We start from the raw sequence: 72,089 nt of genomic DNA on the forward strand, positions 1-72,089 counted from the left end.
ATGTTATCTCTATTTGGTACATAGAATTTATATGTTGATTTTTATTTTATTTTATTCCTCTCAATTGAATTTTTTATCTTATTTCATAAAAAAAATTATTTAAATCCAAAATTCTCACGGGTCTAGACTTTACATCGACATTGCTATAGTTTACTTAGTGTTTATTTGAATAGTTACATTAGAATTAAAATTGATAATTAAAATTTAAATCTCTTCAGTGGCTTTTTCACATTAAGTTCAAGCATTCAACTATTATACAACATTGAATTATGCATAAGAAATTTGAAAATAAATCTAAATCCGTCTCTTAACTATATCGGAAATTGAATAAACCTATTTTAAATTTTTTATCAAATTAGTACTGAAATTTATAGAAATACCCAAATAAGATCTAAAATTATTACCGTCGGAGTGTTTGAAATTTTAATGTTCAAAAGGAAAAAAGAAGTCAATTGTTTAACTAATATTATAGTTATAAAATCAACATCCCTATCATTTCAAATATCTTATTATACAATTCAAAATTTTTTAAAAAGATAGTCATGAAATTACAAGTTTAAGCAAAGGTTTTGAATTGATCAATGGTCATCTTTCATTTATCCTACTAGATAATGAAGGTGTATTACTGTTTTATTGTTGTGAAATCTCATCGAACATATAGAGTGCATTCTATGAAACCCAACATAGCTATTGAACATAATATATAAAAGCTGATGCTAAGCTGTTTGAAGTTGATTGGAGCATTGGAGTGCACTGGAGCTCTAGAGCTTGGAATATTGTGGAGTCTCGCAACAACTTGATGGAATGTCTTGTTGGATTAGTTTGTTAGTTTAGTTAGATTGGTTTGTTTGTTATGTTAATTAGTTACAATGGTAAATAGCAAAGTAACAATAGTTAGTGGTAGTAGCTTAAGACAGATACTCCATAAATACTGTAGTGTATTCATTATTTTCAAATTAATGAAATAAATCTTCTTTTTTCTCTCATAATTTTCAGATTTTCTACATAGAGTTAGAGCCATCTCGATCTAGGAGCGGTAAATGAATTAATATCATTTTCAATTAGATCTCTCGATGGCAAGACAAAGTTAAAACTTTTGAGCAACACTGGAAGGCAGTAGCGGAACTCATAATCTTTAAGGATCAGAAAGGAGAGAGAAATAGAGATCTTAAAATGTCGAAAATCCATTTTAGCTTCATAGTAGTTAGAACAAGTTTCCAATCTTGGCAAGAGTAATGAGAATAGCTCTTGGAGCTGAGCTTAATTTAGGGTTTGTACATGGAACTATTAAGGCTCTAGGAGAGGGAATAGACCATTATGCATAGTGAAAAAGATGTGATTATATGGTCATATCTTGGATATTGAACTTGATGTCCAAAGATCTTGTTGAGGCTTTCATTTCTATGACCTCTGTTAGGGAGTTATGGTTAGAATTACTTGAGAGGTATGGGGAGAGTAATGGTCCTCTAGTCTATAAACTTTAAAGGAAGATAGCCTCCATGATATAAGAAAACTCATCATCAGTTTTAGTGTATTTCACTACACTAAAAGCTCTTTGAGATAACTTAGAGTCCATAGACATATTACCATCATGCACATATGGTGTGTCAAAGAAGATTGATGAGATCAATAATAGAAACAAACTCATGCAATTTCTTATGAAACTGAATGATTCTTTAGATCTAGCACGTAATCAAATGTTGTTAATGGATCCATTGCCTTCTAATAATAAGGCATATTCCATGATTCTTAAATTTGAGTCATAGAGTCAAGTTCTATCTAATATCTCAGATAATTCTAAGTCTATGGCACTGTTACCCAAGTGCAATCACAAAACTCTAAATAGAAAAAACATAACCTAAAGAAAGGCCATTGTTTAGACTGTAACATGGATGGCCACGCAAAGGAAGGATGCTTTTGATTGGTAGGGTATCCTGAGTTAATAGATTTAGATCTCAATTAAACAAACAACCTAATAGCTTAATTGGTGTGAGAATAGTAACAAATATTGAGAGAGTGGGAGCTGTGGAAACACCTTTGATTCTCATGATAATGACACCAAGATAAATAAGCTCAGTACTATGTTGACCTTATTGAAGCAAAAGATACACATGCTAGCTAAAGGTAACTTTATTATAAGTGGTAGAATAGGGTAGAGCTCAATGCAGAAACCAAGATGCAATTCTAACTAGAATCTAGTAGCTTTTGTTGGTAATTTCAGTTCAATTAGTTTTTATTGTGCTGGGTTATATATAGTAACTAAATGGATTATAGATATAGTGATTTTAGATCATATGTCTTATTTTTCACAAAGTTTTTAATCAATTTCAGTTTCTAATCCTGTTGTTATTCACTTACTTGATGGCACTACTACTCTAGTGTTACAGTTTGGTCATGTTTCATTGAGCCCTAAGTTTTCTTTGCAAAATGTCTTGTTTGTTCGTAAATTCTATTACAACTTATTGTCAGTGTTAAAACTTACGAAATAGTCTTCTTTACAACTCATCGTTTATCCATATTACTATATATTCTAGGACCTGGTGACTAAAGCAATAGCTATTGTTGGTAAAGAAGATGTTATAAGTTGAATAAGCTTAGTTTTACTAAAGTAGCTATTAAATAGATTCTAGTTCCTATGACTTCTTATCTTCCTATCAAATTACCATTTGTAAATGTTATACTCTCTATAGAATTAAAATAATAAGAGAGTCAATTTTTTTCTTAATGCTTAATCTATAGTGAATATTTCTATTCTCGTATTGCATTCAAGATTAGGACATATTTCATTTGATAAACTGAAGTACAAACAAAGTGTGGTTGGTACGAATGATATACATCCTATTGATTGTTTGGTGTGTCTTCTAGCAAAACAAACTAGACTACCATTTTAAAATAGCACCACTAAAACCTTAAGAATGTTTGAGCTGCTGCATGTAGATGTTTGGGGACTGTATCCAGTAGAATTAATCATTAGTGCTAAGTATTTTATGACTGTGGTGGATTAATTTACTAGGGCAACAAGGAGCTTTATGATGAAAGATAAATCTCAATGTGCTAGTACACTAGGGAGCAAAACAAACTAGACTACCATTTCAAAATAGCACTACTAAAACCTTAAGAATGTTTGAGCTGCTGCATGTAGATGTTTGGGGATCTTATTCAGTAGAATTAATAATTAGTGCTAAGTATTTTATGACTGTGGTGGATGAATTTACTAGGGCAACAAGGAGCTTTATGATGAAAGATAAATTTCAATGTACTAGTACACTAGGGAAATATTTTACAATGATCAAGAATTAGTTTAGAGTCAATGTCTAGTGTGTTGGATCAAACACGAAATAATATAATTCACTTATTTGAATCTCTTGGAATAATACATTAAAGATCCTGTCCCTATATTCCTCAATAAAATGAGATGGTGGAGAGAAAACATAAATACATGCTTGAGACTGCTAGAGCCATTAGGTTATAGATAAATTTTTCTAAACAATTTTGGCCAGAGTGTGTTATAGTAGCCATATACCTGATTAACAAAATACCCGTTAAACAATTTCATTAGGTGTCATCTTATGAAAAATTGTATGGAACAAAACCAAGCATTGATTATTTGAGGATAATGGGTTGCTTGTGCTATGCTACAGTTTTTAGGTACAAAAACAAGTTTGATGATGAGCAGTCAAGTTTATGTTGTTGGGTTATTCAGGAAGCCATAAAGGTAACAGATTATATGACCTGGAGGCTAGAGAAGTTTCTATAAGTAAACATGTCACATTTAAGGAGAATATATTCCCTTTTAAATCTGTATCCTCTAATTCTGAATCTGAGTCTTATCCTATTCCTATTTCAGTTCTGGAGTCTATTTTTGAGTCTATTATTGAAACTTTGCCTTTTGTCTCTAAGTCAAGTGTCAATAATAATACTTCTAAGTAATTTGATACTCAAAATAGATCAACTATACCTATTGCAACAAGAAAAACAACTAGACCTACAATTGCTCGTGTTTGGTTAAAAGATTTTTTTCTCTTAATGTCTTCTTCAACAATGTAGTATGGCCCTTTTTATTCCAGTTTTATATTTAATATGTATGTCCTTCATGAACCTACTACATATATACCAAAGCATCAACTAATACACATTGGATTGAAGTTATGTAATAAGAGCTGCTAGGTTTGGAAAAGAACTAGACATGGGAGTTGACTTCTCTGCAAAAAGGTCATTAGATTAAAATCGGCCTATAAAATTAAATGCAAGTCTTTTTAGTGAGGTAGACAAATATAAAACCCTTTTAATTGCTAGAGCTATAACCAGATTGAGGGGCTGGATTATAAGGAGAGGTTTTCTCCTATGGTCAAACTAACCATAGTGAGAAGTTCATTGCTCTAGCAACAGTTAAACAGTGGTCAATCTTTCAACTTGACATAAATAATACCTTTCTACATGGCTATCTAAATAAATGAGTTTATATGATGCCTCCTTAAGGCTATACTAAAGCCAAGCCTGGGCAAGTTTGCTTGCTTAAAAGATCCTTATATGAGCTAAAATAAGCCTTTAGAGGGAGAACTTAAAATTTACTACTTTTCTCCATGACTTGGGATTCCAACAGTTTCAGCAAGCTCACTGATTTTTTGTGCAATCCACTGTAGACTATTTTTTTACTTTGTTAGTGTATTTTGATGATGTGATCTTAACTGGTACTTCTGTTCTTGCTAGGAATGAAAGCTTACTTTTAAAGACCTACGTTAATTGAGGTATTTTTTGGGCTTAGAAGTTGCCAAGTCAGCTATTAGTACTATGCTTAGCTGGAAAAAGTTTTGGAGAAGTAAAGCCTATCACCATCTCTCTTTCACTTTCACCATCTTTATCATTAAATCCTAAATCTAATCTCTTGTTTGGTATAATTCATTTTGCAAGAAAAAATTTTTTTTTTTTACAAATTATGTATAATTTTATTTTTTTTAAATGAAAATTTTGAAAATTTTATAAGTTAAAAATGAAATGAATTTTTTAGTAGTTAAAGAAAGAAATGAAATTTTTAATAGAAAAAAAAATAAAGTGAATTCTTATGAAATTTTTGATTCCAGACAAGGAAAATATGATTCTTAAACCCATTTCTATTGTTTTCAAATGCCCAATGTGCCATAACTCAAAACCATTGTGCCAATCTCTCTCGCCTTTCCTTATCTACTTAGTTTCTTGAAGATAAATTATGTTAACCATTCTATTCACAAACTCCACTGGTTTCCCACTACAAGAAGCCCTATATTCCAATTAACTACGGGAACTCTACTCTAGTACGCATCCATCAAGATTCGAGAATCTTTACCTAATTCTGTACTCCTACGCACTTAGAGACTTACTCAATTTCCTCTATTTAAATTAAAGTAGATTTTGTCAACTTCAGATTCGAGAGAAGATATAAAATTAGAGTCGTAGGATTCAAGAAATATATAATGCACATAAAAAGGTGCGTGCATATAGTTACAAGACTATTTGCTGGCGTTTTCCATTATTATTTTGTTTTTAATTTACTATTTTTTTAAAAAAATTTGTCCTCTCATCAAATTTCATTTTCTTTTTAAATTTGATTCTAAACTATCACTAAAAAGGGTAAACAAGTCCAAAAATAGTAAATAGACCGTGGAGACTGTAGCTCAAACTTGAAATTCTCATGAGTGATCCTTTGTGATGATCTGATATCCAGAGAAATAGAGTTTTTACAATGGGCTCTGTAAAATTTAGAAAAAACTTAAAGCTAGAAGAGAGTATTTTTCCTTTTATAGGTTTCCTTTTGTCCGCTAGTGACGTGCCGATAGAACGAATATCTGTAGACCACCTGTCTCTGCCACGCTGATACGGACGTACGAAGGAATCAGATCTCTGCCCCATGCATAACGGCCTCTGATCCTTTCAGAACACGGACGGGCGGGTCAGCAAGATAAACGGATGGGTCTTACTCTAGGTTCCTGGTTGGGCCAGCTAGACTGGGCCGGATGAAGGGGACGAAATTGGGCTAAAGGGGGCTCCCCTTCGGAACTGGAGAATGGGCCAGCCCGGTTGAGGCGCGCCAGGAAGGAGCCCGGCCTTATCATTTGAATGAACCAGACCTTGTTCATACTAAGGGCTCGAAGGTATCTGAGTGATGGGCCGATATCGTAGGCCTCATCTCTGATTTGGACGAAGAAATCTCACGGTCATCACTTTGTTTACTCTTTTAATTATCTACTCTTTTAATGATAATTCAGTGATAGATTTATGCCAAAAAAATTTTTTGCTATTTATTGCTCCACGGTATAGTTGAAAATCAATTTTGTCCTTCTAGCTTTTTGTTTTTGTTTTTGTTTTTTTTTTTCACGGCATTGAATTTGTTTGAATATAGTTTTTGACAAAAAGTAATACTTTCTTTTGCGAAAATATTTAGCGTAGAAATCCTCCTCTTCGCTGAACCTATTTCCGGTAGTCCCTCTTGGGATTCATATGTATTCTAACTCTCCCCAAATTGAATCCTAGTCCATTTTCAGTTTCGAGAACAAGACAACCCCTTCTGATCAAGTATTTGATGTGGCAAAATATTAATTAATTGAGAAGGAGGCTGTCAAAAGAGTATTTAATTGATTATACATTTACTAATAATAATATGATTTCCTTTATTATGTGTTGGATCTGCCTTTGGGAGTTGCTGAATTGCTGCTAGATATGAAATTTGAAAAATACATCAGAGCGTTAAGGGGTAAGGGAAGAATCGTATGAAAGATATGGGTAAATCTATGCTAGGACCTGACAGAAATAGGCATAACTAAATAATAAATCTGATTAACAAAAATATATTATAATTTGAAAAATTACGCCGAGATCAGAGAAACATTCAGAGAAATGTACAAAATAGATTTCTCTTCCCACAGAAGCAAGTAATAAAATTAGCTTATGACAATATTATTACAACATGCCAACTGGAGAGCTTAGCTATATTGAGCTTGTTCACTTTCAACTGTTTTCACGCACAATCTATTATCTGGCAAACAGGCATTCTAAACCTAGATGATAATTACACCACTGACCCCGAAACCAAGAGTCGAGTTTTCCTTACAGACAAATGATGGCTTTGAGCATCTCATACCTCACCAAGAGCATACAAATAACATCGTTTTGTAGGTCAGGCATGATAAATTTCACAGGGTATGATCACTTTCTTCTAGTGAAATTGGCTTTGACTCAAAGTCAGTGCGGTCAGCCGGAATATGCATGCCAACGAAGAATGCAGCTGCCCAATGTTCAGCTACCTGACCTCACATCCCATTTTTGCTAGTCCCGCAGCCAAAAGATAATTAAGCGAAACACTTGCTGAAGATGCCAGCAAAGCTGGAAGGGTGGAGATGGCAGGTGATTTCCATGGATATCAGCGAAATAGTTCTGGAAAAGACCACATGATGAACTTCACAAAAGTGTCGGACTCCAAAAACTCGATATGGGCGGCCCGCCCAATCAATGTATTGAAGCTTCTGCCATAGGAGGAGGTATCAAAGTTGACATCACAACGCATGAACAGCCGATTCTCAGAGGTCGGGGCACGTATCTGATCCAAGCAATTATTCAGCATCTCCAGGAATACTGCACCCTTTTTTGAGAAATCCAAGGAAGCAGCCTGACACAGCTCAATTCTCGCAGAATGATGTGGCACGTAACCATCCTGAGATGAAACAAACAAATAAGCACAATGGCATTGTGAAAAATATTTTCATTTGTTATATCAAAATCTCCCAGAGGAACTACTATGTTATGTTTCAGAGCACCATTTGAGCTAAATCATTGACATTGGAGTCATCACCAAAGCTGTAAGGTATTGAGTTCGAATCTCAATTGAAACCAATTATTGCAAGAAAAAAAAAGTATGTTTTTGAGCAACAAATGTCGATATATATGTGTGTGCGCATGTGTGTGTGTATATATATATATATATTCTTCTAGAGAAAAATTCCATGAACAGTGAACTTTTGCCTCATATATTAATATTTATTTTAAAAAATGTCTCACTTTTCACTAGAAAAACATAGAGCACTTGGAATTGATCAAACAAGGTTTCATTTAGCACTTCTTACTTAGTATTGCATTGATTTTTTAGTTCCTTCATTTCTTTCATCCTCAAGACCAAGTATGCACTAAACCTTTCAATATGAAACAAAGGCCAACTTATCATGGCCCAGTTGCAGTTGATGTATTGTTTCAAGATCATATTGTTTTACCTATAATGCCACCAAACTTCTATTGCAAATGAGAATAATTGTCCCTATTCCCACAAATTATCAACAAATAACAAAATCTACTCAAACTTGAACTCCCATCCAAAGATACCACGCTTGTACAAATTTGTCATAAGAAAATGACCATAAACATTTTACAGTTTTATGAACAACCAGTCCCTCCACCCCTCTCCCCCAAGAAATAGCATGATAAGGAAGTACCTGAGGTGAAGATAGCAGTATTGTATGCCTGAAACTCTCGAGTGTCTTCTGCTGAAAGAACAAAGCAACTGTTTCAGAATCCATTTTACAAAAAAGTGAAGAGTAACATCCACTTTCGTTTAATAGATACTTCACTGAATAATAGTGATGACAATATTTTCTTGATTTTTCTAAAAAGCCAAATAGCCTCAGAAAAAGGAGGCCATGGCTTGGTCATTTGTCATTGGAACAAAGAAGTGTCTAGGCTTGCCGCTAATCTCTCTCTTTCATCCATAGCTCTGGACAGTGTAGAGAATGGGGGAAGAGAGGGAGAGAATAAAACTATTGCCAGAAAATATTATGTAAGGTTAGTTATCTTCAGTACCTCACAAAGTCTGTACAAGAAAGTTTTGCGAAGATCTACGTCATCAGTGAAAGTAAGCTGATGGAAGCATTGTGATCCCTTGAGCTTTTTCAAAAGCCATATGCCAGAGTTAAACAAGGAGTTTGCACTGTAAAGGTATCCCAAGTGTGGGCCAGATATAGATACATACGTGTAGAGGTATCTCAGGTATGGTTCCATAATGCTCTCTGTTGCAAACAATTCCAGATCAATCATCAAATTATAGACTACTGCAAGATTTGGGTCTCCAATTAGATGATTGTATACCTGCTAACGCTGTCCTTATAATGATATTTCCAATAGAATGCCCAACAAAGCTAAGTTTGACACCTCTCAAGCTGCAGGATTTAGAAACTTTATCCATTTTCTTTTTAAGAAAAGAGACCACTTCTTGAGCCAGCCTTTGTCCCATTTCTCTAAAGTCTCCAGATGTTTTGTCTTCATTTACCTCAGACATAAGAAACTCTATCTTGGGGTCTATCAAAAGCCATTGATTTCGAACAAGCCTTAAATCCAGATGATGTCCCTAATGTGTTGAGTTTGATACAAATAAAATTAACTCAAATATGCTTAAAACTGCAAGGTGGACTTTGTAAAAGATTATCTTGACAAAGAAAGAGAATAAATATTGACAAATAAAGAGAATAAATAGCACTTGGCAGACAGTAAAACATGGATGAACAAATGGGAAATTTGTTAACCATAAAGCATAGTGATGTTAAATTTCAGGCAGCTCAATGAATTCAGGGTAAGAGAGAAAAAGGATTAACGTATAGTTATAGAAGAGACTCAAATGGTTAAATAATTTAAGCAAGGAACCAATAAGCAATAAAGCGATGACAATAATTCTTGTAACAAAATAAAAATAACCACTTTAAAGAAAAAGAGAATGACAAACAAAAAAAATGTGAAGAGGAAAGTAAAATAGAAGTAACAGAAATTAGTTATTCAAATGAAGTCAGAGAAAAGGAAGGCTTGCCTGAAATCCGTGCACAAAGACAACAACCTTCAACTCACGACCATTCTGCTTCAGGTTGGAACTAAATAGGCTTGTTTCAGCTTCAATGCTGGGTTGTGAGAGCAAGATAGGCGAATCTATCAGGTCTACATTTCTAAAGTAAGAATGTTCACTAAGAGCACGCCGGGGTGCATTCATAACACGTTCCACAATTATAATAGGAATTCGAAGAGGATCTCCAAAAATATGCATGTCTTGAATTGACTGATTATTAATCTGCATGGAAATATAATGTGCTCTGAAGAACTACAATTCACCAAGATTGAGAAGATAAGTAAATGCGGATAAACAGAACACCTTCATTTGTGCAATACTTCGCCGATGAAGCTCAGCACGTGTAGCCAAGGTTTGGACAGGCTGTACGCACCAAAGAAAATTCAAATTTTAGGCTATGGAGTAAAGTATTTATCAGAGTATATCATTGAAGTTATAATGATAAAATCAGATAGGAGAGAATTTACGTCATCAGGTAACTTCCACAAGCTGGCAACTCTTTTTGGGACAGTAGGGTGGGAAAAATCTTTATTTCGCCTGCTAATGTAATGATGAGGCATCTCAACCTTTGAGCAAACCATCCATATTGACCATTCAGCCCTTCGATCCTCGGCCCATTTTGTACTCAGAAACTCTAATATTTTGGTTTTGTTTACCCTGGAATTTACCAAAAAAAAGAAGCAACTGAATAAAGTGCATGTAATGTAACTAGACATATGCACACATAAAACAACAGAGATAAAATTTAAATGGAAGGAATAAAAGCTTACATTGATCAAGGTTTGCAATTTTGATTCTGTACATGCACATAAAACAACACAAAATAAATTTTAAAAAACATAATGTTCAATTATCATTATTTTTTAACACTAAACTATTATTTTACTAATAAAATTTATAATTTTTGTGATTTTTATTGGTTATACAATTCCTCAGAACAACTTAAGTGCAATATTAGCTATTTTTATGTAGCTGTTAATGTATTAACATATCTAATGTATAACAGATTTGTTAACAAGTAGTTTAACTGATACTATCTTTGGAAATATTTATATATAAATTCGTAGGAACATAAATAATTAAATATCTTATTAACCCAAATATGGCCGCGGCCGCCACTATCTACGAGACGTGCATAACTCTGGCCCACCTCAAACCGGTCAGTTGGCTAGCAAGATCCTAGCTGACAAGCATCTTGGATGTAACTTGGACCAAGGAACGTTTCACCACCTAATTTCTAAGTCTGCATAAGCCTGGCAAGTCTAAATAATGGTCAAAGAGTGGAGGGCTCATGAGGATCATGCTGTGATGCTATCTATAGTCTATACACCTTTGGCAGTGTATTTAATACACTGCTTGCATCGATCAGCGGCATCCTGACATAACATTACCCCAACTCTAGGAAATCAAGATTATAATACTTTCACCTCAGTGGTACAATCATACAAGTCCCATCTAATTTGATGTGTCTGTAAATTAATGGTCACAATCATTAGAGAAACGGTGAACTACAAAATGTATATATACTTCACACCTAGATTAGGTTAGAGCTTACAATTATTGCTTACTCACTAATTCCTCTCCTCATTTATTGTGTTCTAAGTTCTCGTTCACTACCATTACAATGTTCACTACCATTACAATCTATTAACTAAAGCATCAGAGTGCCATCGCAAGGCAGACCCTGCCAGCCTTCTAACTCTGACTTGTTTTGCAAATAATTGAGACCACCCTACAATCAACCTAGACCACCTGTCTGGGACACGTTACAGCATCTAGCCATCTCCCAGATCAATCTGCTGTCAAATTGGCCTGTCTATAGGAATGAAGGCAGATATTTCTTCTCCCCAAATTCCCAACCAAATTCAAGAAAAACCGATGGAGATCCAGTGGAGTCAGTCAGAATTAATGTCATCCCCACCTCAGAATCTCTGAGTTTGCCAAGCCTACCCTAGACCACAATATCTTTGTAGAAAAATAATATTTGTTGTATATCACAATAGAGATTACAATCTATTTATACATGAGAGACGGTATCTAAACAGGAAGGAAAATCAAGTCTATGATTATACAATCCATAAAATTAAGTAACTAACTCATCTATCAATATTTACTTCCTATATTAATATATTTACTTCCTATAACCTATAACACTCCCCCTCAAGTTGGAGTATAAATGTTAATCATGCCCAACTTGTTACATATATAATCAACTTGAGTTCCATTTAGAGCTTTAGTAAAGATATCTCCTAATTGTTCTCCAGTTCAGATATATTCTGTTGATATTATCTTTTGTTGGACCTTTTCACGAACAAAATGACAATCAATCTCGATGTGTTTAGTCCTCTCGTGAAATACTGGATTGGAGGCAATGTGGATAGCTGCTTGATTATCACACCACAACTTAGCAGGTACCGAATTTGTAAACCCAACTTCTTCTAATAGTTGACATACCCACAAGACTTCACAAATGGCTTGTGCCATGGCTCGATATTCAAATTCCGCACTAGAACGGGAGACTACATTTTGCTTCTTACTTTTCCATGAGACCAAATTACCTCCCACAAAAACACAATACCCAGTAGTTGACCTCCTATCAACCTTCGAGCCTGCCCAATCAGCATCAGAAAAGCATTCAATATTTGAGTGCCCATGGTTGCCATAGAATAGCCCTCACCCTGGGGCCCCTTTAAGGTAACAGAGAATCTGTCCCAAAGCATCCCACTGAGCAACAGTAGGAAACTTACCACACTCACTGAATATGCAATATCAGAACGAGTCACCGTCAAATAATTCAACTTGCCAACTAATATTCTATACCTTTTAGGATCTGCAAATGGCTCACTGTCTTCTGTGGTAAGTTGAAAGTTAGGGATCATTGGGGCACTACAAGGCTTAGCACCCAATTTTCCTGTTTCTACTAACAAATCAAGAACATATTTTCTTTGAGACAAGAAGATGCCTTTCTTACACTGCATAACTTCGATTCCCAAGAAATATTTCAATGAACCCAAATCCTTTGTATGAAACTGTATTTTAAGAAATTCTTTTAGGGATGTGATGCCAGCAATATCACTTCCTGTGATAACGATATCATCCACATATACTACAAGCAGAATTACTCCACTATCAGAATTTCTATAAAACACTGAGTGATCACACTTACTCATTTTCATTCCAAATTGTTGGACCACCTCACTAAACCTGTCAAACCTATGATTATACAATCCCTAAGATTAAGTAACTAATCCATCTATCAATATTTACTTCCTATATTAACATATTTACTTCCTCTTAAATCTTCCAAACGGTATTACTAACAACCTTCCCAGGTTCAACAGTGCATCCACTGCTCCCCAAACACCCATTTCCAATCAAGAATTATTAGACATGACCACTTAAATGCAGCAAATCATGCTTTAGTCGCACCAAATGATGCAACAAAGTGGACCAGGGAAACCTGATTACAACCCTAGAAACAGTTGACCCTGAGAATAGTGGAGGAGGAGGAGAGAAACCCATGACAATAACCCACCAGCCGAGACCCATAGTGAAGTGGAAACCCAAGATCAGAATGTTCAATGAAACCCTTGCACACAACTTTGGTAAGAACAAGGTTTAGGTAAATTCTAAAGGTTGCTCTACAATGATCAAGCCATAATAACCAAGCTACTAATACCACAAAGGAGAGATCCTTGATAAGTTAATAGTCATGAAGATAATGCAAAGAAAAGAGACTTTTTTTGTATTAAAAAGAAAATAAGAATATCAACAGCTCATCACCTAGGGGCATCAATGCAGCCTTGAACATATATTTATATCCTAGCGGGAGGAGAACAAATCAAATCCTTCTAGTACATAAGAAAATCCTATTTGAATCAGGAAACTAACCCTATCAAAATAAGTAAAACTTATCAAAACTTATCCTAACACTATGATGGATGAATTTTACATGAGACCTAAAATAAAGCCCAATTAATTTCCAATAAAAATACAGAAGTTCAAAAGTTGAACAAAATGAAGCACAGGCTGAAAGTGGGTTACATGGCCTTGGGCAATGAGTCCCGTGCGATCTCCTCCTAGACTGTGTAATGGCTGAGTTCTCTCCCTCCATTCCAAAAATGCTGCTCGGATTCACCTACCAAAACACGGGGTAGACCTGTGGAAACATGAACAACCTTTGGTATAGACTGCTTTTTGCAACTTGATGTGTTCCGTCGAAGCTATGCCACAAACATCCTTCCTCACACATTTCCTAGTATTCCAAACATGATATTTATCTTGACTGCCTTGAATCCATTCTAGAGATTGTGATTTGGAAGAGGCTTCCAAACCAAGATAAATCATAGTACCGATGAATAGTACCTAAATAAAAACTAAAAAAATTGAAAGCCCTAGTAAAAAAAACACACAAGAGAATCGAAGAGATTTTCTATACATTTCATTTCAATTATATAGATTACAGAAGAGTAAATATAGAAAAGAATAAAAATTCCTGTAGTTATGTTCTATGATATTTCCTACGGTTATGCCCTATGATTTTGTTATCTATACATGGTAGGAATCAATTAGCTAGTTGTACATACTCTAACATGTCCATTGACTAAAGAGTCCATCATCGTCAGGGTATTAAATAACGGCCGTTACGTTACGTAACGGCCGTTATGTAACGGTATCAAGGGGGGTCGTTACCCGTTAGGCCGTTACCCAACGGCCCCCCTTGAATTGCATCCGTAACGGCCGTTACGGCCGTTACGTAATGGTAACGGCCGTTACCGACAGTGATGTAACGGTAACGGCCGTTACTTTATCCCAACACAATTCAAATTGCAGAGAATATGTTCAGATTGCAGAGAATATATTCAGATTGCAGAAAGACCAGCTATGCATGACCACTTTTGTCCCTCTTCTCCAGCAAGCACAGCAGATACCTCATTTTGCAACTAAAATTTCCAACTTTCTCTTCCTTTTCCCTCTTCTCCAGCAAGCACAGCAGACAGCCTCATTTTGCAACTAAAATTTCCAACTTTCTCTTCCTTTTCTCTCAAATATCTCAATCTCAAGCTTCCCTAAACATTTCTCATTTACAATTACAAGCTTCAATCTACCATTAACTACTTCATTTCAAGGCAATTTCTTCTAAAAGGTAAGTTAATATTTCTGTGTATTTTTACTTTCAAAGTTGCTGTATTTTTTTTTTTAATTTTTGTAGATTAAATTTGTAGTTTTGAGTTAAAAATATACTTTGAGCTATTAATTTGTCCGATCTATAAAAATTGTATGGTTTTTATTAGTTTAGACTATTTTTCAGAAATCATTATGAAATTAAACTAATTTTAGTTGCTGTATTTTTTTTGTTTCATTTTTGTGGATTAAAGTGTTAGATTTGAGTTAAACTAATAGTGTATTTTTACTTTCAAAATTCAGAGGAATCTGAAGCTGCTGTTTTTTTTTTTTTTAAATTTTTGTAGATTAAATTTGTAGTTTTGAGTTAAAAATATACTTTGAGGCTATTAATTTGTTAGATGTATAAATTGTATGGTTTTTGTTAATTTAGTTTAGACTATTTTTTAGAAATTATTATGAAATTAAATTATTTTTAGTTGCTGTATTTTTTTTTTTTAATTTTTGTGGATTAAAGTGTTAGTTTTGAGTTAAAAGTGGTAGACTGAGACTTGTGGTTTGACAATTAAAAATTTCATATTTATATAATTTGTGTTAAATAGAAATTAATATATGGACTATGGAGTTAGGTTAAAATTAAAATATTAGTTATGAAAAAAAAAATTTGCCTTCCATATATTTGACATTTGATATCTTTTAATTTTTGTGAACAGTTATTAAATATTTGTATTGAAAATGCCTCGTGGAAGTGGTTCTGGTTCTACTCAAGGGGGTGGTAAACCAAGTGATGATATTGGATGGAAGTTTGCAACACCTACGAGGAAAAAAGGAGAACTGATTTGTAATTTTTGTGGGAGAAAAGTCACAGGTGAAATAACAAGATTGAAATTGCACTTGGCTAACATACCTGGTCAAATTGCAGGTTGTCAGAAAGTTTCTTCCCAAGTTAAGAAGGATATGGCCGCTGTCCTGAAAGAATACCAATTAGCTAAAAAGGATAAAGAAAAAAGAGAAAGAGAATTAGAAGAAGAAATTATGAATATAAATAGATTCGATGATGATGAAGAGGAGGAGGAGGACATCGAAATGGAAATGGCGAGACGGGCGAGCATGAGACAGTTGGAAGAAGATGAATTTAGAAGGAGAACTGGATCTAGATTTGATGTTGGTGGTAGTAGCAGGCAAGTGTTGGGTCATTCTGCTACTACACGTGAGAGAGGTAGAGAAGCACAAAGATATGCAGAAGTATCTACACCGGCATCTCGGTTGGCTGCCACAGAAGTTAAGATAGAGAGAAGCAGAGCTCAACAAAGGCAACCAAAATTAAAAACTAAATGGTTGAAGACACAGAAGGAGAAAATGTTGAAAGCATTTGGAAATTTTGTTATACATAATAGGCTTCCCTTCAATATTGTTAAGTCACCGTGGACAAAGCCACTTTTAAGAACAGCAGCAGAAATCGGGCCTAATGTATCTCCACCTAGTGCTTATGAAATTGCAAAAGTTTATCTGAAAAATGAGTACAATGAAATGAAAAAATATATAGCTTCATTTGATGGAATATGGAAGGAGAGGGGAGTTACTATAATGTGTGATGGTTGGAGTGGGCCAACACGTATGAGTATAGTAAATTTCCTTGTCTACTCAAACAGAGGCACAGTATTCCACAAGTCTGTTGATGCATCCAATGTGGAACATAAAGATGGAGAATACTATTTTAAAATTATGAAAGAAGTAGTGGAAGAAATAGACCCTCAAAAAGTTGTCCAAGTGGTAACGGACAACGAAGCTGCCATTAAATTAGGAGGGAAGAAACTGATCGAGAAATTCCCTAATCTATATTGGACTGCTTGTAGTGCTCATTGTATTGATTTGATTTTGGAAGATATTGGAAAGAAGAAGAGTGTGAAAAAAATAATTGACCAAGCCAAAGTAATTACTCAGTTTATTTATAATCATAATTGGATAGTCAATTATATGAATAAATTCACGGACAATAGAGATATTATTCGACCTGGCAGCACTAGATTTGCCACAAACTTCATTGCTTTAGAGTCTATTATCCGTTATAGGGTGGGGCTAAGGAATATGTTCGAATCGGAGCAATGGATGATGAGTAAATATGGACAAGCAACAAGTGATCCAGCGCATGAAGCCAAGAAAATTGTGCTTGGCTTAGGCAACGAAGGAAGAAACTTTTGGGAGAGGGCACAACAAATAATGAAAGTTCAAGAACCTCTCCTGAAGGTTTTAAGATTAGTTGATGGGGATGACAAGCCAACAATGGGATTTATATATGAGGCAATGGAGCGAGCAAAGTTGGCTATTCAAAAAAATTCTAGAAGCTATTTGGAATATTAGAGAATAATTGATCATAGATGGAATTTTCAATGCTTGCATGCCGCTGGTAAGAACATTGTATTATAATTTGATAGTTTAGAAAATTAAATTGTTAAATTAAGAGATAACTTATTATCTATCTTCATATTTTATTTTGCAGGATATTTTCTAAATCCTCAATATCAATATGGCCAACATGATATTGGAAATGATAATGAGATCATGTTGGGTCTCAAAAATGTGATTCAACATCTAGAGGGGGATTTAGTAAATCAAGGAAAAGCATTAAATCAAGTAAGTAACAACTAACAAGCTAATTCTCAACTCTCAAGTGTTACTAATACTATGTTAGTGTAGTTGAAGGCTTGAAACTTGAACTGTTGCTTTTGAACTTGACGTTAACTTACTGGAATTTGGAACATGTAAGCCCTACTTTTTCGGGACAAAATAGAGAGTTTTGGAACAGCTTTGGCGCAAAAGGCAATTAAGTTCACTAATCCAGGTACTAACTACTAAGTTTATAAAATAAGTATAAATTATTTTTGTTCATTCATTTTTATACAGCTGAGTTCATTAAAATAATAAAAATTTTAAAATATTTTGCAGCTGAGTGGTGGATTAATTATGGAGAAAGTGCTCCTGAGTTGAGAAAAATCGCTATTAAAGTACTGAGCCAAACAACTTCAGCTTCAAACTGCGAGAGAAATTGGAGCACATTTTCTCTCATTCACACAAGACAAGAAACAGATTGAAGTATCAAAAATTACATGCACTTGTCTTTGTGCACTACAACATGAGGCTGAAAATCGAAAATGTGACAAGAAAGAGCCAACAGGAGTTAGACAGGAGCTACGATCCAATTAATTTGGATTATATTTTTGAAGAAGATGATCCGTTAAACTCTAGGTTGGAGGAAAGGGAATCTCCATTGCTTGATGGGCAACCAAATCCATGGTTAGATGATGAAGAGGCGGGTAATGCTCCATCACAGTCTGAATCTGCCACTCAAACTCAAGGACAACAAGGTGCTGCTGGTGATGATGATTCTTTTATTTTATCCAGCTCTAGTAGTGATGATGATGACGCTGGTGGTGATCAAGGTGGAGGAGGAACCACAGTTGAAGGAGGTGGTAGTCGTAGTTCACAAGATCCACCTAGTCAAAGACAAAGTGGAATTAGAATTACTTCTGAACCATCTCCGATGCGTACATATCAAAGATCACGAGGCTCTCATAGTTCTGGTACTGGTGGTGCTGAAACATCCCAAACAAGAGGTAAGGATGTTGCATATGAGGAGGGGTCAATTGATTCATTAAATTATGGATACAACGCTGGCACGTATAATCCAAATTTTATGTATGGTGGTGGACCTGGTAGTAGCTCATCATCTGAAGATACTTCATCAAATTATGGGTTCCATGGCCAATTTAGAGGGGTGCCATATCCAACAAATTATCCTCCTGCATATTCATATTACCCCTTATCAGGAGCAGAGTCAGCTTTATCATACCCTCAGCCAACTTATGGTGATCCTAATGATATTATGGGTGGTAGTTCTTTATTCAGTTTTGATCCACAGCAATACTATCAACATCAGCAGCATCACCTTAATGATCAAAACTCAGAAAGCCAAAGTCAAGACCAACAAGAACCTGCACGACGTTCTTTTTGGTGGAAGTGAGGTTGGTAATTTCCTATATGGTATTTAATTTAAGCTAAATAGTATATATTTGATATATTTATGTTTATTATATATTTGTATACATTGTTCTGAATTAAATCTATTGATATCATATCATTTATGAACTTTGCAAATTGATTTGAAAAATTTGCGTAGCGCCAGGCCGTTACCGTTACGTTACGGCTGTTACAGACCTATTTCCGTTACCCGCGACCGCGGCCGCGATCGCGATTTAAAACCATGATCATCATAGCATCTTTGATCTCTTCATCATGGCATTCTCTTGAATTATGCATATTTTTCATCATCATTGTGTTATTAAGGCTTAACCTCAACATAGTGGATAATATCTGCGTTCTCTTCTTCAGTCGGGTCTTCCTCAGTCTTGATTTGAGACTCTTCAAGACTAGGTTGTTGTGGCGGACTGGTTTGCCTCGACTACTCATTTGCTTTAAATGTGTCTCCATGGTCTTAATGAACTCATTAAACTCTACATTGCATTTATTGAATATGGATTGAACTCCTTTCGCGCATCACTACCTTTGTTGAAGTCTTTTTTTACACAACAGTAAACATCCTTTTTTTTTGCCTTTTTACTCGTGCAAATCTAAAATCTTTTTTTTTTAGTATTTTGAATAAACTGAAGAAACGATATAAAACTGAATCAGAATAAGCAATGAAATATAGTTGAAACAGTGAGATAAATAGAAACAATGATAAGTATTAATAAAATTAACAATAAATAGTAAAACATAAAAGATAGGTAAAGAAAAATTTATTTATGACCTGAGAATTGAATTATTACAATCATTTTGTAAGCACTTTGAAAACTAAGTCTAAATAATGACGATGAAATAATTAGGACAGGTGAAAAAAAAAAGGAATTAATTTTCTTGATAAGCAGAATGCCACAAGGAAATTAATACATATTTTGGACGCCACACCAAGGATAATGACAAGTCACAATTTCGCCACACTTTAATAAAGTGATAATAAACAAAGCTTGCAAAAGCAATATGATCTATTAAACTCCACTATTGAAAATCATAAGCTTGATGGACTATTTATAGCCTTGCATAAATACTACTTAGATGAGTAATCCTATTAGCATATGGAATTGAACTCCTATTAAAAATAACAGTCAAACCCTACCAACACAAGTATAACTAACTTGTCCTAACACTATGATGGCCAAATCTTGCATGATTTTGGACCTAGAAGTGAAGCCCAATCCAAATACGAAAAATCTAAAATTGAATAGTATGAAATATGGGCCAAAAGTGGGTTACACAGCCTTGGGCGATGAGGCCCATACAATTTCCTCCTAGGTCATTGCCTACTCTCCCTAAGTTCATTCCATAATGCCACATGGGCTAACGTACCAAAACATGGAGTAGACCGTGGAAACAAGAACAACTCGAGTTAGGCTGCCTTTTGCAATTTGATGTGTTCCGTTGAAGCTATGCCCATGAATATTCTTCCTCATACATTTCCTATTCCTCCAAACATGATATTTATCTTGATTGCCTTGAATCTCTTCTAGACATTGAGATTTATTTCAATTTGGAAGCCTTCTCCAAATTCCATTGCCTATATATTAGAATATTACTACTGCTCATTCGCACTCCAAATTGTTGTAAACAATGTTAACTACAACAATGTTAACTTATTTACTGATTCTAGATATATGATTTGATTTGATTTGATTAGGATCCTTAATTATCTCTGTAATTATTATTTACTTCCTGTTTAGATATAATTTTTTGTGTATAAATAGTCATGTAGACCAATTGTAAAGATTAAGAGTGAAATACAAGAATACTCTAAATGTTCAAAAAAATTTTCATGGTATCAGAGCATTTTCCTGATTTTATGGCTCAAATTCAATTTTTCCTCTTTAAGGTTTCAAAACCCTAGATCTAGCTTTTTGGTACTAACCCATTTAGGAGCCTTTTCTCCTCTCACCGCTGGCATAAGGAGAATCGCTCGCCAGTCGGTCGCCAGTCGATCGCCCAGCTCCGACGCCAGAAAAACCTGTGCGTGAGGCTCACGCGCCTCCCTTTCCCAGTGCGTGACCCATCGCTTCCCGGCGCGTGACCCATCGCTTGACGCTGATTCGCCACTCCGATCACTCCGGCGATGATTCTGACCATCTTTCCGACCTTCCCGTGCTGCTACCCAGTCTTTTGGTGAATCGATTGGGCTCTCTTGTGTGTACAACCTTGGATACCTCCTATTCTGTCACAGTTCATAAACCTTTACCATGGAAGGTAAAAGGGTCTCGATGGCAGAAGGTAAAAGAGTCTCGATTCCTAACTTTGATTACTCATCCTTCAGTGCCACATCTAACTTTGTAAAGTCAGGTAATGCTTCATCTCTTAATAATATTCCATGGATTATCAATTCTGGTGTGAATAGACACACGACAGTCTCTTCTAAAGGCTTTCTCAATTATTTTCCTTCTCTAACCAAAGATAGTATCAGAATTGCTGATGGCTCTTTTACTCCCATATCTGGAACAGGTTCTGTTATTTGCACATCTAACATTAAATTATCATCTGTCTTCCATGTTTCCCACTTTCCTGTCAACCTTTTGACTGTCAGTGCTATCACCAATGCCCTTAACTGTAAAATTGAATTCTTTCCTGATCATTGTGTTAGTCAGAATCTTCGCACAGGGAAGAGGACTGGCAATGGTAGGCTGCATGCTGGCTTATACATGTTGGAGGGTGATCTAGGTTTATTCAATATCTCAAGCCTATTTTTGAGAAAATAAGGATGTCAATTAAGAAATAATACAGTTGCAAAGGCAGTTAGGGCATCCATCATTTTTTGTCTTAGAAAAACTTTATCCTAATTTGTTTCCTAGAACTCAGTTTGGTTCTCTATTTTGTGATGCTTGTGAATATGCTAAACACACTAGGACATCCTTCCTTTGATTCATAAAAGTCAAATTCCTTTTGCGACTATTCATTCTGATGTTTGGGGGCCTACTCAAACTGTCTCCTTATCTGGTAATCGATGGTTTGTTACCTTTATTGATTGTTGCACTCGAATGACTTGGGTCTATTTAATTAAAGCTAAAAGTGATGTCCTAAAAGTGATGTCTTTTCTTGTTTTCAATCCTTTCATAAGATGGTTTGTACTCAATTGAGAACTGACAATGGAAGAGAATACATGGATAGTAGATTTTCTGCTTATTGGGAAAGTAATGGGATAATACACCAGACTAGTTGTCCTTAAAATAGTTCTCAAAATGACGTTCCTGAGAGGAAAAATATGCATCTATTGGAGGTAGCTCGATCTCTTATGTTCACCATGAATCTACCCAAAGCATATTAGGGAGATATAATCTTTGTATCTGCTTATCTTATCAATAAAATGTCCCTCAAGGCCCTTGACCTTATGAGTCCTTTAGCGATTCTACAAGGTAAGAATTCGTAGGTTGTTCCACCAAAAGTATTTGGGTGTGTTTGCTTCGTCCATACTAGGACGGCAGGGAAATTGGATCCCAACGCCCTTAAATGTGTGTTTGTTGGGTATTCTCCAACACTGAAAGGATACAAGTGTTATCACCCTCCCTCTAGGAAATACTTAATCAGTATGGATGTTACCTTCCGAGAAACTGAACCCTACTTTAGTACCACCCACTCACCTCTTCAGGAGGAGAATAATGAGCAAGAAGAGGTGATCCCGAAATCTGTGATTTTGAATGATATGGTTCAACTAGAGAGTTTCAGTTCTAGTAGACAGGGAGAGATGTCCAATCAGGAAGAGAGAATTGGTCGTTTGGAGAAGCCAAATTTGAGAAGGTATTCGAGGAGAGACAAGGCAGAAGAAGCCATTCTGCAGTCTACTCAAAGTCAAAAATCTTCTTCTGGTGAGTTACCCACAACTCTTGAATGCTCCAATGACTTAGATAAATCTATTGCACAAACCTATTGCACAAAGAAAAGGGATTAGATATTGTACTAAACATCCTATTTCTAACTTTGTTTCTTATAAATCCTTGTCTCCTTCCTATAGAGCCTTTGCCTTTTCTATTTCCTCCGTGTCTAGTCTACAGGATTGGAAAGAAACTCTTGTAGATCCTAAATGGAAGGGAGCAATGATTGAAAAGATGAAAGCATTGGCTAAAAATGAGACCTGGGAGCTTGACATTCTCCCACTTGGAAAGAAACTCGTTGGCTGTAAGTGAGTGTTCAGAGTGAAACACAAAGCTGATGGCACAATTGAACGGTTTAATGCCAGATTGGTTGCCAAAGAATTCACCCAAACCTATGGAGTGGATTATCAAGAGACATTTACCCCAGTTGCAAAAATGAACTCAATCAGAGTCCTATTATCTTGCGCAGCCAACTTGGACTGGAACTTGCAACATTTTGATGTGAAGAATGCTTTCCTCCATGGAGATTTAGAGGAAAAAGTGTTCATGAAAATTTCTCCTGGGTTCGCTGATAAGAAGACACAAGGAAAGGTGTGCAGATTAAAAAAGACTTTACATGGACTAAAACAATCTCTCAGAGCTTGGTTTGACAAGTTCACAAGAGCCACGATCTCCTTTGGTTACCATAGAGCAATGCTAATCACACTCTGTTTATCAAACATCACAAGAGTAAGATCACCCTTCTTATTGTGTATGTTGATGATATAGTAGTGACAGGTGATGACAAAGAGGAAATGGCTCAACTAAAAATGTTGTTGGCTCAAGAAGTTGAAATCAAAGATTTAGAAAATCTGCAATATTTCCTAGGTATTGAGGTAGCTAGATCAGAAAAATGAATCTTCATCTCCCAAAAGAAAGTACATTTTGGATCTTTTGGAAGAAATTGATATGTTGGGGCATAAACCAGCAGAATCTCCCATTGAAAGTAATCATAAGCTGGAAGCAGGAACTGGTGAGTCTGCGGATATTGAAAGATATCAGAGATTGGTAGGAAGGTTGATTTATCTCTCACACACTTGACCAGATATAGCCTATGCTGTTAGCTCAGTCAGCCAATTCATACATAACCTTCGCGAGACTCATATGCAAGTTGTACTTCGCATCTTGAGATACCTAAAGTCTGAGCCAGGGAAAGGGCTTCTTTACTCAAACATGGTCACCGCCGAGTTGAAGCTTTTACAAATGCAGATTGGGCAGAATCTCTTGATGACAGAAGATCCACCTCTTGCTACTACACAGTTGTGGAAGGAAACTTTGTCATCTGGAGGAGTAAAAAACAAAATATTGTTGCTCGATCAAATGCTGAAGCAGAATACCGTTATAAGTTATAGAAAGTAAATATGTTAATATAGGAAGTAAATATTGATAGATGGGTCAGTTGCTTAATCTTAGGGATTGTTTAATCATAGGCTTGATTTTCCTTCCTGTTTAGATACCGTCTCTCGTGTATAAATAGGTTGTAATCTCTATTGTGAAATAACAAAATATTATATTTCTACATGGTATCAGAGCCTTTCTCGTAGAGATTTAATTTTTTCTCTCTCGTCAAGTTTTAAATTTTTTTGGAGACTTAGGGTTCTGTTCATTTGGATTACCCATAAAGGGTAACATTTGGATCTCACCGTCGTTAGAGTCGCCACACCGTCCCCTTGTCAGATCTGAGGTTTGTTTGCCGTTCAGGTGTTGAGTGAAAGTGTTTTAGGTACTATTCATATATTGGGTACTGTTCATCGGCACTGTTCATCGGCACTGTTTACGTGGTACTGTTCATCGGTACTGTTCACGCCGAGTATTGTTTTCTGATTCTGTGTTTCTTTTGTTGCTATCGTTTTAGGTTGGTTGTCCTTATGGCTGAAGTTAAAACCACCACCGTAACTAGTGTGATTCCTATAATGACTAAAATCACGAAACACAAATTGAATGGATCTTCCGATAAGGGAATTTTGATATCTGAAGATGAATATGCACAATTCATCCAATACCAGGCATCTCTAAAATCCTCTAATTCCTCCTCTATCACTGCAATTGCTGAGTCAAGTAACTCTACTGCATGTCTTGTGTCTTCATCCTCCAAATGGGTTATTGATTCTGGTGCTACCGATCATATGTTAGGTAATTCTACCCTTTTGTCCAATCTTGAGTCTCATACATTGCCTTCTTATGTTACTCTTGCTGATGACACTAAATCTTCTGTCATGGGTTCTGGTCATGTCAACTTAACCCCTTCTCTTTCTGTATCCTCTGTGTTATATCGCCCTAAGTTCGCATTTAATTTGCTTTCCGTGAGTAAACTAACTCGTGCATTGAATTGTTGTGTCTCATTCTTTCCTGATCACTGAGTTTTTCAGGATCTTTTGAGGAAGCAAATTATTGGTAGAGGGAGTGAGTCAGAGGGTCTTTACGTCTTGGATCAGCAGCTACCTCGATCTCCTCGATCTCTGGTATACTCCACGCGTTTAGCACCTTTTGATGTTCATTGTCGTTTGGGGCATCCTTCTCCCTTGGCTTTGAAGAAGTTATATCCACAGTTTCATTCTTTATCTATTATAGATTGTGAGTCTTGTCAATTTGCCAAACATCATCATTTACCTACACTGTCTCGAGTCAATAAACGGGCTTCGTCCCCCTTTGAGTTAGTCCATTCAGATGTTTGGGGTCCTTGTCCTGTTGTGTCTAAGTCTGGCTTTAAGTATTTTGTTACTTTTATTGATGATTTCTCTTGTACTACTTGGTTATTTTTAATGAAGAGTCGTTCAGAATTATTTTCTATTTTTTGTGCATTTTATGCTGAAATCCAAACCCAATTCAATACTTCCATCCGTATATTGCAAAGTGATAATGCTAAAGAGTATCTCTCTGGGAAATTTCAATCTTATTTGTTACAAAAAGGGATTCTTCATCAGTCCTCTTGTATTGCCACTCCTTCACAAAATGGAGTTGCTGAAAGAAAAAATCGACATCTTCTTGAAGTAGCTAGAGCCCTATTATTCCAAATGAAGGTACCTAAATGTTTTTGGGCTGATACTGTATCCACTGCTTGTTTTTTGATCAATCGCCTGCCTTCCTCCATCCTTCATGGTGATATCCCTTATAATATTTTGTTTCCCACTAAATCTTTGTTTCCTATTAAGCCACGTATCTTTGATTGTATTTGTTTTGTTCGTGATGTTCGTCCACAGGTTACTAAATTGGATCCCAAATCACTCAAATGTGTCTTCCTTGGCTACTCTCGACGTCAGAAAGGGTATCGTTGTTTTTCTCCTGATCTGAATCGGTATCTTGTGTCTGCGGATGTAACATTCTTTGAGTCCACTCCGTTTTTTCCAGCCATCATTTGTTTATAACACCCAGGAGGAGAAAGATGACCTCTTGTTATACACTATTCACTCTCTGTCTCCTCAGACTACTCCTACACCTTTCACTCATGTCGCCCTCCCATCTTTCATGTGTATTCCAGACGCTTAGAGGACTCTGACTCCGTTCCGCTACCCGCTTCTTCGTCGACCAATCCTGGTCCAACTGATCCTTCACTGTCTAATTTGGATTTGCCCATTGCTCTTCGCAAAGGTAAACGTACTTGCACTTATCCTATACACTTATCCTATTTCATCTTGTGTCTCTTATGATCAATTATCCTCTTCTCGTTGTTTTGTCACTGCTTTAGAATCTATTTCAATTCTCAAAACTGTTATTAAGGCTTTGTCCCATCCTGGTTGGCATGCTGCAATGGAAGAGGAAATGATGGCCCTTGACACAAATGGTACTTGGGAATTGATGTCCTTGCCCCCAGGAAAGCGGGCTATTGGATGCAAATGGGTGTTTGCAGTGAAAGTAAACCCTGATGGATCTATTGCTCGCCTCAAGGCCCGTTTAATGGCCAAAGGTTATGCACAAACTTATGGAGTTGACTATTCTGATACATTCTCCCCAGTTGCCAAGCTCGCATCTGTCCGATTGTTTATTTCCTTGGCGGCTACTCATGATTGGCCTTTGAATCTATTCCAATATACCAGTTTCCTCTAAAAGATCCACAATATACTTTCTTTGGAGGATAAAGATCTCTTTTTCTAATTTGGCCACCTCAATACCTAGAAAATATTAAAGCTTTCTTAGATATTTGATTTCAAATTATTGAGTCAACAACTAAAAAGGTAGAGCAATTTCATCTTTATCATCATCTGTCACAGCTATATCATCCACATACATAATAAGGGTGATATCACCCTTGCGATGTTTAACAAACAAAGTATAGTAAGCATTGCTCTGTTGGTAATCAAAAGACATCATAGCTTGCTAAACCTGTCAAACCAAGGTCTGAGAGATTGTTTAAGCCCATAAAATGCCTTTTTTAATCTGCACACCTTTCTTGCGTCTTTTCATCAGCAAATCCAGGAGGCATCTCTATGAACACATCTTTCTCTAAGTTTCCATGGTGGAATGCGTTCTTCATATCAAATGGTTGTAAATCCCAAAGTTGGCTGAATAAGATAATAGAACTTTGATTGATTCATTTTTGCAACTAGAGCAAATATCTCTTGATAATCTACTCTATAGGTTTGGGTGAAACATTTAGCAAGCAATCTAGCCTTAAACAATTCAATTGTACCATCAGCTTTGTGTTTCACCATGAATATCCATTTGCAACCAACTAAATTCTTCCAGATAAAAGAGAGACAAGCATGGTTTCAAATGTAACGGCCTTTATGTAACGGTATCAAGGGGGCCGTTATCCGTTAGGCTGTTACCCAACTGCCCCCCTTGAGTTGCGGCCGTTACGTAACGATAACGACCGTTATCAACAGTGATGTAATAGTAATGGCCGTTACTCTAATCCAAAATTCAGAATTCAGAGAATCTTGCCAAGTTTTTCTGCTGGAGCCAGCTATTCATTGACCATTTTTTTCCTTCTCCAGCATGCAGTACAACAATTCATTTCAAACTAAATTTTCTAACTTTCTCTTTATTTTCTCTCAAATATATCAAGCTTCCCTAAAGATTTATCTTAAATCTACCATTAACTACATTATTTCAAGCTAATTTCTTCTAAAAGGTGAGTTAATATTTCTGTATATTTACTTTCAGCTGCTGTATTTTTATTCTTTAATTTTTGTAGATCAAATCTGTAGTTTTGAGTTAAAAGTATACTTTGACCTATTAGTTTGTCCAATCTATAAAGATTGTATGGTTTCCATAGAACTCATACTACTTGATATATTTTCTAGTCCAGGCTCTCGGCTCCTTCCATCGAAAATGACTAGTTTGATTTTATGAAAGAACTTGGATGCATTTTCTACCTCATTAGATCCGGTGCTATTCAGTCTCGGATTCCTCGCCGTTGCTGCGACTATTTCCTTTTCCTCCCAGCGATGCTGATGAGTTTCCTCCTCCATTGCCACCTCCATTTACTTTATTTTTTCCAGGTCCTTGCATCGCCATGAAGGCTTGCATCTCCAAAATCAAATTCACAAAATCCTCAATTTTCTGATTCAATTCCTCCTTATTCTTCTTGCGCTCTCCTTCAATCTTCTGTGCCAATTACGCCTTATTTCTTCTGGAATCTTCTTGCAGAACCCTAAATTGATCCTCCAACTCTGATAGTCTTGCTGACTTTGAGTCCCTGCTGTGCAACAGTTGATCTCGTCATTCTTGCAACTCCTATTCAATCTCACAGTGCTCCCCGCTCTTAACAAGCTCTGATACCAAATTGTCACAATGGCTATACGATAGAACAGAATAGAGGGATGAGAAGAGAAATTAGGAATGGATGAGGAAAGAAATAGAGAAAGGGGAGAAGGGAGAAAATAGGATGAGAGAGTATGAGAGATTTTATTGATCATTCCTGTATATCTTCAACATACTTCTTTTCCTCTCTTATACTACTCACAGTAACAACTTCCCAACAACTTCTTGATTCTGTTACAACAACTAACCGTTTTGTTATTTCCCTCCAATTCTCACTAATTACTCTTCTTCCCTTTCTTATGATACGTAACCAAGCAATTGCTAGAAACCAACAAAGAAAGAAGGAAATCTGATTCAAGAAAGACAAAAGAAAGAAAGAAGGAGAAAACGAATCTGTCGAGAATGAGAGAAGGCAAGAGAGAAGAAAACATGGAAAAATTTCATGTAAGAGAAAGAAAAAAAAATCCAGAGAAAGAAAGGAGAAGAACAAAGGAAGGAGGGGAAGAAATATCCGGGAAGAAGGAAGAAAATTCAGAGAGGAGAAGGAGAAGAATAGAGAAATAATATTGGTAAGAACTTGGAATTTCGGAAAGCTTCCTCTTATACCAATTGTTAGCACAAGGCTAGGAATAGAAATGGAGATGAGAAAAGGAAGAAGAATTGGGATGAGAAGAGGATTCAGAAAGGAGATGAGGAAAGAATTAGAGAAGGGAGGTGAGAACAGAGAGGGAGATGAGAATATGGGAGAGATATTATTGATTATTCATGAATGCCATTTACAAGTGGAAGCTATCTCCTTTATTATGGAGTCTAGAAGTTTTCAATTACTGAATGCCATTTACAAGTGGGAGCTCTCTCCTTTATTATGGAGTCTAGAAGTTTTCAATTACCTTCCAATTAGCCTAATTCCTTTTTCACAATAGGGCAAGAATTTCACAGAAAGGTGACGAGATGGTTTCAATCTGACTATGGACTCTGATTGAACTCATAAAGACAACCAACTTTTCTTGAATATGCATAAGCTCGATCAATAATAGAGAGTTTTTTCTCTTTCTAATCTCTCCTTATAAGGAGGGCATTTGAGAACTACTTTTGTTAGTCTTTAATCACTAGTCTAGAGAGTACCAAGGAGAGGTTTGATTATTAAGGTCTCCACAAAAAGGGTTCTGAAAATATCCAATGGTGGACATTCGATAAAGTCAAACTGATGTATCCATAATAGGTGAAGGACAAAGGGTATATGAGTCTCTTCATTTTTTTAATTAATTTAAAATATTGTAAATTATTTTTTTACCTAGTAAACCGGTTATAGTAAGTCAAAAGTACTTTTATGTTAAATAAGTTAAAATTTAAGGAGTTTTATGTTACAAGTTGAATTTTAGGGAGAACGCTGTTATAATACCCTAAGTTCAAAGACGACTAGTGAAATTTAACTATGTTCTGTTCATGATCATACTCCTGACAAAGACAAACTCTAGCCTAAATTCATTAAACGTGTCTTTCTTGGATATTCTCGGCTTCGAAAAGATTACAAATGCTATAATCCTACTGTTAAACGATATTTTGTGTCTGCAGATGTCACCTTATTTTTCTTCTGACCAGTACACAAAACCTTTATTCCTATAGCCTTATCTATACCTACGACTTTTATTTCTCTTTTGCCTTAAGTGTGTCCACCCTCCACTCCTACACCACCTCTTTAGGTCTATTCACATCGCTCTCATCCCCATGCTCCCTCTGCTAACAACAATAATGTTTCTCTTCCTAATGCAGGTAATTCATCACATTCTAAAGACTCACATCTTGTTCCACCAAAATCAATAAGCCAATTGGAAGATGAAGACACAAGGCATGCAATGGATTCCAAAGAAGCCTGATACTAATAGCACTATGCACATTCATTAGTAGATATGAAAATTCCTTATCAGGAAATGAGGAAACTCAAGGAGCATTAACAGCCATATGCTCTATTTGTGAGCGCTGATTTTTATTTTGGAGTTTCAAACACATTTTCTTAGTGTGTCTAGGTTCCCTATAGTAGCAAATAATTCCAACAGACTCGAGAGCAGAAACTGTTTTGGCATGATGCTAATAATCCCTACCACCATTAGGACCTCTCCTATCCCCACCTTTGTCACCTTGCCTGGTATTATTCTTATGACTAATGAGAGGACTAGTGTGTGGAAGGACTTGAAAAGTTTCTATTTGTAACACCCTAATGAAAGTATCATGCAAAGATGAAATTTTAGAACTAGAAAAAATTTGAGATGTAACGGTCTCAAATTCAAGAGGTAGACTTGCAAGGGAACTCACTACCACTATTTGCTCTTATTGAGCCGGTTGAATTTACACATTTATACTAAATGGCATCAAAATATTAAGCTCTTCATAAACCCTTTTAAAATCCATAAAGTAAGCAGTGAGTATCCTATCTGTTTTTCATACTGATAAAATGCCTTACACACTTTATAAATGTGAGAAATATTCCCTTTATCCAAATAAATAAACTTAAATAATCCATCAATTCCTTAACAAATTCGCAATCATTAATGCGACTTAATTATGTCACTATAAATAGAATTTTGGATTTGTAGTTATAATCAAGCATCATCTCTCGTCCAAACTTGTCTTATATCATCAATTGGAGGATCCTTGATGAGATTATCATCTATTCCAATACTTCATAAATATATCCAAATTGGCTTGCTCCAATCTAAATAATTAGAGCCATTCAACTTGTGTTATCACATCAGCTACCACATTCTTACTTTTAGCCATTCTTCAGAAATACCCAAATGAGTAAACTCTTAATATATCACAAAGAAAAACCAAACACAAGTACATCAAGGAGAAAACACAAAACTAGAACCGTGAACAGTAACAGATTATACCGTGAACAGTAACAGTTTAGGACCTAAGACCAAATCACCTCCATAATTCACCCAAAACGTAACACGAACCACAAAAACGGAGAGAAGACATCAGGATGACATCGGCAGGAGCAATGGAGCAACGGCAGCCATAAGACGCGCCTCCATGCACCAAAGCATGCATAAGTGGCAGACACTAGATCCAGTGAGTGAGGGATGGCAGCCGGACTTTCAGGCATTGGACCTTCAATGTTCTTCCTAAGTGGGTGGTGAGATCCAAATGTCAACTTTTAAGGGTGTGATTTTCACAGTGACAGAAGGATCCCTAGGTCCCCAAAAGTAAAAAAAAAAAAAAAAGGTATTTTCTTCTCTACAAGGCCTTGATACCACGTAGAGGACATATTTATGATGTATTTCAAGTATAAAGAGTATTACATATTTATATACAAGAATTACAATAAAAAAGGAAAAAGAATTCCTAAAATCAAACCAAAGATTGGTCTAAAATCAAGTTTAATGAATAGACAATCTACTATATTTGCACATATGGTGTTTCCTATAACAGTGACGAAGGAACAATTGGAGGGAAGGAGGGCGGACATGCAGTACTATGCTCATCAACAATGGAACAAATGGTACCATTCATTTTGATAGGAGGAACCACGCAGGAGAGTAACTAAAAAGGGTAATAAGAAAATTTGAAACCACAAAGCCAAAAATATTGAAGTCTTGTTGATATCCTTGTGTCCTTCCACCATTGCAACCTTGACCTCTGAAGACGAAGAAGAGGTAGATCATCTAAGAAAAAGGGTTGGGGAAAGATCCAAAAAGGAAATAATGTAAAAGAGAGGTTGAGGAAGAGATAAGCTAAGCCTACTGGCAACATTCCTAAAGTTCTAGAATCATCTAAGAAGCCCAGGCCTTGTAGTCCCATAAAAGGCCATAGTACAGAGTACCAAGGAAAAGCCACCTCTAGCCCCTTGTTACCATCCTAGATAATGAAGCAAATCTATTTTAAGTTTTCATGTGCTAGTCATGTGCCAGCTCAATTGAGGATAAGCATAAGCACGATGTCAAATTGTTGCCAACTTGAAGAAAAAGAAGAAGACCTTGCATTTGAATCTAAACACACAAACTCTGGAAAAGCTAGAAAAAGGGGAAGGTCATCAAAAAATTGTAGTCATCTAAACTCCACCTTTTTCCTAGCCTTTTATTTTTAATTTGAAGCTCCATGAGACTTTTTATTTCAAATATTTTACTGCTGCCAACCACCGCTGGATCAATTTTCTAGTATTTCAATCTAAACTCCAAATTAAATTATTAAAATCCTTCACTTACAATTGATGAGAAAAATCAGCCGTGATAAATATTTACTTTTTGAACGTTGTTTAGCATATTTTATTGCTACTAACAAAAGTTACTCATATTTCACAATACTTTGAAGACAAAACTAGCCAAAAGAAATTATCATCTATTCTCAATAATAATGGCACTAATAGCTTGTTAGTTCAGTATAATGCATACCATAGGAATTTGTGAAAGAAGGCCATTACTTTTGTTTTAACCATCCTATCGATTGACCAAATTGTATTGTACTTTTATGCATCACCTTTTACAATTTTCAATTTGTTAAAAGGAAATTCAGCAAGGCCCAAGTCATTGTGTTGATTTAATTTAAAGGCAAACCTGTGAAACTGCAGAAAAGTGCTCCATAAGTCTGATAATTGAACACCCAGGGAATGGAAAATTTTAACCACAGTATCCTCTGATAAAGTGTAGGGCAACACATCACTTTGAAAATCTGCAATACTGCTCGACTTCTGTTACAAGAAAGAAAATAATGCATGAAAAATTTAAAGAAAAAAATATGAAATAGAACAAAGAATTATGTGCTATACAGAACAAACAAGGACCTCAAGAACATTCTTTGGCTTGCCTTGTCCTGAAACTTCACCATCTACAGTGCCGAGATTTGGTCGCAAGATGGAATCGAACATCTCCTCATTATTTGTTTTGGAAAAATCAGTTAAATCAATAGCTTGGTCAATGGCTTTGCTTAGTTTTTGTAGCTCTTCAAGCAATGTGTCACGGGCAACTGATAATGCTTTAACAAGCATGATCTGCTTCATGTCTACAGAAGCCACTTGACCTAATGACTTTATAAATCACAAACTAAAATTTCAGTACATAGAAGTATAGGTGATATGAAACAGATACCCAAAAATTACGATAAAAAGCTAAACAAAAATAAAATCACAAGAAAAATTTCTACACTAGAAGAATGCATGTTTACAGTGTGCTTGTTCAGTTGGTGAAAGCAATAGCCATTTTTTCAAGCCCAAACGGCAACAACGGAACCAACACATGTTTGATAACAGCTGTTAGGTTTAGTTGTTTAAGGGTTAAAACTAGCTTCTTTTCCATTAGCCAGTAATTGTTGAAGATATTTTTAACAACTGGATAAAATTACCCAGGCTAAAATTACTGAGCATGTCCTTGCATATTATTTCATTTAAATAGGTTACAGTTTCACGTTGTTTATAACTGGTGAGAGTAGTGTGCATTGTCAATATATATATATATATATATATATATATATATATAGTGTACGCTTGAATCAATAAACCATATTAACATTCTTATGCAAGGAGAAACTGAATATAAATAGAACATTAATATTGACTTTATTAGTTTAGGATATTTTAATTTTATAATTTTAATTTATTTAATATGAAAAGTAAAGAAATACCAAATAGCATACTAAATTGCCTCTCTCTAGATTGAGAGAAGTCTTCCTCATTTTTTTCTCAGGGGAGGTTTCCTCATTTTTTTCTTAGGGGAGGTCCGGTCGCCCAACAGTCGACCTTCCCCTAGCCCCGTTTTGTTTCTTTGCATAGTTTTGGTTTCTTAGTTGGGTTTCGTCTCCCTCGGAGAGTTCAAGTCCCTCCTAGTGGATGCAGGTTCTCTTGTGTTTGTTGTTGAGATATCATTCCTTACTTGAAACCTGTAATTTTGTATCACAAATTAGAGTCCTAGAAATTAGCCTACAAATCGTAATTCTGTAATTTATACTTTCCATTTTGATTCGTAATATTTGTATAAATCTTCAATCAAACTTGAGGGAAATAATCAAGCTTTTACATTGCAAATCCCTCTCCTTCTCTCCCTTTTCACATGGTATCAGATTCGGACCTAAAAATGTCTGATTTTTTATCCTTTCTATTCTTCTGGTCCTATTTCCATGGAGCAGCAGCACTGTTGTTCATTGTTGACCAGTTGCCAGAAGGAGGTGGATTACACTCCTCCCAGAAGGACGTGAAGCCACACACATGACTGGATGGAGGTTGCAACGCTGGGAATAGACCAGAAAAAGGATGGGCTTCCTCCTGGAGTGGGTGGTGACAACCAACTCCCTTTGCTAAAGTCACCTAGAAGCTTGACCTAGAAAAATGCTAAATTCCTAATGTCTGATCTGTAAACCTTAAGCCAATTGATGATGGCAAGGCTCTGATACCATGAAGAATTTTGGGAGAGAATTTTGAATTCTATTTCTATTAATTTTACAAAGCCAAATACATCCCTACTTAAATAAGAGTAATAAGCCAAACTAGGAAAAAAATTACAAGAAAGGTAACAAATCAAATCTATCAAATCCCTACAATTAAGGCTAAAGCCCCTACACAATTAAAGGAAAAAGTCAAATCTGTCAACATGCTTTTGCAGATGTTGCAATACATTAGTGCTACTAGCAGTATGAAAGTCAGGACGGAGTTGACCTACAAATCTTGTACACAACTGCATGCCAAATGTGGACATCATGCACATGAATCAACAAATGAAACTTTCAAACATACACCCATCTTCATGCAATAGTACAGGCAGTAAGGGTTTTTGACCATCATGGAGCAGGTACAACAAAAGCAAAGGATAGTTGGTGAAAGCAAGTAGTAACTGCACAAACATATATAAATCCACATTTATATCTAGAACAATAGTGTACAGAACCATATCAAACGTTCTTTAAGGAAAAACCATATCAATCTAAAAGCATACAAAATCTTATTACGTGTAAGAGCATACTTGATTGGACCTATCAATCTGTTTGCCAGCAACATCTTCATGGGAGCATGAATCACTATAAAAAACAATTCAATGTGTATTCAATGTGTTAAGTTTAGCAAAGCATAATCAATATATCATCACTAGAATATGAGAAAGGCAACAGACCTGGATACCTTCATGTAAGAGCTGGCCTTCAACAGACTGGCATGAACACTTACATCAACTAGCACAGCATGAAATGCATCAAAATGGACAGGACAATATGAATGCAATCCCAAAAGTGCTTTTGGGGGAATACGAAATTCATGGACTGCAACTGAGGAAGCATCTAGATGTGCCAGCAACTCAAGCCTACACATTCATAATATCAAAATTTAAATCATTAACCAGTGAAAAAATCCTCAGGGAGCATTTAGTTACAGAAAATAACTTTTTATTTTCTATCTCCAGTTTTGTTTTCATTTTCTCTGTTTTATTCTCCGTAGAAAATTGGAAAACCATGTTCATTTCCTGTAATATTGAAAACTACATTCAATTTAAAAAACTAGAAAATTGTGTTCAAATTATCATATTATTTTTTAGAAAATATGTTCTTTTATAATACTTTACACCTTAACTTTTATTTTAATTTAAAATACGAAGAAAAATTGATGCATTTTATATTAATTTAAAATAAAAAGAAAATATGCATACTTAAATATATAAACATAATTATTAAAAATCGTATTTTATTTATATAAAGTCTATCCATACACGAGTTCTATGTTCATCACTTTGGAAAACCGTGTTTTCCAATTTTCAAATATAATGAAGAAAACATGAAAAAGAATCATTTCAATGTTTGCTATTTCCTTTATAAAATTTAGAAATCAGAAATTTTGTTTTAAAACAATTAGAGTAAAAAAATTAAAATGAACACGTTTTCTAATTTTTGAAAAAAGAAGGAAATATTTTTAGAAAATATGCATGTTTTATGTAACTAAACACGCACTTTAACTTTTCTTATTTTTCAACTTGCAAATGATTTCCTTTGAAAATGACAAATTTTCAATATTGCATACATTATTTTTTGGTCCAATCATGGTCATGGGCCATAGCCGACACATAGAAGCCATTTTTAGTTACAAGTGATATTGACATATAAAAAAGTAAAGAATAACAAACAGGCCTGTAGATTCAGTGGCCCTTATCAATCAGGTTTCAAATAATAGCTGGTACGTAATGCACAAGCAATGGCCATTATTTCATGAGATTTTTGTGGCCTATAGTTTTCTTCATTTTACTAGACACAAGTAGCAGGCTTTTTTTTTTTTTTGAGCAATTACTACATGTATGAATTATGAAAGGCTAGATTTTTGGCTTTCAGCAACAGGTTACATTTTCTGTCCCTTAACCAGCCAAAATTTTCACAAGAAGTTTAGCTTCATTTTGTGCCCCTACTATGTAAACATATAAATTCAGTGCACACGTAAGTTAAATCACAGGTCGATAATAATAATGAATGCACACGTAATCAATGACTTTCTTTGATGTATTTATGCTATATAGTATGTTGTATTTGATAACTTTAATCAAATCATATATTTTAAGTGTTATAAACAGATGTACAAATTTTAGAACTTTATTCTGATTAATCCAAATTTAAATTTGCAAATGTTAACATGCATAAATAAAGTACACATTGTTAACAACACAATGATCGACTTTCTCCCTGGCTTACCCATTCTCTGACGCGGGAGCTTGCAAAAGCTCGAACTTCAAAATAACAGCAGACGTAGATGGACCCTGTAAATCAGTATTACAAATTTAAGAAATCAATAATTCTAAGTTCTGCAATAATTGATGCATCAAAGTTGCATGCAAAAGATATTCATTAAATGCAATTTTTGGGACTATTATGATGTAGGAAAGCTTGCAAGGCTGCCTTTTAAAGCTAGATTTGCACTTTATATTAGGGCTGCATAAAAAATATTTGAAACAACCACCCCAACCAAATGCAAATCCATATATGTTTTATATCTTGGTCAGTTGCAATTTGATAAAATTAGAAAACTGAATCTGCTGATTTCTAATGTTTGTAGACCACTCAATCTCTCTTCCTCCTGCATTCTTGAAGGCTGAACCTTATGTCAAGGTTTCTGCTGTTCAGGTATCTTCTTTCTCCATTTTTCATCTTCTTTCTCACTATTCCTATTTCTCAGTCACTTTCTTCTATTTATCTTCAGTAATTTCCCCTATTCCAGATTTCCAACAAAGGCTTCAAAACCTGTTTCTTGAAATTCTTATTTCTTCCTCAACTTTTCTTTCCCTATTCCTGTAATTTTTTTTTTCAATGGAAACAAAAGTGTAGTGAATTTATTTGATGTATTTCAATAGAGAAAGTGATATATGTTTATATACAATTATTCCTATGATTGAGCTAACTAAATAGGTAAAATCCCTATTCCTAAAATTATGCTAACTAATAAGGGATGTAATAATTATAATAAGGGAGAGAATAATTACAATATCTACTCTAGTTGACTTACTATAATGATCCCCTTCAAGTTGGGGCATAAATATTAATCATACCTAACTTATTACAAATGTAATCAACTCAAGCTTCCTTTAGAGCTTTCACGAAGATGTCCCCTGATTGTCTTGATACACCAATTGAGATGATCTTCTATTGGAACTCTTCACAAACAAATCGACAATCAATTTTGATATGTTTGACCTGCTCATGAAATCCTAGATTAGAAACAATATGGGTAGCCAATTTATTATCACACAATTCACAAGGCAACCTCATCTAATCGTTCACACCCCCATAGTAATAGCTAACACCATATCCCTATATTCTAATTCAACACTAGAATAAGAAACCACATTTTGTTTCTTACTCCTCCACGAAACCAAATTGCCTTCTACAAAAACACATCATCCTGTCATTATTGACTTCCTGTCAGCTTTCAAATCTAATCAGTTTGCCTCAAAAAAGAATTCAATGTTTGAATGACCATGATTACTATATATGAGACCACGCCTAGAGCTCTTTTCTAGTAACAGGAAGTTTGTCTCAAAGCTTACTAGTGAACAACTGTAGGACAGGACATAAACTTCGGGGAGAGCATTCAGTTGATTCGATTATGAACCAAAACGATCAAGAAAAAACAGAAAAAACAAATTGCCTGCATGTCTAGACCAAACCGAACCAACATTTTAAGGGTAACCAAATTGATATTTATCGATTCGGTTAAATGATAACCAAAATATAAATAACCCAAGTGCAGCAACAAACCAACAACAAAGGTACACAGATTCAACATTAACATGGAAGTAAACCAAATACATACAACAAAGGTACACAAATTCGAGAGGATAAAAAACCCAATGACCATTTGTAAACAACACAACCCACACACCAATCTATTCTCTCTCTTGTACCAGAGTTGCCACACACAACACCATTGAAGCGTACCACAGGTCACACAACACCATGATTTCTAACCCAGCCACCCACCTGCAGAGACTCATCACCAATCAATCTCTCTCTCGAACCAGAGTCACCACATAGCACCACCAAAACCCAGCCAAAGGTCACACAACACCATCAATTTCGAACCTAGCCACCCACATGCGGAGACTCATCACCAATCAATTCTCCCTCTCTCGAACTAGAGTCACCACACAGCACCACCAACACCCAGCCACATTTGCTAACACCAAGGTGTACCCAACAGGCAGATCATCAACAAAGGAGGTGAGAAGGGAGGGGAAATGGCCATAGAGATGGCAATAAGAAGAGCAAGGATAAGGTTTCACAGAGGTGAAGATCGAAGAATGTAAGAATGGAAGAGAATAGGATAGAAACAGTGGAGAGAGGAGAGGAAAACACAGGGCAACTAGGGTTGGGGTTGGGGATCAAACTTGTGATTATATATGTGATTTAAACAGTGTAGTTTTAAAGATTCAGTCAGTTCGGTTTTCTTCAACTTTAACAAAATAATGAACCGAACTGAAAACCAAAATTTCTCAAAAATCATTAATCGAACAAGACAATCAGATCAAAAAAACTAAATCGTTTGGACTGAACCAGATTAGTTTGATTCGGTTTTTCAATTTAAATCGAGAACGATTCAACATTACATGAACCGACTTGCTACACGAACAGAATATGCAATATCTAAGCAAGTCATTGTTAAATAATTCAATTTGCCAACTAATCTCCTATACATTCAAGATTTGCGAATGCTTCATTGTCTTCTACAGTAAGCTAGAGATTCAGGGTCATTGTGCGCTATAAGGCTTATCACCCAAGTTTTTTTCTTTCTGCCAACAATTGCAAAACTCATGTTCTTTGAAATAAGAAAATACATTTTTATAATCTCAATACGCAAGAAACAGTTTAATGAGCCTAAATCCTTCGTATAAAACTATGAACAAAGAAATTACTTTAGAAATGTAATGCTTGCAACAACACAACCCATATAATAATGTCATCTACCTATATTAGTGAAACAGTGATGAAACAGAGAGGGAAACAGAGATTTTGAAAGAGAGATTCTTGATGATTTCCCTCAAGCCAATTAGGGTATATATACTACTTACAAAAACATACAACAAGAAATAAAATAAATCAATTCCCTAATTATTGCCTAATTATATCCCAATCATATCACATAATCTAAGCACCTAGTTATGCACACGATCACTACAAATCTAGGCTATTTACAGAAAGTATCTCAACACTCACCTTCAAGCTGGAGCGTACATATCATATGCTCCAAACTTGTTATAAATATACTCGATTCGTGAACCTCGAATAGATTTTGTGAAAACATCTACTAGTCGATCATTTGAGTTGACAAAGCTAGTAGAAATGCATCCCGACTCAATCCTTTGCCTAATAAAGTGACAATCCACTTCTACATGCTTATGCAATATGGAGAGCAGCTTGATTATTACATGTCAGCTTCATTTGGCTAGAGTTGTCATATTTCAATTCCCGAAAAAGTTGCTTCAACCAAATGAGTTCGCATATTGTCAAAGCCATAGCTCAATATTCAATTCTACACTTGATCTTGCAATCACACCCTATTTTTTACCTTTCCAAGATATAATATTCCCTTCAATCATAATACAATATCCCAAAGTAGATCATCTATTTGAAAGTAGATCATCTATTTGAAGGGAAACCTGCCCGATCTGCATCTCAATAGCCAACAATTAGTTAGTAACGCGTGTCCTTATATAGTAAACCTTGTCCTGAAACTCCTTTGATATATCTAAGAATGCAAATGACTATATCCCGGTGACTATTATATAGGGTTTGAAAAAATTAACTCACGACACTTACAGCAAAGAAAATATCTGGTCGCGTGATAGTGAGATAGTTGAGCCTACCAATTAATCTTCTGTGTGTAGCAAGATCTTTAAGTAGCTCCCCTGTTCAGGAACAAGTTTGACATTTGGATCCATGGGAGTGTCCACGTGTCTACAGTCTAACATGCATGTTTCTTCCAATATATCCAAAGTATATATCTGTTGAGAAGTCGCAATATCGAATTTAGATTGTTCACTTCAATTCCCAAGAAATATTTCAATTTCTCCAGATTGTTAATTTGGAAATGACTGAACAAATATTGCTTAAGCTAAGAGATTCCATCATGATCATTTCCTATAATAATAATATCATCAACATAGATCACCAAATAGATGCATCTATCACCATTATGACGAAAAAATACGAAATGACCAAATTTACTTTAAGACATTCCAAACTATTGAACTACTGTGCTGAATCAACATAAGCCATGTTCTTGGAGACTACTTTAGACCATACAAAGAGTGTCGAAGATGACATACTAAGCCTGACTCCCCTAAGCAACAAACCCTAGAAGTTGCTCTATATAGACTTCTTCAACGAGCTCACCATGAAGAAATGCATTTTTAATGTCCAATTGATGAAGGAAGGGTCCAGTAATTAATTGCAATCAATGAAATAAGGACGCAAACGAAAGCTATTTTGGCTACTAAAGAGAAAGTATCACTGTAATCGAGCCCAAAATCTGTATAACCTACAACTACAAGGCGAGCTTTAAAGCTATCAATTTTGCGAGCAGGTCCCACCTTAATTGTGTAAACCCAACCAACAGTAGACTTGTCAAGTGGTAAAGATACCAATTCCCAAAATTCCATTATTATGAAGAGCAGTCATCTCCTCAATCATTGCATTACACCAATCAAGATGATCCAATGCTTCTCTATCTTGGGTATAGAACAGCAGATATAGTGGAAATAAAAGTATAGTAGGAAGGAGATAAACGATAATAACTCATAAAATTATAAATGAAATGAGGATTTCGAGAAGAGCGAATACCTTTTCAAAGAGCAAGAGTAGCTGCTGCTATCGAAGGCATGATCGAAGTAGGTGGTGATGGAACTGGAGGTGTGTCGTTAGAAGTACCTGCATTAGGGAGAGAAATATCATTGTTATTAGCATATAGGTGAGGCCAATGTGTGTAGACCTCAAGAGGTGGCGTAGAAGTGGGAAATGAATACACTCCAGGCAAAGGAGAAATAAGAGTCGAAGGTATAGACAAAACTCTAGGAATAAAGGTTTTGTACTTGGACTAAAAGAAAAGTAAGGAGAGGTTTCAAAAAAGGTGACATCTGCAAACAAAATATTTGTTAGTAGTAGGATCATAGCATTTGAAACCTTTTGAAACCCTGAATAGCTGAGAAAGACACATTTAACTGATTTGAGCTGGAGTGTGTCTTTGCCAAGAGTATGATCATTGTAATAAGATAAGGAATAATTGGGCAATTTTCTGTATATTTCTCCATTGAAGTAAGTGTGTATATATATAGATTATAAGGCCACGTTAAGGCAACTCCTAAGAATCCTCTATCAATCAATTAGCCTATGATTATGTAATCTCCTATAATTATGTACAAATTATGTTCACACTCTAACACTCCCCCTCAAGTTGGATCATAGATATTTATCATGCCCAACTTGTTAAAAAGATATTCTATTCGAGGCCCATTTAAATCTTTGGTGAGTAGATCACTCAATTGTTCTTCTGTCTTCACATAACTGGTGGAGATCAAATTTTCTTAAATCTTCTCATGGATGAAATGACAATCAACTTCTATATGCTTAGTCCGTTCGTGGTAATACTGGATTAGAAGCAATGTGAAGAGCAACCTAATTATCACGCCAAAGTTTTGCGGGTGACGCAACATCCATACCAACTTCTTTCAGCAAATGATTTATCCACAGAATCTCACAAGTGGATTGAGTCATGGCCCTGTATTCTGACTCGGCATTAGATCTGAATACTACATTTTGCTTCTTACTTTTCCAAGACACTAGGTTTCCTCCAACAAATACATAGTAGCCTGTAGTCGACCTTCTATCACTTTTGGATCTCACCCAGTCAGCATCAAAAAAACACTCAAGTGCAATATGCCCATGATCACCGTAGAGTATACCGAGTCCAGAAGTCCTTTTTAGATAACATAGAATTTGTTTTAAAGCGGCCCAATATTTTACCGTAGGTGCAGAGATGAACTGGCTTACAATGCTTACTGCAAAAGCAATATCTGACCAAGTCATCACCATAAGGTAGTTCAGCTTTCCAACCAACCTCCTATACCTCTCTGGATCATCATAGGTGTCTCTGTCATCCTTTGTAAGACATATATTAAGAATCATTGGTGTGCTACATGGTTTAGCTCCCATCTTCCAAGTTTCTGCAAGTCAAGGACATACTTCCTTTGAGACAAGAAAATTCCTCTTTTACTCCTCAAGACTTCGACTCCTAAGAAATACTTAAGCTGACCCAAGCCTTTGATATGAAAACTCGCATGCAAGTAGTTTTTGAGAGAAGAGATCCTGTACTATCATTATCTGTAATGATAATATCATCAACATATACAAGGAGAATAATACCAGTATCTGAATTTCTACAGAAGATTGAATGGTCACACTTGCTTGTATCACGCCAAGTATGATTTTCATCTAGAGCCTTCATCTCCTCAAATATTGCATCACGCCATCCAAAATGAGCCAAGGCCTCTTTAACCGTCTTAAGCAAAGAAATGGACTAGAGAGACAATTAAAGAGGTAGAAGAAAGAGACAGGTGATCATAAGACAGAAAGTTAGCAACAAAATAGGTAGATTTACACCGTCATTTACCTTTACGAAGACTAATGGGGAGGTCAAGATCGCTCGGTGGTGGATCTGATGGCGAAGAAGATTTTGGTCCAGGACATGTATCATCAAGTACTAGTCTCCGAGAGTAAACTTGAACAACTGACGATTTAACAAAAAGTTGAGTATTAGGAGGAATGTTACCATCAGATTGTACAGCAGAAGGCATACTCGAAGAGGTCCCACCATCAGATATGATTCTATAGATGAGCCACTCATCATTCTCCTCTTGATCAGGAGAAGTTTGTGCAACAGGATAAAAAGGAATTTGCTCGGAAAAGGCTACATCTATTGAGACCAGATATTTGTTAAGGTCTGGAGAGTAACACCGATACACCTTCTGAAGGCGAGAATATCCCAAAAAACACACTTCAAAGCTTTAGGATGAAGTTTAGTAATATGAGGTCTGACATCCCGAACATAACAAGTACTGTCAAACAGTCGTGGTTCAAGAGGAAATAATAGCTTCTTAGGAAAGAGGACATTATAAGGAGTATTACCGTTTAGTATTGTGAAGGGCATGCGATTAATGAGAAAGCATGCAATAGAGACAGCATCAGCCCAAAATTGCTTAGGAACATGCATTTGAAACAACAGAGCTCGAGCAGTCTCAAAGAGATGTCGATTCTTCCTTTCAGCTACCACATTTTGAGCGAGTGTATCAACACGACGATTGGTGAAAAATACTATGTTGGGTCATATAAGACTAGAATGATTCTGACATATATTCTTTAGCATTGTCGCTCCAAAAAATTTGCACAGAAACATTAAATTGAGTCTTGATTTCAGCACAGAAGGAAGAAAAATGAGAAAAAACTTCCGAACGATGCTTCATAAAATAAATCAAAGTCATTCTAGAGTAATCATCCACAAAAGTGATAAAATATCTTAATTCAATCTTAGATCCAACCGGACATAAGCCCCAAACATCTAAATGAACTAATTCAAAAGCAGACTCAGCTTGTTTATTGCCTCTATATTGCCTCTAGGACTTAAAGAGTTTCGATAATGTTTTGTAAAATGACATGACTCACATTCCAGTAAAGAACCTTACGAAATTGAGGGCATAACTTCTTCAAAACCGGTAAAGAAGGGTGTCCCAACCGACAATGTGCTTCAAACGAAGACACGACACTAGAGCAGGCAACAGACTGAGGCACCCATGAATCCAAAATGTAGAGACCCCCAGATACATGTCCTTTACCAATAATATGCTTCGTCACAAGATCCTGAATGAGACAATGATCAAAAAAAAAGGAAACACAACAATTTAAGTCTTTGGTAAGTTTACTCACAGAGATTAAATTAAAGGCAAGGTTAGGTAAACTTAGCACAAATGATAGGGAAATAGGAGTAGGTTTAACAGTCCCAGAACCCTCAACATTATAGGTTAACCCATCAGCTATAATAACAAGAGAAGAGGCTTTATGAGATCGCAAGCTAGTAAAAATATAAGGATTATCTGTCATGTGATCTGTGGCACCAGGATCAATGACCCATTTATATGAAGAGGAAATAAGAGACATTTTACCAGACTCAGCCGCTACTGAAGACGTTGGGATAATTTTAATAATATGGGTCTTACTATCAGAAACCATTTCAACCAAAACTCTATACTCCTATACCTTCAAACAAATTAAATGAAGATGACAAAACCTAACCCAGTGAATAGTAGTCGTCGTGAACAATACCCGGTGTGAACAGTATCAAAAAGCCTCCACCCAACACTCAAACGGTAAAAAAACATAGATCTGACAAGGGGGCTGCAAGGCGACTTCAGCGTCCTCCCTAGGTGGACGGTGAGAGACAAATACTACCCTAGATGGGTAACCCAAAAGAACAGAAGCCCTAAGTCTCCAAAAATTTAAAACTCAACGGGAGAGAAAAAAATTAAATCTCTACGAGAATGGCTCTGATACCATGTAATAAGATAAGGAATAATTGGGCAATTTTCAGTATATTTCTCCATTGAAGTGTGCATATATAAAGATTACAAGGCATTGTTAAGGCAACTCCTAAAAATCCTCAATCAATCAATTAGCCTATGATTATATAATCTCCTATAATTATGTATAGATTATGTTCACACTCTAACAATCATGAACAAAACATATATAACGAAAAACTCACAAGAGACAATTGGTTGGAATTCTGATCAGGAAATAGAACAAAATGAGGACTTTGATACTGCAAAACAGAGGAAGGCATTTGCTTAATCAAGTAACAAGAAGTAAGGATAGTTTTCCCCCAAAAACGCAACAAAACATTGTGATATAGAAGTATGGTACAGGCTGTTTCAATAAAATGCCAATTTTTTCGCTCGGCAATCCCATTCTGTTATAGGGTATGAGAATAAGAAGTCTGGTGAGTAACACCTTGAGTAGATAAGAAGTGAGTGAATGAGGAAGTCAAATATTCCTTTGTCACTTCGTAATATTTTAATGCAAATACCAAATTGATTATGTATTTCAACATAAAACTTCTGAAAAAAAGAATACAACTCAAAACGATTCTTTATTAGAAAAAGGCAAGTGCAATGAGAATAGTCATCAATAAAGGTAACAAAATATTGAAATCCCAAAGTTGTACTAACTCGACTTAGACCCCAAATATCTGAATGAACAATGTCAAACATAGAAGTGGCCCTATTATTAATGAGCTTGGGAAAAGAAGCTCGAGTTTGCTTCTCATGTTGACAAGACTCGCATTCTAAAGAAGGCAAGGAAGAGAGTTTAGGAACCAATGGATTTCCCTGATGACTGTAAATGAGTTCAGCGAAAGTGGTAGACACAAAAGTAGTTGAAGGGTTAGAAATAGAAAAATAATACAATCCTTGTGATTCATATCCTGCTCCAATCATCTTTCCAGTACCCCGATCCTACATAACCACATATTCAACAGTAAAAATGACTGAACAGTTAAGATCTTTAGTCAATTTGCTAATAGAGATTAAGTTGTATGGACATTCAACAGTAGTCAAGGGGATAGAAGGAAGGAGATGTACGTTATCTATCTCTTTAACTTGAGTTTGTGAACTATTAGCTAATGTGACCTTAGATGGTGCGAAAGGTGAAACAAAAGTAGAGAAAAGATTGTGATTACCAGAAATATGATCAAAAGCACCAGAGGCTAGGATTTATGAACCAATGGATAAAGACTTGGTTAGATAAGTAAATGAATTACTAGAATGAGCAATATTTGAAGAAGACTATTGCTGAGTAGTTCGGAATTGTAGATATTCTATGTACTCCACTTCATTTAGAGTGATCGAGTACGGTTTGAAACGTGGCTCTACTCTATTTGATTGGACCATGGGAACTAAATCTATAGAAAAGAGAATCTGTGACAGTGAACAATAGATTTAAAGCTACTACTATTCACAAGGGACACATGAAGAAGAGCAGGTGACCAGACTAGTGGACTAGAGTCGAGAGTCGCCTGCATGAAAAAGTCGCCGGTGAACAGGTCATGCGCTGGTGTGTGTACCACAGGCAAAAAAGGTGTGGCGGCACGTGGAGGCACGTGAAGGTGCTCAAAAAAATACTATTAGTATCAACTTGACAACTAGAGAAAAAGCAATCACAGAAAAAGTATCAAAATAATATAACCTTTGGCAACCAAGCAAGCCTTGAGACAGTGCAACAAACACATCATGAGTTACCTGCATCTTCAACACTGCTCAATTTGGGGCAAAGATACCAATTCTCAAGTACAATTAAAGTCTAAATCTACCATTTCCTTTTCCATTGCAGCAGCTCAACTATGATGGGATAATCCCTAAGTTTATTAGGAAGATCTAAGTTAGGCTAGGGAGCAATAATGGATCAAGATCCACCAATGAAGAAGCTAGTAGAGGATCCAAGTCAAGAGTCTCTAGCCGCTTGAATAGACGAACAATAGGGAGACGACTAGGTAAAAGAATAGGTGGAAATTGGAATAGAGAGATTCTGCTAATCGGGCAAATGACAAATAGTGTAAACCAAGAGATCATATTTCTCTTCTTGGGAGTCATAAACAGATGATGGAGGGAGAAAAGGAGTAGACTCAAAGCATAACATTAGTAGATACAAGATAATAATTGTGTTCTAGAAACAAATATTGATACCCTTTTTTAAAGCCGAAAGCGCCCAAGGAAGAAATATTTAAGTGATTTGGAATCCAAAATACTAACCTATGGACAGGCATCATGAACAAAATAAATAGAACCAAAGATACCCGAAGACTTGGGAGAAACAAAATGAAAGACAAAAGAGAGCATATGATTAAAAGAAACTTTGGGAACAACATCAGCCCATAAATATTTAGATACCTTCATTTGAAACAAGATCGTGCTTGCTACTTCTAGAAGGTTTGGAGATGCCAATTTTTTTGTTCAACAACTCCATTCTTGGTTGGAGTATCAAAATAGGAAGCCTCATGGAGAATACCTTTATGTGACATATAAATTTGGAAATTCCCAAAAAAATACTATGGCAATATCACTCACCAATATACAAATAGAGGCATTGAATTCAATGTTAATTTCAGCACATAAAGAACAAAGTATAGAAAATAATTCTAAATGATTCTACATTAAAACTAACTAAATAACACGTGAAAAGTCATCAATAAAGGCAACATAATACTTAAATCCAGAGTTGGAAACAACTAGACAAAGATTTTAAACATCTGAATATGCTAATTCAAAAGAGACAAAACCCATTTATTGACTCGAGATGCTACAAGTTAATGGTCATGTTTGGCAAATGGACACGATTCACAATCTAACACGAACCATGACTGAAACTATGGGCATAACTTCATTAAAGCAGAAAGAATGTCCTACCCGACAATGGAAGTCGAATGGAGTTGAGGTACTACAAAATGCAAAAGACCCCGACACATGCCAATGTGGGTATAAAGGCTCTAAGAATCACGTCCTTTACCAATAATATATTTCATCAAGAGATTCTAAAATAAATAAATTTGATAAAAAAAATGAGACAACAATTTAGGCTCCATTTATTTGACAAAATAACTTGTTTTCCATTACTTAATTTTAATTTAAAAAATAAAATTTATTAATAAATTTATATATAGAGGTCTTAATAAGGATTTCAAAGTGTGGAAAATGACTTCCTCTTTTCAACAGGAAAATATTTTCCATTGACTAAATTTTCTAAGTGCCCCAAACACCAGAAAATATGAAAAATGTTTTCCATTGAAACAAAAGCCTTAGTTCATGAGTTAGCTTACTAACAAAAGGTCAATTGAAAGAAAACTTAAAGTAAGCATAAAATAAAGGAGAAAGAAAGAGTGTTATGTTGACAACTCCAGATACCATGGTGCAAGATTTAGATTCATCAACTAGAATGACATAAAAAGATAGAATATAGAATTGAAACTTAAACAAAAGGCTAGAATTACCTGACAATATTGTTAATAGCACCAAAATCAATAACTCATTTCAAAGATAAAGACAAAGCATACAGCAAAGTTACCTAACTCAGTATTTGCAGTTATAAAGGAATAAGTGGACTTTAGAGATGCCTAGTGCTAAGAGAAATGTGCATACTCGTTAGCAAATACCAAAACATTCTTATAAAAAGATGAGGCGACTGGAAGGGTCTCCACTCTCAACTGCAATACGAGCCATCTTGGCGTGTTGATTCTTATTTTGAAGCTTCAAACACATTTTCTTGGTATGCCCAAGTTCACGCAATAATCAAACAATTGTACCAGAGTCATGAGTGGAAATCGTCTCCCCAATACTCTAGTAATTTCTACTGTCATTAAAACCTCCTAAATTTACTCTTCTATTACGTTGTCCACATTATTATTACGACTAACAAGTGCAATGTTAGTGTGTGGGGAGAATTAAAGAGTTTTAGTACGTTGCACTCTAGTAAAAACATTATGCAAGGATGAAATTTCATAATCATTAAAAATTTGGAATTTATCCATCTCAAGTTCTAAAGGAAGGCCTACAAGGAAGCTCATCACAGCCATTTGTTCTTATTGAGCCTATTGAGTTTTTACATCTTGACTAAAGGGCATTAAAGTATTAAGTTCCTCATAAATTCTTTAAGATCCATATAAAATAGGCAATAAGTGTCCGATCTTGTTTCAGCAAGATAAAACACCTTACATACCCCATAAAAATGTGAGAAACATTCCCTTTACTCCAATTCCTTAGGAAATTCATAATGATTAATGAAGCCAATTACTTCACTATTAATGGAATTGTGGGTTTGCAAGAATGACTGAGTATATTCCCTCATCCAAGTAGGTAAAGTACCATCGGCGAGTGGATCCTATAAGACGTTATCATGCATGCCAACACTCCATAGATAGACCAGAGCTATCTTGCTCTAATCTAAATAATTAAAGCCATTAAGTATGTATCCCATGATTTCAGTCATCATGGGAATCACATTTGCTACTACAGCCTTGTTCTCTAACATTTTATAAAAGCCAACAACTAGTTAAAAATATGCTCACAACTGCAAGCCACAGATACAAAGAAAATTAGAATAAAAAAAAAGATACATTGGACCAACCAAATCACCTCCACAATAACACTAGAAACAAAGTAAACTACAAGAATGAAAGAACGCCTCGAGTTGACACCAATGAGACCAAATGGAGCAGCACATAAAGGCGGATGCACCTTCATGCACCAAGGAGCAGAATAGTGGCAGAATCGACATGTGTGTACTCTCTAGTCTTCCAATGACCGAACTTCACAGATGGCTTCAGCAGCAAATGGTTGTCATTACTGGGTGGGTGGCAAGCTCCAAATGCGACCCTATATGGGTGACATAAAACCACAGTAATAGATATTACCTGAAACAAAGATTGAATCTCCAACATAATGAGAAAATTTTAATTTTCTCATCCTACAAGTATTCCTAAAATAGGAATAGAGCCCTTAAGAATTCTTTAATTATACTAACTAATAAGGTTGGGAAAAATTACAAGGGAATATGAAGGCTATTACTAGAAAATTGGAGGATGCCAACATCAACCTGAAAAACTAAATCAAGGTGACAATGGAAAAAATAAGGAACTAAGACACTGGGTGTATTGTAAGGAAGTGGCAGTTGTTTGAGGACTGTGACTATGAGTTCAGTTGCAGTGATTGCACAATTCTCATGCACTAGTAATGGGTGATATCAAGAAGGCAAGGGAAGAAATTAATTTAAAGCTTTGAGTTCTTGATGGGCTGCTGAATGAAGCTGATGAAATAAATTATATTCATTGGGCATTGGATTTGGCTGGAAAGATTCCTCTATATCAGGGAAATGTGCCTATTGGAAACAACATAATGTTCCCAACCAGAAATTCGGAAGCAAGAAATAAGCAGTATGTGTCTTTCAACATCTTTGATTAGAGAATAGGTGCCACTATCACATCTACTTTGCAGCTGCCTGATATCCTAGAATATCAGATTGTGGTGACAGCTCAAAAGGCATTGGAAACCAGGAATCAGCAGTAAGTTCCTAGCACCCTCATTTATGCAGGCCCCATTCCTAGACTTATAAAACTTCATGGGGACAAGAAAGTTCTCATGAGGAAGCTATTGTCACATATAAGAGGAGCATGGGGAAGTAGAAGAATAAGGCAATGGGTATCTCAAAGGTGTTCACTTTTGGAGGAAAATTGAAGAAGCCGGTTAGCAGTTGACTAGGAGAATGATTACAGTTTGTTGCAGAAGTCAAAATGGTAGTACAGAAAGTTAACACAGTTACAGTAACTAGCATCCTAGGACACAGAGCGCACTTGTACAAGAAAGATATTCTTCAGATCAAAAACACATCTGAATATCTTCAATTCCTTTCTCTACTTCTTCTCCCTATCTAACTAATTGCTCTAATTCCAACTATTCTTACTTTTCTTTCTCCAATTTGTCTTTTTCTTTCTGGCAGAAATCCTAGGTTCCTGATAGGATGTTGAGGTTTCATGGTCGGTTGCCATTTCACTTCAACATAAACTGACCATGTCAATAACTTAGTTTTCGATATTAACATTACAAAAATTACCCAACCTAAATGTCCAGATTTTTAGGTGAGATATAGGAAGAGAATAAGGAATAAGTAGTGAAGTGTATGAGCTGTAGAAATGGAGGGAAATTTGGTTAAGAGTAGTTAGTTAGCTACAGCCGTTGTAACTGCCTAATTGGCAGGAAGAAGAAAATAAGTAGAGCTGGATAGCCCCTGTATGATTCATTCAAGAACTGAATCAGTAATATCAATCTCTATTCTACCTCAATTTTCCACTCTGTCTCTCTATTTCTTTCTCTACTTCTCTCTGTTCTCTATGTTCTGTTCTTCCTCTCTGTAACTGTCAAGTTAGGGTTACTGCCTTAACAGAAGCTATGAATAAAATTTTATATCTTTAACATGTGCCCTTCTGCAAAAGTCAAATTAACATGAAGCATGGACAAATAAAAGATTATTACCTTGCATTCTCCAAGAGGTAGATTGAAAGAGATCATAATAGATAAAAGAATATCCTGCTTGGCATATTTAATTCGGAATGGCTGTGTTGAGAAACTGTTGTCTGCATCATCAATCTTCCACACTCCACATGTGTTATCAGAACCCAAATCAGGAGCTGCAACACATAAATGTCATTAGATTTAAAAAAAAAAAAACATTCTCTGCAATTCCAGAAACAACAAACATGAGAATATCACCAAAAAATTCATTAATTATGTAAAACAAATTGTATCCATATGAATTAAAATAAATAAAAAGAAAAGAGAAGCAACAAAAATTCCATTTACTTTGCGAAATAACAGTTCCCTTAAATCTTTTTTTTTCTTTTGGAATTTTCTGGTGCTTTAGGAAGTGGAAAAAAAAAAGATTAATGGAAAATAATTTCCCGAATAAAGGGAAAACTGTAAGGTCAAAGTAAGAAGTCAAAGGAAAATACTTAACCATTTAAAGAGAATTTCTCACAACCCCTCTCCTTCCAATATTATATATATATATTAGCTACAAATACTAGAGGCAGCAGAGAATTGCTTAATTATTCTCTCAAGAATCCGGAGTATATATACACACACAGATTAAGTATAGAATGTTAATATCAGTCGCATAATTAGGGCACATTTACTCACATGATTATAGCACACAATCACTCACATGAATCATACAGCTCCACTCTCATAAATGTTATCTGCAAAAATTATTTCCATATGCCAGGAGTGATGCAACAATTTGTTGAGGAAACAATAAAATATAGATGAACGGGTGCCTTTTGGTTTTAAGCACAAGATTGTGGTAGAATACACAAGATGAATATGTTGAGATGAAGTCATGCACATTAATGGGGCTGCTAAGAAAGAGCTGAATGTAATACAAATTGGTTAAGTTCATGTTAACAAGTTAAGGAGAAAGACAGAGATTATAGAGGTTGAAATTAAAACGGTAACCCAATGCATAAAGCATCCACACATATGACTTCTAGAGAGGATTGATGTACGCAGCCCTACCATTGCTATGCAAAGAGATTTTTACCATAAGAGATATTATAGAGGTTGATTAATATACAAAAAACTACCAAGCAAGAAATTAAAGCAAAGGTTTTATAGTTAAATACTTGCAGGAATGGTATCCACTACTATACTCAAAATAATTGTTCCTTGTGCATGGGAGTGATCATAAAAGTCATCAACTCCAGAACATGTTTCTTCAAGTGGGAGAGTATGACATTGGAGTGTAGGTTCATTGTTTCGTCAACTCCTAAAGATGTTAGCAGAAGGAGGATAGACATTGAGACTGCAGGTTAAGTGTTCCATGGATATACAAGTTGTCAAAATAAACTGAATGCGGCAATTGTGGTCAATTAATTAGCTAGATTGGAAAATTTCATGCTATAGATCAATCCCCAAGATCCATGAAGTCCGTGTTTGTTATCAAGTCTCTAAGGGAACTGTTCCCATGTCAAATACTTAACCATAAGCTGGACTTCTTTCTTCCCCAGAAACTTCTTTTTATAAGTAAACTTCTTGATAAGTTAAAAAATATTTTTAAAACAATTGCATGCACAAACAAGTCTAAAGGAATTAAGAGGGATTACTCACGTTCACATTGAACAACCCTTGCAGGACTTCCCAAAGAAGTATATGCATTGTCTTCCCATCTCACGCTGATCTTGATTTGATACCACCTATCGTATAAAAAGCGCGCCATTACATGATGTACAAGTAGAAAGAAGATGAAAAGAAAATGAAATGAGTTGACAACTAATGATGAGCTAAGAGAAGGGCGTACCCTTGCTGAAAAAGGTCAAGGTTGTGAAACCTATGTATGTAGATGGCAATTTCTTGCACAGTATCCAACATGGCAATTGGTTTAATTTTAGTTTGCAATGGCTTCGCATTGGGCAACCTCTTTTGTGTCCCAATCTTAGGATTAATACCAATTAAGCACCCTAAATGCTGAAACATATGTAATCCCAAATCCAAAAAACTTGTTTCCCTTCCTTTTGAAGCCAAGGTATTCAAATCCAAAACACTCTGACTGTTGAAATATCCATTTTGGAACCCATAACCATTGATGTCATGAAACCAATTCTCCAAAAAGCTCATTCCATTGAGGAGGGCAATAACCACATGGCAAACCACAAAACCCCTGTGGCTATTGCTCTCTCAAGGAGCTCCTTTCTCTGTCTCCTCTCTCTCCCTCTCTCTCTCTCTACAAAAACCCCCCGTTCACCTCCAAAGCTGCAGAGAGAGAGAAAGACAATTAAAGAAAAGCAAAACCGGGAAAATCAAGTTACCAGAGAAAAAGGAATTGAGAGAGAGAATAAAGACCTTGAAATGATCTGAGATAAACAATCTGTGGAGAGACTTCTAGGGTTTGTAGGTTTTTTTTTTTGGCGTCCGATTCAAGAAGAATCAGAACAAAGATGGAAAGTCTACAGAGAGAAGGAGAGAAAACATCAGTCTCGCTGGTGGCATGATGATATGGACTTTAAGTTGTCGTTTTATAGATATTGTCTTCCATCATTGTTTAGGAGCGGAATTCCGTTGAAAAACAATGGCTAATTTGCACACAAGTCCTTGAAGTTTTATAAAATTCACATAATAATTTTTTATTAAACTTTTAATCATAAATTAGTTTTTAAATTTAATTTGAATTTAATAAAAAAATTCTTCTACTAATAAAAATTATAGTTGTCCGTTCGCTAACTATTGACCGAAGATTTAATATTTTTAATGGATAAAACACTCTTTAAAAATAACAAATAATTAATCATCCACGTCTCTTTAATACTTATCTAATATATAACAAATATTATTAATAAATCACAAATCCATAAAAAAACTCATAAAACAAATAAAAATAACAAGAGAAACACATAAAAAAAATCTTTGCTATAAAAAACATTCATCCACGTATATCCAAATGAAACTATGAAATTAATTTTATATCAAGTTTGATGGAAAAGTCACTACACTAGCGAGACAGAGATAGAGTTACTGCAATAAAAGAACTAAAATAGAGAAATAGGACCATCGACTTTAGAAGGAGGGTTAATAGTAGGGGTGAGCATTCGATCGGTTCGGTTCAAAACCGAACCGAACCGAATAAATTGAAAATCGAAATTTTAATGTTTATAAAAATTGAATCGAATCGATTTTGGTCAGAAACCGAACCGAACCGGTCTGATTCGGTTTGATTCGGTTCGATTTGATCGGTTTTGAATTTTAATAATTTTTTTATTTTTTACACTTTATTTTTAGTATTTTAAAATGTAATTAAAATATTTTAATTTTAATATGATTTAATTTCTCTATATTATTGAAAAAACATATTATTATTACTAATCGGTTCGGTTCGATTTTTTCGGTTTTTTTCTGATTAAAATCAAATCGAACCGAAATTACCGAAATTTTTGAAATTAAAAACCGAACCGAACCGAAATATATAAAAAACTGAATTAAATTTTTAAATCGATTCGGTTCGATCGATTTTTTCAATTTGAACCGAATACTGTTCATCCTAGTTAATAGTAGTGGCAATTCTATACGTATACACTCGACGGTAAAAAAAAAGCAAAAATGTGAGTATCGACTTTGGAGAAAGAAGAGAAGCAGTATTATGGCTAGATTGATTTATTATTTTATTTTACTGTATTAGAGGCATGCCGACTGTCTCAAATCGTTCCCTGAATCTTTTCAATCTTCTTTACTCTCCAAATTTTGATATTAATTTCAAGGAGAAAAGTTAATAAGATAATTGGTGTTATAGCAAAAAGCTCATCTACCTTAATCTAGACACCATTCTTATCATTATTTCTATTTTCGTTATTGTCATTGTTGAAGTTGACACTCTTCATTAATGAGCGGTGATAATAAATTATAAGTCTATTTTTTTAGAATATAATAATAATTTTTATATTAATTAAGAGTAATATAATCATAATAGAGGCATGCCGACTGTCTCAAATCGTTCCCTGAATCTTTTCAATCTTCTTTACTCTCCAAATTTTGATATTAATTTCAAGGAGAAAAGTTAATAAGATAATTGGTGTTATAGCAAAAAGCTCATCTACCTTAATCTAGACACCATTCTTATCATTATTTCTATTTTCGTTATTGTCATTGTTGAAGTTGACACTCTTCATTAATGAGCGGTGATAATAAATTATAAGTCTATTTTTTTTAGAATATAATAATAATTTTTATATTAATTAAGAGTAATATAATCATAATTTTAATAAAATCTATTTATTGTATTAAATCAAAATTTAAGATAATTTTATTCTCGAAAATTTACTGTAAGATTATTTTATAGTTTTTATCAAATTTCAAGGACTTTTTATAATTATCAAAAAAATTAAATTCATGCGATGAAAATACCTTTTAACTAAGAAAAATTATTTAATTATTTTGATACTTTTGACAAAATTATTTATTATGTAATCAAAAGAATCACATTTTAACCATATACTTTTTCCATTAAGAAGGGTAAGATATCTCCATAAAAAAGGAGGGTAAAATTTTCAATAACCGCAATAATGAATAATAATAGAATCCTCTGCACCGAATTTGATATTAACAAATCGGTATTTTATTTTTTTTTGAAATGAAAAGTTGAGAAAGTAGAATTTGAAATCTCTCAGATTTATTTAGATGCACTTAATCATCAAGTTAAGCATGTGAGTGTAAATCGATATTTATTTTGACTCATTAAAAAATATATAAAAATTATAATTTTTTATTTTAATAAATTAAATTAGTATTTTTTTTAAATCGAGAATTAAGAGAATAGAACATGAGATCTCTTAGATTTACTCAGATGTAGAGGTGAGCAGTATTCGGTTCAAACTGAAAAAACCGACCGAACCGAACTGATTTGAAAATTTGGTTCGGTTTTTTATACATTTTGGTTCGGTTCGGTTTTTAATTTCAGAAATTTTGGTTATTTCAGTTCGGTTCGGTTTTGATCAGAAAAAAACCGAAAAAACCGAACCGAACCGATTAGTGATAATAATATATTTTTTCAATAATATAAAGAAATTAAATCATATTAATATTAAAATATTTTAATTAAATTTTAAAATATTAAAAATAAAGTGTAAAAATTTAAAAAATTATTAAAAATCGAAATCGATCAAACCGAATCGAATTGAACCAAATCAGACCAGTTCGATTCGATTCGGTTTCTGACCAAAATCGATTCGGTTCGGTTTTTATAAACACTAAAATTTCGATTTTCGATTTATTCGGTACCGAACCGACCGAATGCTCACCCCAACTCAGATGCACCCACAGTGAGTGTTACTGTTATTTAAAATTTTTAATTCATCTATTTAATTATATTAATATTTTATTTAAATTCAAATTAATCAAAGAAATATTTTAATATTTAAATTATAGTTAATTAAATTTTATAAAAAAAAAGTCTCTTAATATTTAAATTACTAGTATTCAAATTTTATTATAAGTTAAACTATAATTTTTTTAAAAAATAATTGTAGTTTGTTATTATTTAGAAATTTTAATATAATTATTTAATTATATTATTAGTATATTTATATTTATATTTAAATTGATTGAAAATGTTATTGATTAAATTATTTTTTTACATTTAAATTCTATTTATTAAAATTTTATTGTAAATTAAGTTATTTTTTAAAAAATAATGAATTAAAAAAATTGTATATAAAAATATAAAAATTAGTATCTTATATTGGATATCAAAATTTTATGATATTTTATATTTAAAAATAAAATTACAATTTTTTTACATTATAATCGAGAAATATATTATAAATATATTTTATAATATTAAACTTTAAATCAATGAGTAATGTGAATTAATTTTTTTTAATAATGATTTTATAAATTTGTATTATTATTTTTAATTAATATAAAGAAATTTATTAATAGATCACAGTATATCAAACTTAAAAGAGATATTTTTATTTGTTTAAAAAATTATAGGATAAGATGATAATAAATTTTATATTTTAAAGCAAAAAAAAGTTAGAATAATTGAGTTTCCAAATATATCTTTGAGTCGGTTATATATTTTAAAAATAAATGTATTCGATTACAAATGGAAACTTTTATCTTTTTAATTTCACAAATTAAAATATTTAAATTAATATAAATTTAATTTATTTTTCAAAAGAAAAATTAAATATTATGATAAATTGATTAATATTTATAATTTTAAAGATAAAATCTTATAATATATTAAATTTACAACCACTATTAAATGATAAATTTGTGCCTTAGAATTGTCGGGTAGGACTGATGTGCTGGGTTATAATAATGGGTGGAACCGTCTTTGGTCTCTTGATGTTCCTCCCAAAATTCGTGATTTTCTTTGGCGTGCTTGTCGTGGAGTGCTTCCTACTTTGGATATTCTTTTGAGGCGTGGGATACATGTACTTACTGCATGTCTTTTTTATGATCATGATGAATCTATTTCATATGTTTTTTTGCATTGTCCAATGGCTGTTGAGTTATGGAGACTTGCTGGTTTTTCTACTGCTGTTGATTTTTCTATATTCATGAATTTCTTTATTCATACTTATAATACTTTTGGCAGAGAAAGGACAGCACGTATGGCTATACATGCATGGAAGTTATGGCATGCCAGGAATGAAAGATTATGAGTCAATAAAGTTTTGTCACCTAGTGAGGTTCATCATGCTGCTAGTTCCTATTTTAATGATTATGTGGCTTCACTTGTGACTCGGTCAAGGACGTTATCCCACCCATCTGTTCCTCGTGTGCTCCCTTTGGTTGAGGCTACCACTCTTGAAGTTGATTGGATTGCATTCATTGATTGTGCAGTCTTTGCTAGTGCTGATTTGTTCGGTTTTGCAGCACTATTTGAGGACTTGGAAGGCTTCTTTTCCATTGCAATTTCGGGTTTCTATGAGGGGGGTGGGCAACCTGTTATTGCTGAAACTTTAGCCTTGCGTCAATGTTTATCTTATGCTAGAGATTGTTTTCTTCAGGCTGGTTGTATTTTTACGGATAACCAATTCTTAGTCTTGGCTATTCGCTCTCCTCTGGATGACTTTTCGGAGTTTGGATTAGTTGTTTCTGATTGCAAGTATGCTATGCGGTCTCATAGTAATATTTATGTTCGTTGGGTACGGCGTTCAGAAAATAGAGCCGCGCTAGAAAGTCTATTCATCATGGTAGATTCAAGATTTGGATTGATATTCCTGATTGTCTCTTGGATTATTATTCTATAAGATAAATAAAGTTTTTCTTGATTCAAAAAAAAATAGTAGACGATGATTATTTATCTAAAATGTGATTGAATTTTGATAAAGTAGCTAACTTTAATTAATATTCAAATTCATGATATCGTGGACATACATATTATACATATTTGAATTGTTTAACAATTAATATCGAATCATACTATATTATTTATATTGTAAAATAAAAAGATCAATTAGTGAGTATTAGCAAATATAAAACTTTAATTTGGTTATTATTTATTTTTGTGTTTGATTAAGAGTTCAAACCGAACGAGATTTACACTTTCACAAATAGACTATCAGCGACGGAAAATTTTGTCGGTGAAGTCTAAAATCATACTTTTAGCAACGAACAAAATTCCTTTGCTTAAAATAATGTCGCTAATTTTTCCAACTGATTTTTCATATTAGCCATGGAAAATATTTATCGCTAAAATTAGCAACAACAGCATTTTAGTACAGAAAACTGCTCTGCTTTCAATAAAAATATATGTTTTCTAAAAATTTGTAAATATTATAATAATTATAATAAATTTAATTATATATTGTAATACTTGGTTAATTATTTTCAGTAATAAATAATTTATATTAATAAATTTAAATTTTAAATCGTGAAATATAAGTTGAAGTACCATAATATATTAAAAAAAAAAAAAATTTCAAGGAGTGAGTGGAGGCTTTGGCTTCTGTATTTATGGATGCCTCTCTCTTCCAATTTTTAAGTAACAATCAAGTCCTTTAGGACATGAATATTTTTTCTTTTTAACTAAAAGTTATATTTTTAAATGTTTAATTTAAGTTAATAATTAATAATTTAAAAAATTAATTTATAAACATAAAGCAATTTATTTCTAAAAATGTTAACAGAGTTAAAATTATTTAATTTTAAAAATAAATTTAGGAAAAATTTATTAATTTTACACTATCAAATTAACAATTTAATCTATTTTTAAAATTAATTTTAAAGACAAATAATTTAGTTTCTAAAAGTGCATAGGTTTTTCTCTATAAATTATTTTTAGTGACAAATAAATTTATTTTTAAAAAATTAAAATAATCTCAAATGTAGATTTATTTCTATATCTATCACTAATTACATTTAAAAATAACAGTAAATGAGATAAATATTTATTATTTTTTTTAAAATATGCAGAGACATAAATAATTTTTTGATACAAAATTTTTAGTTTCAATATCTCAAATTTGGTGTAGTGACATTAAGATTATAATCTAATTTTATTAAAAATAAATTATAATATCATATAATATTAAATATAATAATAAAATGTTAATTTTAATAATAAATTTATTTAATTTTTCAAAAAATACACTAAAATTTTAGATAATTAAAATTAAGATATCACGTAATTAAATTTTAAAATCCTTATTATTATTTATACTTAAATTCTTTCCGTTATTTTTTATTATAATTTAAATTTATAATATATATATATAATTTATTATTTAGTATATGAGTATTATCATTATTAATAAGTTAGATCCTACATTTTCAGAAATCTATTAAAATGTCTTTATCTTTTTTCTCAGTCATTAAAATAGTCTTTTTATCCTCTTTTCGGTTAAAATGGATGAAGAATGAGTAGGGGTGTAATCAAATTGAGTCGAGTCAAACTTTATAAAGTTTACACTCGTTTATTAAAAAATTTTATAAGTTCGAACTTGAACTCGAACTCGACTCGAACTCTAATATTGAATTCGAACTTGACTCAAAAATTAGATATTATAATCAAGCTCGATTCGAGCTCGACTTGTGAAATATTCGTTTAAACTAATAACGAGTATAATTGAAGTTCGAACTCGAAATCTCGATTAAAAAGCTCATTTAAACTAATAACCAGTCTAATTCAAACTTGACCTCGAAAACTCGATTAAAAAACTCGTTAACAAAATTTAATTAATTTAAAATTTTAAATTAAAAGGTCAAAAGAGATTTTAGTAAAATTAAATATAATTTAATTAAATTCTATTATAACCAAATCCTTAATTTAAAATACAATAAAAAGTGTAATTTTTATTTGCAGAGAAGTTTCACCTTTCATTTCTATAAGTTTTTTATGTGAGATAGGAGATATTATTTTAGTAATCTTCGATACCTCGTATATAAAATGAAGCGTAGTGATTTTACGAAAGTGGATTTATGGTCTAATGATTAATGAAAGGTGATTTTTTAAAAGTTTTGGATTCTGTTCTCATCGACAACAAATGATTAAATTTTTTTTATTATTTAAATTTTAATATTTATATTTTTTATTTTTTTATTATTTAGATTTTAATATTTAAATATTTATTTATATATTTATCTGTAACGACCCCAAAATGGACCGTCACCGGCGCTAGGATTCGGGTCGGCTTAAGGCCGCCAGAACCCGTAGCAAGCCTGCTATACTCTCTGTGTACCTGTAAAACTCATACATGATCATACATATCTGTAAAAATAAAAACTCTTTTCTCTGTACCAAGGCTTAACTTGTGCATGCACTATCTCTGTACTCTGTACTCTGTACTCTGTACGCTGTACCCCTGACTAGAGCTTGCTCTAGATGGGTTCATATCTGTTAAGCCTGGTAATAAAACATATATACATATACAGATCATGTACGTAACAAAAGCTTTACAACACAATACAACTAAGTCAAGCACAACTCTAACTTTATACACAACTATTACATCTCTTTCAAATTTACATGTCCACTCTATACTATTACAAGCTCTTTTACTCTTTCTGTACTCTGCTGGACTGTCCCTGTACACTGTACACTGAACCTGCAAAACTGGGGTTAAGGGAGTGGGATGAGCTCTATAGCCCAGTGAGTAGAATAGTAAAACATCTCAGTAAAACATGATCTCATGGAATGCACCATATCACAAATAATCCACATCAAGAGTAAACCTGTCACCACATAGTCCCAGTAACTCTGTGCCAGGGCGTAGAATCGAGCACCTGGTCTTCCTGTCATATATGTATATGTGTATATAACACCTCTGTACTTACCATTGCCAGGGCGTAGTCAAAGGCTCCAACTCAAACACCTCACTTCCTTCACTTGCATACACTCATGTATATGCTCAAAGGGGTCAAAAACAAGCTAACAACCCCAAACACACAACACAAACAACACAAAAACAAGCTGTACACATAAATCATCAAACACGCTCAAAAACCCTATTCATGCCACTCTCTCCATCAAACCCTATAAAACCTTCAGAAAACATAAAAACAAGCTCAGGATCTTCACTTACCTCGTGAAAACAAGTAGATGAAAGATCCGAACGTGGAGTTTTGGAGCAACTTGCCTTCAAACTCTCCAAACTTCAAAACTTTGGGTGTTTAGCTTAAAACCTATGAAAACTAATCAAATCTTTGCATGATTGAATGAAAACATGAAGAAAGACTCACAAAGGACAGAGTTTCACCTCAGCAAGTGAAAGAAACGGTGCTCTGACCGCTTCAACCGACTGAGGGCCATTTATAGGTGGCTGGCCAGCCCACCTTCGGCGGCCACACGTGAAACCGAAAGCCATGCATGTTCGGCGGCCGAACCTCAACTTCGGCGGCCGAACCTGGCTTTTCTGCCTTGGTTCATTTCACTCAAAAACTCATTTCCGTATGCATAAAACTTTATGAACATATCAAAACCTTTACGAAAAACATACGTCTAACCCTTCTGGAGCCTTCCGACATCCTGGACTCCATCGGAAAGTAGAATTCCGATGCCGGACGCCAGTCGGGTATTACATTCTCCCCCCCTTAAGACCATTCGTCCTCGAATGTTCCAAAACAAACAAAAAAACACATAAAACAAGGAGGAAACTAACCTCAAAACAAATATGAATATTGCTGGAGCATAGACTCCCACGTCTCCCACGTGCATTCTTCTAGATTATGGTGGTTCCACAATACTTTCACCATTGGAATCTCCTTGTTCCTTAGCTGTCTGATCTGTGTGTCCAGAATCCGTACTGGCTGCTCGATATAGGTGAGATCTGTATGAATCTCCACCTCAGGCTCACTCAGAACCTGATTTGGATCTGACACAAACTGCCGTAGCATAGAAACATGAAATACCGGGTGAATTCTCTCCATAGAAGCAGGTAAATCCAGCTTATACGACACATTTCCGATCCTCTGCAAAATCTCAAAGGGTCCAATGTACCGTGGAGCTAATTTACCCTTCTTCCCAAAACGAACCACTCCTTTCATTGGAGACACTTTCAGCAATACCATACTACCCTCCTGAAACTCTAACTGTTTTCTGCGAACGTCTGCATAACTTTTCTGTCTACTCTGCGCTGTTCTGATTCTCTCTCTGATCATGGGCACCACTCTACTGGTAAGCTCTACTAACTCTGGCCCTGCAAGAGCCTTCTCTCCTATCTCTTCCCAGCAAACAGGGGATCTGCACTTCCTCCCATACAAAGCTTCATAAGGAGCCATCCCTATGCTAGCATGATGGCTGTTATTGTAGGCAAACTCCACCAAAGGTAGATGCTGCCTCCAAGAACCGCCAAAGTCTAACACACACAGTCGAAGCATATCCTCTATGGTCTGGATGGTCCTCTCTGACTGTCCATCAGTCTGTGGGTGGAAAGCAGTACTAAACTCTAATCTCGTGCCCAATGCACTCTGCAGACTTCGCCAAAAACGGGAGGTAAACTGAGGTCCTCTATCTGAGACTATCGACACTGGAACACCATGTAATCTCACTATCTCATCCAGATAGACCTGTGCCAACTTATCCACAGAATAGGTACTCCGAACTGGAAGAAAATGAGCAGATTTTGTGAGTCTGTCCACAATCACCCAAATAGAGTCTATCCTGTTGGACGTAGCTGGTAAACCCACTACAAAATCTATGGCTATGTTCTCCCATTTCCACTCTGGAATCGGTAATGGGTTAAGCATTCCTGCTGGTTTCTGATGCTCTAGTTTCACCCTTTGGCAAACCTCACAAGCTGTCACAAACTGCGCCACTTCTTTCTTCATGGCTAGCCACCAATAGACCCTTTTCAGATCCTGATACATCTTAGTGGCTCCTGGGTGAACACTATACCTTGCATTATGAGCTTCCCTCATAATGTCTTCCTTCACACTGCTCCTATCTGGTACACAAAGTCGACTCCCATAGCGAAGGATCCCTTTGCTGTCAAATCTGAACTCTGCACTGTTGCCTGACTGAACAGTCCTGGCAATTTTCATCAACTCAGGGTCCTCATGCTGTCTCTGAGCTATCTGCTCCAGAAACACTGGTGTCACTCTCATCTGTGCTATCAATGCACCTGTACCAGATAACTCTAGCTGTAATCCTTCTTCTAAGAGCTTGTAAAGCTCCATCACAATTGGTCTCCGCTCTGCTGCTATATGGGATAAACTGCCTAGGGACTTCCGGCTGAGGGCGTCTGCTACAACATTCGCCTTACCCGGATGATACTGGATCTTACAATCATAATCACTGAGCAATTCTACCCATCTCCTCTGCCTCAAATTCAGCTCTCTCTGACTCAAGATGTACTGTAAACTCTTGTGATCAGTGAAGATCTCGCATTTCACCCCGTAGAGGTAATGCCGCCACATCTTAAGTGCAAAGATAACTGCTGCCATCTCTAGGTCATGGGTAGGGTAATGTAACTCGTGCTTCTTCAACTGTCTAGAAGCATAAGCTATCACCCTATCACTCTGCATCAATACACAGCCCAATCCCACTCGAGATGCATCACAGAACACTGTGAAATCCCCATTGCTCACAGGCAGAGCTAGCACTGGTGCTGTTGTCAATCTCTGCTTGAGCTCTTCAAAGCTCTCTTCACATTGGTCTGACCAGACAAACTTTTGGTTCTTCTGAGTCAGTTTGGTCATAGGAGCTGCTATCTTTGAGAAGTTCTGAACGAACCTCCTATAGTAACCTGCCAGTCCCAGAAAGCTTTTAATCTCAGTCACTGTAGTGGGTCTGGGCCAGTTAGCTACAGCTTCTATCTTCTTGGGGTCTACCTCAATACCCTCTGCTGATACCACATGTCCCAAGAAGGAAATGCTCCTCAACCAAAACTCACACTTCGAGAACTTGGCATATAAACCATGCTCTCTCAGTGTCTGCAGAACTATCCTCAGATGCTGGGCATGCTCCTCTGCATCTCTAGAATACACTAAAATATCATCGATGAAAACAATGACAAAGTGATCCAGAAACTCACTGAAAACTCTGTTCATGAGATCCATGAATGCTGCAGGGGCGTTAGTCAACCCGAACGGCATCACTAAGAACTCATAATGCCCATATCTGGTCCTGAAAGCTGTCTTAGGCACATCTGCCTCTCTGACTCTCAACTGATGATACCCGGATCTCAGATCTATTTTCGAGAAACAACCTGCTCCAGCTAGCTGGTCAAATAGATCATCAATCCTAGGTAGCGGATATCTATTCTTGATAGTGACCTTGTTCAACTGTCTGTAGTCGATACAAAGTCTGAGGGATCCATCCTTCTTTCTGACAAAGAGCACTGGCGCACCCCAAGGTGAGGTACTAGGGCGGATGAAACCCTTATCTACCAAGTCCTGCAACTGTTCTTTTAACTCTTTTAACTCTGCTGGCGCCATCCTGTAGGGAGGAATAGAGATAGGTCTAGTACCTGGCAGCAATTCAATTTCAAACTCTATCTCCCTATCAGGTGGGAGTCCTGGTAAATCGTCTGGGAACACATCGAGAAACTCTCGGACTACTGGTACTGCGGCTGGTTCCCTCACTTGACTGTCTAGCTCTCTCACATGAGCTAGAAACCCCTGACAACCCCTCCTAAGCAAACGACGAGCCTGAAGGGCTGAAATCATACCTCTGGGTGTACCTCTCCTGTCCCCGCTGAAGACACACTCTGACCCATCCTGGTCTCTGAGACTCACTATCTTCTCTCTACAGTCCAAAGTAGCACTATATGTAGATAACCAATCCATCCCTAGAATGACATCAAAATCCGTCAAATCTAGAACCACAAGGTCAGCTGGAAGGTATCTACCCTCTATAAACACTGGACTGAACCGACAGACTGACACTGCCACTGATGGGTCACATTTAGGTCCACTGACCTAGAGAGGATACTCTAACTCAGAACTGATCAACCCCAATCTCTCTATGGCTCTCGAAGCAATAAAGGAATGAGAAGCACCGGGGTCCATCAAAGCATACACATCTGAACACCCAATGATGAGATTACCTGACACCACTGTGTTCGACGTGTTCGCCTCCTCCTGTGTCACTGTGAAAATCCGTGCTGGGGCTACCGGATTTCCACCTCGGGAACCTGCTGCTGAAGTAGAGGCTGCCCCTCTCCCTCTACCTCTGCCACTACTCTGAGGCATGACTGGAGCTGCTGGCCGTACAACTGGCTGTACCACACTACCTGAACTCATCTGCTGGGATGGTGCAAAAGTCACCTGAGGACAATCCCGAGCAATATGCCCTTCCTGTCCACATCTAAAACAAGCTGTAGATCCCAACCGACAAACTCCTCCATGTGGTTTTCCGCATCTTCTGCAGACTGGAGCTGTGCCAGAGCTGGAGCCACTACCTATTCCCAAACCTGACTTCACTTTACTCCAGAACTTACTCTTTGTTCCTTTTGCTCTGTCCCATCTCTTGCTGCCTGACGTGCTTGCACTGGGGGTCTTAGAACCCGAAGCCTGTGCCTTTGACTGTTTCTGAATATTGGCACTAGCTTCCATTTTCCTGGCTGCGTCCACTATGGTGTGGAAACTCTCCTTTTCTGCTGGAAGAATCAAGGAAGAATACCTGGGATGCAATCTCATAGTATATCTCCTTGCCTTCTTCTGATCAGTATCATAGGCTTGACCCACGTACTGAAGCAAATCCAGGAACTTATCTATGAATTCATCAACACTCATCTCATCTGTCTGTCTCAACTGTTCGAACTCTATCACTTTCATTTCCTGAGAACTGTCAGGAAAAGCCCACCCTGCAAACTCATTGGCGAACTCTCCCCATGACATGCTGTCCATTCTGGGTTCCACATAGTTCTTAAACCATTCTCTGGCTTTCTTGCATTTTAATGTGAAACCTGCCATCTCAATGGCTCTCCTATCATCTGCTCCCAATTCACTGGTGATCATCCTAACTGCTCTGAGGTAATCAAATGGATCATTTCCCGTGTTGTATTTAGGAGCATCCAATTTCAAGTACTCCGTCATTTGTACCTTACCTCCAGAGGAGCTAGGTTGAGGTATTTGGGCAACAGGGGCTACTGGTTCTGGTGGTGGTACTGGGTCATTTAGCTCTGGGTGTGCTGCACTAGGATGGGTAGGGGAAGATGGATACATAGGATATGGTGGGTAGTAAGGATAAGGCATATAGGGCATGTAAGGAGGATATGGGACAAAACTAGAGTACTCCGACATACCTCCCATCGGATACTCTGGATAGCCAAAACCTGAGGTCTGAGCACCTCCCTGCGACTCTCCCATACCTTCCTCAAATCTGCCTATACCCATACTGTCATCTCTTGACTGATCAATCTCCATAGCTTCCCTCCTTTCCTCTGATCTTTCTCCCCTAGCTGTTCCCCTTCTGCTCTCGTCTACAGACCTTCTAGGGTCTATTGCCGTACCTTCCCTGCTAGATCTCTGAGACCTTGCCCTCGGCAATGCAGGAGGACGAGCAGCTGGTCTTTCACTCTCTGGTGGGACTCCAGTCAATCGAACTGATCGACGAGTTCCTCTCATCTTTACTCTCTGGAAAACAACACACAACATAGCACTTTAGCACATAAACAACACATAGCAATAAAGCACATGCATAACTCATGGCATATCACAGATAGGACTCAAAACCCTATCCTAGTGGACATGATTTCCTCTTGTGCTTGACCACTATGAGCCCGACACTGTCTCTATCGGTCCGATCATGTGAACCTAGGGCTCTGATACCAATCTGTAACGACCCCAAAATGGACCGTCACCGGCGCTAGGATTCGGGTCGGCTTAAGGCCGCCAGAACCCGTAGCAAGCCTGCTATACTCTCTGTGTACCTGTAAAACTCATACATGATCATACATATCTGTAAAAATAAAAACTCTTTTCTCTGTACCAAGGCTTAACCTGTGCATGCACTATCTCTGTACTCTGTACTCTGTACTCTGTACTCTGTACTCTGTATGCTGTACCCCTGACTAGAGCTTGCTCTAGATGGGTTCATATCTGTTAAGCCTGGTAATAAAACATATATACATATACAGATCATGTACGTAACAAAAGCTTTACAACACAATACAACTAAGTCAAGCACAACTCTAACTTTATACACAACTATTACATCTCTTTCAAATTTACATGTCCACTCTATACTATTACAAGCTCTTTTACTCTTTCTGTACTCTGCTGGACTGTCCCTGTACACTGTACACTGAACCTGCAAAACTGGGGTTAAGGGAGTGGGATGAGCTCTATAGCCCAGTGAGTAGAATAGTAAAACATCTCAGTAAAACATGATCTCATGGAATGCACCATATCACAAATAATCCACATCAAGAGTAAACCTGTCACCACATAGTCCCAGTAACTCTGTGCCAGGGCGTAGAATCGAGCACCTGGTCTTCCTGTCATATATGTATATGTGTATATAACACCTCTGTACTTACCATTGCCAGGGCGTAGTCAAAGGCTCCTGGACTTCCTGTCTAAGACTATTGGATCATTCAGCATTCACCCACATCAACAAATAACTATGCAATGCAACATATTCGTGGATACTAATGCACATAACCTAATATATACTCATGATGCATGAATGATGCTAAAAGCATTTCATTTTACAATTAAAAGATTAAGTTTAGTTCCACTCACCTCTGGCTATCTGGACTGACTGACTCTGCAGGCTCTGAACCTCTGGAGCAGTACTCACTGCTGCTCTCTCTTGTTCCTCTGGTCTGTACCTATACAGATGGACACAAATGAGGGACCAAACTAGCTTATGACTAACTCTATTACACTTCCCAAGACTCCCCATAAACTCACTCAACTATCCATGCAAAGCATGCAAAAGAAGGCTGGACAGAACACTTTCGGCGGCAGGTTCGGCGGCCGAAAGTCCTCTCCAGAGACGAAACTCAAGCACCTTCGGCGGCCGAACTTTCACTTTCGGCTGCCGAACCCTTTCGGGGGCAAGTTTCGGGGGCCAAAAGGCACTCCAGAGACGAAAGTCTCTAACCTTCGGCAGCACCTTCGGCGGCCGAACTTCCCTCCAGAGCCGAAAGTCCAAAAGCTCGGGGGCAAGCTTGGGCAGCCGAAGCCACCTCCTCACACCTCTTCAGGGGTTCGGCGGCCGAATGTACCTTCGGCGGCCAAACCTGAGTTCATCAGCAGGGCAGAAACTTGCCCTGCCTCTCGCCAAATGCACAAAACTCTCTCCAACTCAAACACCTCACTTCCTTCACTTGCATACACTCATGTATATGCTCAAAGGGGTCAAAAACAAGCTAACAACCCCAAACACACAACACAAACAACACAAAAACAAGCTGTACACATAAATCATCAAACACGCTCAAAAACCCTATTCATGCCACTCTCTCCATCAAACCCCATAAAACCTTCAGAAAACATAAAAACAAGCTCAGGATCTTCACTTACCTCGTGAAAACAAGTAGATGAAAGATCCTAACGTGGAGTTTTAGAGCAACTTGCCTTCAAACTCTCCAAACTTCAAAACTTTGGGTGTTTAGCTTAAAACCTATGAAAACTAATCAAATCTTTGCATGATTGAATGAAAACATGAAGAAAGACTCACAAAGGACAGAGTTTCACCTCAGCAAGTGAAAGAAACGGTGCTCTGACCGCTTCAACCGACTGAGGGCCATTTATAGGTGGCTGGCCAGCCCACCTTCGGCGGCCACACGTGAAACCGAAAGCCATGCATGTTCGGCGGCCGAACCTCAACTTCGGCGGCCGAACCTGGCTTTTCTGCCTTGGTTCATTTCACTCAAAAACTCATTTCCGTATGCATAAAACTTTATGAACATATCAAAACTTTTACGAAAAACATACGTCTAACCCTTCTGGAGCCTTCCGACATCCTGGACTCCACCGGAAAGTAGAATTCCGATGCCGGACGCCAGCCGGGTATCACATTTATAACATCAAATAATATTTATTATTCAAATACTAATTATAAACTTTTAATTAATTATATAAAATATATTTAATATAAAATTAATGATATAATACTAAATTTAATAATTATTTGCACTCCAAGGCTTAGCCTGGTGGAAAGTGCATCCTGTAAGCTTGAAAGGTCTAAGGTTCGACTCCCCCAACCTCCTATTTTAAAAAAAAAATTTCATAATTATTTATTTAAATATTTATATTACATGAAAAATTATTTAAAATATATATAATAAATATATAAATCTATATATAAACAGTTTATACCGATGAGAGAGTGATAATTTTCTTTTAAATAATATAGTTTTTTAAATTATATAATTTTAATTAAATCTGTATAATTTTATAGTTAATATTAATAGATATTTTTATATAAATTTTATTAATATAATATTATTAATTATTCATATGTTATCATTTTATTATTTATATATCATTATTTATTTTTATTTAAATATATAATTTATATTAAATTATTTTATTATATAAAAAATACTATACATATAATATAAATATAAAATATTAGATAAAATAAATATATTAATATAAGTATAATCAATTTAAATTACATAATTATATATATACATTATACTCAAATTTTATTAATAAAATTATATTAATTTATATTTAAATTATATAAAAATTTTAATTTATAAAATTAAGTGAATAATATTAAGTAGGAAAATAATCATGTAAATATATATATAAACATATGAAAGTAATAATAATAACAATAATCTATTAAGAGATTTAATAATTTAAAAAGAGTGTCTAACATATTGAAAAATAAATATATAAATTAATAATATAGTTATATAATTAAGGGATAGAAATATAAAAATTAACAATATATATAGTAAATAGATTAAGTGGTAAGGAGTGTAATCGAATCAAAGCCAAGTCTCTGGATGAGCCTGCTCGACGAGCATCTTAACGAGTCTGTTCACGAGTCTCTTAATGAGCCTGTTTACGAGTATCTTAACGAGTCTGTTCACGAGTCTCTTAATGAGTCTGTTCATGAGCCTCTTAACGAGTCCGTTCACGAGTCCGTTCACGAGCCTGTTCACGAGCCTCTTAACGAGTTAGCTCACGAATCTTAACGAGTCGAATACTACGGAGTTTAAGTTTGGCTCGTTTAATAAATGAGCCTAAAAATTAAGCTCGAGTTTGGCTCATTTAGAAATCGAATCGAGCCCAATCAAGCTTTTATCGAGTCGAGTCTCGAATAGCTCACGAATAGTTTGGTTTGTTTACAGCCCTAAGAATGAGAGAAAAAATTTTTAAAATCCAATTTTGTGCTTTGAAGATTTTTGGAAATGTTTAGAGTATTCTTGTATTGTACTCTTAATCTTTACAATTAGTTTAGATGACTATTTATACACAAAGAATTATATTTAAAAAGGAAGTAAATAATTAAATAATAATTAT

At 35.4% G+C, this 72,089-nt stretch overlaps 1 protein-coding gene and 1 long non-coding RNA gene across 5 annotated transcripts; both read right to left on the reverse strand.

The window, feature by feature from the left end:
• Nucleotides 1-6,790: 6,790 nt before the first annotated feature.
• On the reverse strand, nucleotides 6,791-54,715 carry LOC110610261 (protein FAM135B). 4 transcript variants are annotated; one of them, XM_043955196.1, is made up of 16 exons: nucleotides 54,558-54,715; nucleotides 54,016-54,467; nucleotides 53,826-53,911; nucleotides 52,197-52,351; nucleotides 37,276-37,340; nucleotides 35,721-35,906; nucleotides 35,574-35,628; nucleotides 33,407-33,649; nucleotides 33,180-33,313; nucleotides 10,318-10,507; nucleotides 10,154-10,213; nucleotides 9,818-10,072; nucleotides 9,106-9,364; nucleotides 8,821-9,026; nucleotides 8,457-8,504; nucleotides 6,791-7,684 (listed from the first exon to the last, which is right to left on the reverse strand). In XM_043955196.1, the coding sequence occupies exons 2-16, from the start codon at nucleotides 54,330-54,332 to the stop codon at nucleotides 7,394-7,396; spliced, it is 2,550 nt and encodes an 849-aa protein (XP_043811131.1). In that variant the 5' UTR covers nucleotides 54,333-54,467; nucleotides 54,558-54,715; the 3' UTR covers nucleotides 6,791-7,393. The 4 variants fall into 4 exon arrangements, with proteins under 4 accessions (XP_043811131.1, XP_043811129.1, XP_043811130.1 ...); XM_043955194.1 differs by having other exon boundaries at nucleotides 8,457-8,507; XM_043955195.1 differs by having other exon boundaries at nucleotides 8,457-8,507; nucleotides 54,016-54,708.
• On the reverse strand, nucleotides 15,005-17,948 carry LOC122723334. The gene is made up of 2 exons (XR_006350256.1): nucleotides 15,882-17,948; nucleotides 15,005-15,788 (listed from the first exon to the last, which is right to left on the reverse strand). It is a non-coding gene; the product is annotated as an uncharacterized LOC122723334 (long non-coding RNA).
• Nucleotides 54,716-72,089: the final 17,374 nt, after the last annotated feature.

This window comes from Manihot esculenta, chromosome 3 (assembly GCF_001659605.2).
Source record: "Manihot esculenta cultivar AM560-2 chromosome 3, M.esculenta_v8, whole genome shotgun sequence".
Taxonomy (NCBI): Eukaryota; Viridiplantae; Streptophyta; class Magnoliopsida; order Malpighiales; family Euphorbiaceae; genus Manihot; species Manihot esculenta.

Bases quoted from the DNA above. Each gene is read 5' to 3' on its own strand.
- LOC110610261 (XM_043955194.1), bottom strand. From the start codon at position 54,332: ATGAGCTTTTTGGAGAATTGGTTTCATGACATCAATGGTTATGGGTTC. The intron at 35,907-37,275 runs GTAAGCCAGGGA...ATGAATGTGTAG, and splicing joins GCTCCCGCGTCAGAGAATGG to GCTTGAGTTGCTGGCACATC. The intron at 10,508-33,179 runs GTTTGCCTTTAA...GGTAAATTCCAG, and splicing joins ACTTTTCTGCAGTTTCACAG to GGTAAACAAAACCAAAATAT.